Source organism: Myxine glutinosa, chromosome 1 (genome assembly GCF_964187855.1).
Source record: "Myxine glutinosa chromosome 1, kmMyxGlut1.1, whole genome shotgun sequence".
Classification (NCBI taxonomy): Eukaryota; Metazoa; Chordata; class Myxini; order Myxiniformes; family Myxinidae; genus Myxine; species Myxine glutinosa.
Genome location: NC_136261.1, coordinates 251,647,538 through 251,719,626, shown reverse-complemented (window position 1 = coordinate 251,719,626; position 72,089 = coordinate 251,647,538). Strand labels below are relative to the sequence as shown.

General features: G+C 42.0%; 1 protein-coding gene across 1 annotated transcript; it reads left to right on the top strand.

Moving 5' to 3' along the window:
* The first annotated feature begins 13,938 nt into the window (after positions 1-13,938).
* Positions 13,939-67,884, top strand: GSC (goosecoid homeobox). Its single transcript, XM_068105466.2, has 3 exons — positions 13,939-14,305; positions 20,637-20,896; positions 66,880-67,884. The coding sequence occupies exons 1-3, from the start codon at positions 13,981-13,983 to the stop codon at positions 67,060-67,062; spliced, it is 768 nt and encodes a 255-aa protein (XP_067961567.1). The 5' UTR covers positions 13,939-13,980; the 3' UTR covers positions 67,063-67,884.
* Positions 67,885-72,089: the final 4,205 nt, after the last annotated feature.

Sequence of the window (72,089 nt, the reverse complement as noted above, 5' to 3'; positions counted from 1 at the left end):
ATCGGGCATCTCCCACTACCAATTTGGCTCATCCAAATTCCAACTCATCAAAATTTTCTATCCCAAAGTTTCGAATCCAAAAACACTATCAGCATCACCATCATCACATTCCACTATATCCTAGCCTCGGTGCGTCATGACGTCATTAAAACTCGGCTTCGCAAAGCCGAGCAATGCACACAGGTGGTTTGGTCGCCTGCAGGTTGAATCCGTCTGGCTTTCGGTTCAAGGAGGTGGTTTGGTCGGGCCGAGGTTCCACGCATCATCGCGGCTCGGAGCCTTGCGGTCCCGGGCCCGATGGCTCACTCTCCCCCGGTCGGAACCCCGCCCCCGCCAGGGGGCTCCGTGCCACTTCCTCCTACTCGCCCTTGAACCGGACCGGTCGCCTCGCCCGACAAGGCCCGGAATCGACCGTGCGGGGCGGGGCCAGGCCCGAATCGTGCGCAACGCCCCGAAGCGGGGCGACGCAGCATCGATCCGCGCGAGGCTTCGCATCCAACAAAGGGAGCCCCGTGCGGGGCCTAGCATCCAACAAAGGGAGCCCCGTGCCGGGCCTAGCATCCAACAAAGCACTCCGCGCACCGAGTGCCCGCTTCGGCTATCCGTCGCCCTAGCTGCTAACCCGTTCAATGTCGATGCTTCACTTGCATACGCGACCCGTTTCACACTCACAAAGCCCGGCGTTCCAACGCCGTTCGTACATTCCACACACTCCGTCCATTCTACCAACGCACTCACTGTTACACACCACACCTCCCGCGCACCTTCTTGCGCACACTCGCCGTTCGCACATTTCGGTCCACACCTCTCCTCCGTTACTTCCTCCGTAACACTCACCATGGGCGTGCACTGTTGCATCCACCCACTAACGTGCTCCGATGTGCTCTCTCGCACTCGTGCCACCACCAACTCAGGTGTGCTTTCTCGCACACCCTCGCCATTCATCCCATACGTGCATCCTCGCACCCGCTCCACCACCATCTCACTCCTCGTGTCACACTCCGTACACCCCGACGTGCATTCTCGCTCACACTCGGTTTCACACTCGCGCTCTGATGTGCCCTCTCGCACTCGTGCCACTACCAACTCACTCTCCGTGTCACACTCCGTACACCCCGACGTGCATTCTCGCTCGCACTCGGTTTCACACTCACGCTCCGATGTGCTCTCTCGCACTCGCGCCACTACCAACTCACTCTCCGTGTCACACTCCGTACACCCCGACGTGCATTCTCGCTCGCATTCGGTTTCACTCCCACACTTTATAACACACCCACTCGCCGACACACACCTTTTCCTCACACACGTGCCATTTCCACTCACACGGGACCCTTCACCAACGCCCGGATGCTTCCTCGATCCCAATCGCGCGAAAATTATTTTGTCGCCAAACATCCTCTTACAAAATCTCCCCGTACAATACCCAGCACGACTCACCTGGAGGATCCTTTTCTCCACGCGCATCTGCAAACTTCCATTTGGGTTCAGCACAGCATCGTGATGTGAGCAGGGACTTTGTACATAATCCATTTCTCCCTGCAATTCCCGGGCTACCTCCGTCATCTCTTCAATTTTAATTCCCAGCACTTTTGCTTTCTCTTTATTCACCACGACGACCGCTGGCTTTAATAAAATTCCCTCTTCTACCTCAACGGTCGCCGGCTGCCCTTTACCCCGGGTCGCGATTTCTACCCCGGTCCAGTTACCCGTGCTTTTCTCCACTTTGCCCAACCAGTGCTCCTCGACCCGCTTTACCTCGTCGTGCACCCTTGGGACCCTTTCGCTCAACCTGCGGTCTCTGTCCCTCTCCAACCCCTCATTAATTTATTTGGCTTGGCCAACCATGCCCCCCAGTTTGTCCCCTAATCCGCTTCCGAATCCCTTAAATTTGCTTCCGAGCCCCTACAATTTGCTTCCGAGTCCCTCCAATTTGCTTCCAAGCCCCTCAAATTTATTTCCCATATTGTTTAACCCGTCTCTTAATTGCTCACTAGTACCCCTCGCTTCGTCCCTCCTTTGGCCCCTCAATCGCTCACTATCAGCCCTCGCTTCGTCCCTCATTTGCTCACCCATTTTTTTCATTTCCCTGCTTCTTTTTTCGTTGTCGCACTTCGACTCTGCCATGTATTCGCTAAACCGTGCCATGAACTGCTGCATGTCAAACGGCTGCATGTTAAAGCCTGCTGATACAGCGGGCTCGGCTACCACGCGCTCGTGCGAGGTGTCATTTTGCGCCTCTCTAACCACGTGCGTGAGGGCGCCATTTTGTGCACCTGAACCTCCCTCAACCACATTGCCATTGTTCTCCTCCTCCATTTCTTCCCTGTGGTACTGGGTTACCCCTAACCCCTCTTTTAATGCCCCCACCGGCATCCCGCCGCCTTGACTATCCATGGCACGATGTTCAATTTAAGATTTTATAAAACAAATTTCGGCCCACTCGTAATTTGAGCGCACTAAGCGCTTCAGGTCCGAATCTCGCTCCTGGCACAAATTGTTACGGACCGCGGATAAGATGTTAATTTGCCGAGCGGATGGCGCCGCGGCCCGAACCGTTTTTACAATGACTAGACCCGATTCTGAACGTTGGCCATATCGTGCCACAGATATTCAATTTGGAAAAGACAAAGACGACACAGATGTGAAGAAGAAGAAGAAAAAGAAGAAGAAGACAAAAAGGGTTTGAAATACGAATATAATTTATTACTATTTACAGGACCAAAGAAACCAAGGAAGAAGGAAAGATAATAAAATAAAGACAGAAGGATCAAGGAGACACAGTGCAATGCTAGCTTACCTACAGTCTTAATTAATACCCCAGGACAAGACACACAAAACAGACTACGAGCAAACTCACACGAATGGGGATATTGCAGTCAGGAATGGAAGGACTGGAAGGAGAGGAACGCTCCGCTCGAACCGGAGCACGTTCGGCCCGGCAGTCAGCAGCCACCGCCCTTCCTCGATCGGCACATCCAGCCACCGCCGTCAATGCCCTTCCTCGATCGTGCGGGCTGCCGCGATACGTGCACCCTGGAGGAGTCAAAGCTGCTGGTGGAGCCAAACTACTGGTGGAGCCAAACTACTGGTGGAGCGCAACTCTTTCTTTGCACTTCGCACTTCGCACTTGTTCTTCTGCCGTATCTCTGACTCTCCTTTCAGCGATCCTTGGTGCAACTCTTCCTTTCCACTACTTACTTCGCACTTCTGTCAAAGGCTTCCCCGCGCTTCTTATAACGCCCGCGGGCGATCAAGCCGCCGGCCTCTAGAACACGCCCATCGGTGAGCTCGCCTCGGCCCTGATTGGTCGGCCCGGGCCCTCTGGCTCCACCCTTCATGACGATGGGCAGGCACGACCAGGATTCGGCGGCTCCTCCCCCTTCTTCTCCAAGCCTACCTCGTGGCTAATGGAGTCGCGGTGAAAACCGCCCAATAGCTGCGGCTAATGCAGTTGGCAGGAAAGGCTTTAGGAATGGGGCTTTGGGAATGAAAGGGGATCTATCTATTTGAATTCGGTGCAATGGAGTGTCAATTAATGGAAGACAAATCCTTAGCCTAATACACAGAATAAGGAAATAACTACCAACAAGCAGGAAATCTATGATTGGCTAAACATGATTGTTTATGACCTAATTACGGGACGCCCTTTTGACCTTTATACACAACTGGAGGAAGGAGGGTCCACAATAAAACAATAAAAAAAACACAATCCTCATATCCACAACAATATATATATATATATATATATATATATATATATATATATATATATATATATATATATATATATATATATATATATATATTGTTGCGGTTTTGAGAACCCCTCACTTGTAAATACTTGTAAATAATTCTTGTAAATAATTCTCTTCATTTAATAAGGTCGCACCCATAGTTAGTCCACAAGCAACACGTAGGACACAATAGGACTTTAGTTATTTCCTTAATATGTGTTTCAGATAAGGCTGTGTTCCCAATAGTTGAATCTGCATTGCATTAATTAAATAAGATAGGTCCTTTTCAATTCCATTTATTTTGCGGCTTGACTCTCTCCAAATTCTATTACGCGCCTTTTGTTAGCAGCGTTCGCTGCCTCGCTGAGCTTCCGCCCAAGCGCCGCCATTACGCTCGCGGTCAAGCTTCGAGAAGAAGGGGGCAGAGTGCCCAGAACGAGGCGTGGCCCTGTTAGGGGTGGAGCCGGTGAGCCCTCGCTAACCAACCAGGGCTGAGGTGAGCTCACCAGTGGGCGGAGTGCGAGAGTATGCGGCTTGATTTCAAAGTGCACGACATAAGCGCAAGCGCTGCGCCTTTACACAGAGAAGGGCTGAGAGGAGGGAAGTGCTGAGAGGAGAGAAGTGCTGAGAGGAGAGAAGTGCTGAGAGGGAGAGAAGTGCTGAGAGGAAGAGAAGTGCTGGGAGGAGGAGGTGCTAAGAGAGAGAGGGCATGCAGAAGAGAGAGACGTGGGGGTGCTCGCATTGCTGCAATAGGCTGAGGCCCTCTAGACCCTTATTGTTGCCGGTTGTTGAGCTCGTTTGTACCAGATGCGTGAGGAATCATTAAGCGGCGCTGAACACCTGAGAATCTGAGTAAGGAGGTTACGAGCAGAGAACTGCGCATACGGACTTGCAAAGGACTACCCCTCCCCCCCCCCCCACCCCACCATATGTAAGGTCCGATCGCGCGCCAGCGATATGCAAGCTGCCTCCCATTCTTCAGCCTGGAACGGAGCCGGACCTCAACGCCTACCATCGGCCTGGACCTTCCTCCCCGACCATCTGCCTGGACCTTCTCCTCCTACCACTACCCTCCCGTGTAAGTCTATTTGTTGTCCTGGGGTTAAGTAAGACTGTATAGTTCAGCTTGCTCTGTGTCCTGCTTCTTCTTCTTCTTGTATATTCTTTCCCTTTCGTTTCCTCTTTGGGTTTTTGTACATAATTAATAAATCATATTTGTTCTTTCTTTACTTTGGTTTCCTCTTATTCGATCGTCTTCGTCCTTTCTCTCCAATGAGTACCTGTGGCACGATTTGGGAAACCGCTCAGGATCGGGTTTAGTTTTATTGTTAATGGCTCGGGCTTCGGATTGCTAAACCGCTCGGCAATTTCCATCTTGTCCGCGGTCCGAGCGGGAGTTATCTCCCTGCTTTGCGGACGGATTGCCACTCAGGTATTTGGGACTCCATTGACCAATCACCCTGGCCAATCTCGACTGGAAAGGAGCGATATAATTTCCAGGATTGGGGGACGGCCAGCTTAAAAGACAAGGGGATTAACCCCCCCTTGGTAAGGGGAGCGCCGACCACCCGAATCCGCAACAATATATATATATATATATATATATATATATATATATATATATATATATATATATATATATATATACAGTACATATCAAAAAAAGGTAATCCGAATTCAAGGGGTTAATATGCAAAGGTTATTTATTTTGAAAATTTACCTGTGGTTTATTAATTAAGAGGAGATCCTCAGCTTTCCATTGATACCTTCCATGCATCATTGCTGTCACACATGACTGAGTACATGTTTATTGAAAATGACAAGTTCAAATCGCATTTTTACCCGGCCGATATCATTAATTGGTTCCATAAGCCGTGACGTAACTCGGTTTTTGACGTAAACCGGGCGTAATGTCTTAAAATGAAGACAAACACCGTAATTCGTAAAACTAGAGTAAATAACTGGAGGAGGCTGCGGCTTCACCCTGAATCTTTGCCGCTCCCCGTCGGGAGTCCCTTCGTTGTTTTCTATTGGTCGGGTCTTCTCCTCGAACGGGGTGACTGGCACGGATGTGTCGACCGTGAGCTGGCTTGTGTGCCGAGTGGCTCCGCGGCCCGCTTCACCACAGCGTGCTTTACCCAACGTGTCCGAGCAGTTTCACCGGTGGTCGTGTCATGTCGTCTGTGACGAACGAACGAGCTCAGGGTTCCGTGAACCCGGCCGCCCCAGGGATCGACGCTCGCCTCCGAGTCGTAGGCATGCCCCATCTTTCCTCGAGTGGCCGAAGTTGCTTGCTCTTTATTTTTGGACGATGCGATATACGCAGAAACGATGACGTACAGGCAGGCATTTGCAAATCCATGCACATGTGCACATGCACACGTCGATCGGTTCTTTACAAGTATATGCATCAACAACAACTTGCTACTCCCTGCACCACAGATGTCAATTTCCAAACAATTTACCTACTCCCTCTACCTAACTTTAAACTACCCTCCCCGGGTATTCGTGAAGGGGTCCATCCTCCCCCATCCACTCCTTCGCACCATGCACTCCACACCACTCAATCCACACTACTCACTCCACACCCCATTTATTCCCACACACCAAGTATTCTCTCCATTTATCCACTTGCACCCCATGCAAGTCAATCACTCAACACCATTACACATGTCCTCATTACACCACTCATACACTTTCTCTGGTCAGCCCAGACCATTGCCTCATTTCACCAAGTTCACCAATAACCAGATTCTCACACACACAACCATTCTCGACCAATGCCTCATTTCACCAAGTTCATTCCAAAGATCCTCATTCAATTCCTCATTTGTGCCGAAAGCTCATCCTCATACTCACACACATGATACACCAAGATACACCAAGAGCGGCTTCAGCTTGAAGTCGTCGGTGCAATTACCCCCAAGCATTAGCGTTAGCCACTCCTTCGCGACTTTGTAGCCTGGCATGGTCTTCTCCTCCTTCGAGATAAAGGAGATGATGATGTAGGAGTGACGTAAAGTCGCACAAAATGACGTTTGCTGAAATGAAATTTACTCTAGAAGAGTGGCGTAAAGTCGGATTTGACGTCGGTCGAAATGGCGTAAAACGGGGTATGACTGTATATATATATATATATATATATATATATATATATATATATATATATATATATATATATGTATATATATATGTATATATATATGTACATATATATATATATAATAGTGGGTTATGCTTACACATTGTAAGCAAGAATGAGCTATGTTTCATATGTAGGCACATAATAAACAGAGCCTTTAAATATAGGGAAGCATCACTGACCTGCTGCTCGATATCAATTAAGGTTTATTTATTTATTTTACGGATGCGTTTTTACATCAAATTTTCATTGCCATTTTAAAATAATAGTTTACACCTATAGAAATTACAATTTTCAAATGTTAGATATCGATTGAAGTTCTTTTTTATGGACGCCTTCATGCGTTTTTTACGCAAATTTGCATATACGGCCCTTTTTTTCATTTGCAGACGTTATTGTCATGTTTATTTCACAGTTTAAAGTTATAGAAATTACAATAATAAATTTTCAAATGCTAGATATCGATTTAGGTTTTTGGGGGGGGGGGGGGGGGTTACGTATGCGTTGTGTTTTTTTTTTACATAAATTTTCATTTACGGATACTTTCTGACGGTTCTGTGATTTTTCCCAGTGTATCGGCTTTGATGTCCGTCGGCACTCTAAAGTTCAGCCTTCTCTGACACCCGGAAGGTACCGAACATTAGAATCAATCAGTCAGTCAGTCAATCAGTCAGTGGTTAGAAAGAACTTAATATTACTAGTTTGGTATGCTTACTCATTGTTATAAGTAATAACAAACCGTGCTTCATATGTCGACACATAATAAATAGAAGCTTTATGATTATAGGCATCACCGACCTCCTGCTACATATCAATTTGAGTTATTTATTTATTACCTCCGCCCCCAAAGGTGCATGGAGGTTATGTTTTCACCCCTGTCTGTCCGTTTGTTTGTTTTTTGTGTGAACAAAATATCTCAAAAAGTTGTTGATGGATTTGGATGAAATTTGGCAGAGATGTAGCGTATGTGACAAGGACGAAATCATTCGATTTTGGTGAAGATCCGGATTCTGATCCGGCTACTAGAATTTTTTAAGTGATTCTTCACCATTGGGAGATAGGGCCAAAAACGATACATAGCAGAATATCTCAAAACGTTGTGGACAGATTTGGACGAAACTTGGTGGACCGCTTCGGTGTCTGACAAGGACGATTCTATTCGATTTTGGTGAAGATCTGAATATGGATTCGGATATGAGAATTATTTAATTTTTTAAGTGATTCTTCACCATTGGGAGATAGGGCCAAAAACGATACATAGCAGAATATCTCAAAAAGTTATGGATGGATTTGGACGAAACATGGTGGACAGGTTGTGTGTGTGACAAGGAAGAATCGATTCAATTTTGGTGAAGATCCGGATCCAGCTAGTAGAATATTTCTAAGTGATTCTTCACCATTGAGTGATTATGGCCAACCAGGTGGAGGTATGCTCTCTGCTGTGTGCCGTTCTAGTTTTACACATGTATAAATGGTTTTTACATAGATTTTCATTGAGATTTTAAACTCACCTGGAACGTCGTTTCGTTGAGCTTATGTGATGGCGCGTCGTCCGTCTGTCTGTCCATCAGTCTGTAAACACTTGAAACTTCTTCTCCAAAACTGCTGAGGGGATTGAGACCAAACTTGGCACAATGATATTTGGTATTGTGCAACTCAAGTTTGGTCACGGCATTAAGAAAAATCGGGCCCTCGGGGGATCTACGGGGGAGGGAAGGGGAAGGAGGGTTGCCCCCCAAAATCGGTATTTGCTGTTTTCTCTGAAACCACACAAGCAATTCCGATGAAACGTGACCACAACCTTCATCACCCATGATGTGCCAAAGTTTGTTCACAGCATTAAAAAAAAATCGGGCCCTAAGGTATTCTAGGGGGGTTTGCCCCGATGTGTAATGTGCGTACCCAATGTGTAAGCATACCCTACAAGTATATACATACTAAATGAACAAAAAAGGCTCTTCCGACTGAATGCGACTTGATGCTAATGCCAAGGGTATATGTACACTCAGTCTTTGGAAGACCTGAGAAGCTCTATGGAAACAATCCTAGTGTGGAGGTAATGCAGTGCTTTAAATATGCCCATGGCATCAGTGTCATGTGGTATTCAGTGTCGGAAGAGCCGTTTTGTTGTAGTTTATCTCGCCTGACTGCAACACCGCCTAACTGGTGCTCAGCAGGACATAGACAATGCATTAGTGTGGGAGACGATGCTTGTTGCTAACCGATCGTGCAGCATTCGCTATTATGGGACTCTATCTGTGATTGGCTGCCTCCCCAAGTCAAGGGGATATACCATATATACCAGTTGGCATGACAATCGCTTTACCTGTAGTTTTTGATGAACAGCTAACCAGTGTAGCTTACAAGCATATGCTAAGAAACTAGCTGTTACGACGACTTGTAACTGCAAGAGTATCGCCGAGATTGTCTGGTTTCAACAAGATGACGCACCCATGCAGTTTGCATTGCATGTTCGTGACTGACTCAACGATGGATTGGACGCAGATCGCCAACATCACCAGCTCCCCTGCCGTGGCCACCATGTGTTCCAGATGTAAAGACTCCAGGCAACAATTTGTGGCACTTCATCAAGGAAAGTGTTGACAAATAGGTACAGGACGATCGAAGAATTGCACACGCATAGGTGAAGCTTTCTCATTCATGAAGATTCACACTCATTTCCCAATTCGGGCTAGGATCCCACTCCTGACACCACTTGTTATGACCTGGCCCCTGCATGAAGGGCTCGGGGTACTGCCTATTGCTCCAGAGATCCTAATAGGTGTCTAAGAGGACGTGGTGACGGATTCACCGGGGCAAGAAGAATGATGGAGTGTGTACAGATAACAATGACTGGCTAATTATTGTAAGTCCTGCACAAAAAACGATGTATTGCAGGAGTTTAAGAATGAAAACTTTACTGGGAAGGGCGGCGATAGCTTGCCTACTCTTTGTGAAGGACACTGTGGGATCTTCAACGTCCACCAAGTAATACTGGCAGACCATTTAACCCTTAAAGGACCAAGGACACATATGTCCCTAAACTTTAAAGTGGTGTGCCTCCGATATTTCCCCTGGAATTTTATATCACTTCATCTTTGTACATTGGCAGACATTGTAGCTAACACTGGGTAAGAGCTTTCGTCGTTTCCATACATTTTTGTTGTTGTTGTTCAACAAATAAAAAAAACTTGTATTTTTCGTCGTGCATATTCTTGAATTTAAATTTTTAGACATTGAAAGTTGCCCAAACTAATAATATAATTGGACTTACATCTGAAAAGTCAGGGTTAGCCAAACCAAGATGCTTGTGGTCCTCAAAGAATTAACGTCCTTGTCCAACTTTTTTTTTCAACTCTGGAAACAATGCTAGTGTAGAGGTCCAACCACATCCAAGTCCAACCACTTTTTTTTAAATCCCGACTTCTTTCTTTCCTGGAAGTTCTAGCAGTGTCCATGTGTTTTATACCTCTCCCACCTCCCCCCCCCCCCCCCCGCCTTCCCATGCCTCCTCCCCCCAAGCCTTCTCCCTCCCACAGATCTCCCGATGTCCCTGTTCTCTGCTGTTGTACTTGTGTGCTTCCCTCTCTCCCCATCTTGTCTCCCGCTCCCTTTATTGTATGTTTTGTGTGTCGGTTTTTTTTTTGTGATTGATATTAGCTCTGACACGAGCCTCGATCTTGTATCCAAAAAAAATCCAGAAAAAAAACTGGGATTCAAACCTAGGCTCGCCAGTTTAGAGGTGAGTGTGCGTGCGTACCTCTGTGGCCAGACCATCTTGGCAGCATATACATACGTTTTCTTTGTAAAAGTTTTTCTTGCATAACTTATTTTTATGTGTCTAATTGTATTTTCTTATATTTTGAGAAATAAATAAACGCTGGTGTATCTTGGCCTTCTTATATGGTGATTATCTCGCTCGTGTAATTTTTTGAACGCCTGCTTGCCCCGTGGGCTTAACACGTGTGCAAGTTCTTTGGAGTTTTTGGAGTAAATGAAGAAAATCGTGCACATTGTTTATGCGTTTGGCGGGCATTATTTAGCTTTGCCTTATATAGTATAAAGAACGTTTGAACGACGTTTTGCAAAGTGCATCGCGCTATATATTCGCACTTAGCAAAAGCTTGCCTTATAAATGCCAAGGATCTTTAACTACAACAGAGCTTCTGTCGAGTGTGAAGCGATATTATTTTTGCATATTCTGAAAGGCTGTGATTACATATCTGAATGTTTTTAACATTGAGAAGAGGCTTTGACATTTTAAAAGCTCCGAATTAAAGAGCAGAGCGGCCCCAAATTGCAGGTTTAGTTCGAGTGAAAGTGCTTATTTAAACGGGCTGTTCCCTCGGGGCAGATTTTAATTGAAACGGATTTTTATATTACAATTAATTTAGGAATACATCGCAATAAGATGGAAAGTGGTTTATCGGTTAATGCAATTGTCTTTCTTCGTTTCTGCAGAGATGAGTGCAGTTAATTACCGCTAATCATTTCAATTTGCAGTTTAATTAGACAAAGTAAAATATTTACCCTTATCACACGTCAAAACTACCTTTTTATTACTTTTGATCACGAATGTCGAGCACGAGGACTTCGTGAAAAGTTTGTGATGCTGAAGATGGTTCGGAGAGGGAGATGCGCTCCACGGAGAAAGACTGAGAGCGCAATGTTTCGTGTGTGAGAATTTGGGACTGTTCAGATAGTTGGTTAATTTTCGAGATAACCACGAAAACTCTTGGTATGTAAGTTTAAGCTGCAATTGGATAAATCAGTACATAGATCTGGTGGCGTTCACATTCTTCGAGAAGAGCGTTCTTTGTCACGTGACTGAGAGCGTGGCGCATCTGTGGCCACTGTGGCTGCGCTTGCTCGTTCAGCTCTCCTGGTTTGAATCGCATATTTGCAAAGGCCGGGTGGTGAGGGGTGAGGGACGGGGGGCAGATTCAGATCGAAGAAGCTAGGGAGATGTAAACATTTACATACGGGAAACGCCATGAATCCATTATTTTAATTAGTGCGAAGTTCGATGATCAAGTCAGCCTATGTCGGCCGAAAAGTTTTACGAAGTGCGTGCGTAAAATTCCCGCGCATTAATGCCCTTTCATTTTCATCATCTCAGGAGTTTTAAGCAACATTTGTCATATGATTAGATACTTAAGTAAGTGATATTCTTCTGCACGCATGTTGATATATATATATATATATATATATATATATATATATATATATATATATATATATATATATGGAATTTTCCCACATATGTCAATATACTGTATATATATATATATATATATGTCAGATTGACATATGTGGGAAAATTCCATGCCCAGACCAGGAATCTAACCCAGCTCGTCTGGTGTACCATACCAGTGGTCTGCCATTGGAGCTCTGGTATATATATATATATATATATATATATATATATTTATATATTACCTAATATATATATGTATGTGCGTGTATATATATGTATGTATATGTATGTGCCCGAACGAGGTTGGCGAGGAGTGTGAGGGGTTGGAGAGGAGTGTGAGAGGTTGGAGAGGAGTTGGAGAGGAGTGTGAGGAGGTATTGGAGAGGAGTGTGAGGAGGTATTGGAGAGGAGTGTGAGGAGGTATTGGAGAGGAGTGTGAGGAGGTATTGGAGAGGAGTGTGAGGAGGTATTGGAGAGGAGTGTGAGGGGGTATTGGAGAGGAGTGTGAGGAGGTATTGGAGAGGAGTGTGAGGAGGTATTGGAGAGGAGTGTGAGGAGGTATTGGAGAGGAGTGTGAGGAGGTATTGGAGAGGAGTGTGGGGAGGTATTGGAGAGGAGTGTGAGGAGGTATTGGAGAGGAGTGTGAGGAGGAGTGGCATTGGAGAGGCGTGAGGGTGGAGAGGAGTGAGGGGTCACATATTATGTGAAATAAATAAATTGTGTTCATTACACCATTTTAACCATTTTGTAAAATTTAATGTGCAGCATGTAAATCAAGATGTCCAAATGTCCCACACGTCCATACCCGTGGGATTCCCACGGGTGACCCCACTGGTGTATATATATATATATATATATATATATATATATATATATATATATATATATATATATATATATATATATATATATATATATATATTGTATATATGCGTGTGTGTGTGTTACCAATTACATCGCGTGGTTTTGACTGCGCATTCTACCTGTTCTCACTGGAATCAACAAAATATACACAATTTATTAAGTAATAAAAGCTGTCGAAAAGTAAAAAGCATCTGAAACCTTGAAACAGTGTGAAACGAGTCCAGCAAACAAATATAAAGCGAGATGAGTGAACTGGTGATTCGCACCCGTCACCTGGAATCGTAGCGGCGTCACGTACAAGATGGCATCCGTTGTGATGTGGTTGCCCACAACCGTCCTGATGGTTCGTGCCAGTGCATTGCTCAGTGTGTATAAACGTGGCATTTCCGCGGCGGTTAAACCGGAGACGTTTCTGAGTTACGTTTCAAGTGGAAACGCGCAACTTGTGGTTTCCATTTACAAACTTCGGGGGGACATTCTCGGTTCTCTCACTTGTATAGGTTTCGTTCCAAAGACGTTGATTTTGCTTCATCCTCCTTACAACGTTTGTGTTGAGGATCGATTTAGGAGCGGATTAACGTAACTTGCACCTGCTTTCATGGATATTCAAACACGCTTGGGGAATTGGGATATTATTTAGCGAATAGATTTCGCGTGTTTTTACGGAGTTGGATAAATTGCGCAAAATGTTGACGAAAGTTGTGAGAACTTTTCCTCGACTTTGAAACTTTAGTCGAGCGCCTGGGAATTCGGGATGGCGCGATGCCGATGAAAAGCGCCGACGGGGAAAGTGTCAATTTAAGAAGTTGACAATCGAGATTACACGTCGAAGATGTCGGAGCTCGGTGCGGATCAGGGACAAAAGGGCGCGTTTCGTACGTGTCCGGCGCTCGAGAGCGCATTCCTCCTCCTGAATGACATCACTCTTCCCGTGACGTCCTCGCTCGTACTTAAGCTCCCTTCGACCAACCAGAGGCTCAGAGTCCTAAAGAGCGTAGCGATCGAAATCCTGCTGCCGCGGGCGCCCCCGATGCGCAAACGCCATGGCTTTCAGCATCGACAGCATCCTGTCGACGCGCTCCCGGTGCTCCTTCTCGGGCTGCTCCCTGCAGGGGGGTCCCCTCGGCTCCGTGGGTCACGCCGTCTCGTATCCCGGTGGGGGTCAACCCGCGTCTCTCTATGGTCTCCTTCCTCCCGCGGCGGCCACCCCTCAGACGTTCCCTTCGGGCTTTATGTCCGGAGGAACCGCTTGTTGTCTTTCTGGATTCAGACGTCACGCAGAGCCGTACGGGGCCATTTGCTGCCCACCTGCGCTCAACGGGCTCGGCGCGTCCGCTTTCGGCAAGTGTTTGTGCGGCGTCAATACAGGTACTCGATACGGATCGTTCTGTGTCCCAACTCCTTAATCTTGCGGGTCACGTGCCTCGTTTACACTTCCCATTTACCTGCCTTTTCATCCCACCTGGCCGTTACCTTGATTGCGAACTGTAACGAAGGCTTTTATGTAAACTTTGGAAACTTTTGCAAGTTGCGCAGAACTCGTTTCAGAAATTCTTATCGAGACAGAAAACTTTCTCGACCACATGCGATCATAATCATAATCAAAGTCAGGCTGTGTGTGCATCATGGTGGACATACAATGATAGACAACGTTTAAACAAGCATGAGATACCTTGTGCAAACTTTCTCCCGTATCCGCTGAAACTTCTTGCCATACTTTCGCCATAAGTGGAAGGAAACCTCTGCGTACAGATCCTCGGCTAATCCTCTATGCTCTCAAACTGATCCTACATACTCCAGAGCTCATCCTACATATTCTCCCGCTAATCCCAAATACCCTCTAATTTATCCTATACGATCTTTGCAACTGATACTGAATATACTCTCCAACTAACCCTTCAAAATTATACACTCCAATTTGAGGGTTGATCACGAAGAGTTGATATAAACTTATTGAAGTGATAAGAATAAGATGTAAAGCGCTCATCTTGACCAGAGGGGATTTCAGTGATCCTGCCATTTATCAGCCAGAGTACGGTTCTCTCGTCAGCACTCGTGATGTCCTTATGGTACAGAAATACCACAAGACCGCAAGAGACAAGTCGTCGTCTTCTTCTGGCGATGCCTATTGGACCGGAATTCAACTATGAATTCGCCCCGTTGCTTTCAACATTACTGAGGAGGGACCGTGCCACCATTATTGGAGCAGGAACTTGCAATTTGTTCAGTGTGCCGGCGATAACTCGCCTACCCTTCGTCGAAAGACATCATGGGATCTTTAAAATCCATCAACTGATGTTAGCAGATGTGACATCTACTTTACCTCCTCACGAAAGACAGTGAACCACGCCCTGCCTGTACAGCACCAATCCGACAGTTTATAGTCGCTTGGGCGTAATCGAACCCAGACGACACAGTTCAAAGCTACAAGTGCGCTCCCTCTGAGCTATCCATTCTGACAGGGACGAGTAATGAGGCAGAGCAAGAGACTTTGTACCGGATCACAATGGCCGACTAAGGCACCATGAGATTTGATCAGTAAGTCAGTGTCCTAATAATTAGTGCTCAAAATAAGTATAAAACAGAGGGACATATCAATTAAAAATTCCACATTGTTTTGCAATAAATATCTAGACACATATACATATATATACGCATATATATATACATATATATATATATATATATATATATATATATATGTGTGTGTGTGTGTGTGTGTGTGTATGTGTGTATATATATATATATATATGTGTGTGTGTGTGTGTGTGTGTGTGTGCGTGTGTATGTATATATATATATATATATTTATATATATATATATATATATATATATATATATATATATATATATATATATATATATACACGAACACATCTATATAATATAATAATATAAATAATAAAAATAATATGAATAGTATTAAAAAGATATATATATATATATATATATATATATATATATATATATATATATATATATATATATATATATATATAAATAAATATATACATACATACATACACAGCAATTCGAGTCGTTCTCATTCACTCCAAACGCCATAAGAAGTTTACACCTCGCATAACAAAGTACATTTTACATTTCCACTGCTGCATTTACCTATGGATGCTTGGACTCCAAGAGTCATTTTGAAGATTAGGATGTTGTGTGTCGGTGCAGTTTACAAATCCCGACTTTGTCTGAGTAGCACCCGGAGATGGAGTAGCGACTAGTTCTGATTGAATCCTCAGCTATTAAAAGGTTTAATACTTGATATGGAGGTATTCATTCCTCACAAGGAGCATGAGATCTATATGAAGGACTTCACAAAGTTATACGAACGAGATTCCCACAATAGTCCAAACACACTAACTAACGTATAATCATTTTTCATCATGTAAGTATATATAATTTCGGGGAAATATCTCTCACTAACTATATTGACTTGCTCACTAATTGTATTTACTTTTATATTTTGCAAAATAAAAGACCTTGGCCGGTTTGGACAATTGTGTGTATCTCATTCCTCTAACTTTTTGTTTACCCCTCGGATATATAAATACTTCAACAGATGAGTCTTAGCAGCAGAAAATATAATATGCAAATGGAAAGATCTTTCTAAAATATTCACGTTCATGCATCAATAGAAACTTTGAAGTTAGTTCAATGTGGAGATAATCCTCCCAGTTATGAAAACCAGGATTTAATTTTCCATATGGTACTTATTGGTTTGAGTGTAAGTATAATTGAATAGATTATTATGAGTTTATGGAACTTGTGAGCGGCCATGATTTTTTGGTCCAGACTAGCAAGATGGTCCAGACTCTAGAGGTATGCGCACTCACCTCTGAGCTGTGTAGCCTAGGTTCGAATCTCGACCCAACTTTCAACAGTCACCCATCAATAGGATCAGTGGATATTAAGCTGGATGTCCCATCTGCTGGCGTTTGCTGGTGGACCTGAAACATCCCACGGTATTTTTTGGGACGAGGAGGCAGGTGATTGTAGGTACCATTAACAAATTGCATGTCCCTGCCCGAATGCACAGCTGCACTCCACTAGTAGTACAGCCGTGTCTAAGCGATGGTGGAACTAGCGGACTGAATTCAGAATCCAATCCCAGTCGAATACACATTTGCTAACAACTTCGGAATTTGCACATTTTATAACTATAACAACAAATGAGTGAAGTCTGCGCACCTGCATATGGTGCAAGTTGTGCATTGCCTAGCTTTAGCAGTGCGTGTGCATATTTGTGTACTTTGAAGAGCACATAATAACAAACTAGGCGAATTATATAAACAACTTTTAATTATAAGAAAATCCTTTCAAGATGTTACAACTATTGGTTTAAATCCAGGGAATTTCTGCATTGTATATTAGCAATTAAGTATGCTGTGCAATAGTCTTGTAAAGTGAAAATGAAGTATTCAAATATCTGCACCTTCTAAATGTCTGCACCTTTAAAATGTCTGCACCTTCCAAATGTCTTCACCTTCCAAATGTCTGCAACTTCCAAATGTCTGCACCTTCCAAATGTCTGCACATTCAAAATGAAATTTCACTTCAAATGTCTGGAACTTCCAAATACCTGGACCTTCCAAATACCTGGACCATCCAAATACCTGGACCTTCGAAATGTCTGGACGTTCGAAATGAAAATAAACTCTTCAAATATCCGCACCTTCCAAATGTCCACACCTTCCAAATGAAAATAAACTCTTCAAATGTCCACACCTTCCAAATGTCCACACCTTCCAAATGTCCACACCTTCAAAATGAAAATTCACTCTTCAAATGTCTGGACCTTCCAAATGAAAATAAACACTTCAAATGTCTGGACCTTCAAAATGAAAATAAACACTTCAAATGTCTGGACCTTCCAAATGAAAATAAACTCTTCAAATGTCTGGACCTTCCAAATGAAAATTGACTCTTCAAATGTCTGGACCTTCAAAATGAAAATGAACTCTTCAAATGTCTGGACCTTCCAAATGAAAATTAACTCTTTAAATGTCTGGACCGTCAAAATGAAAATTAACTCTTCAAATGTCTGGACCTTCCAAATGAAAATTAACTCTTTAAATGTCTGGACCTTCAAAATGAAAATTAACTCTTCAAATGTCTGGGCCTTCAAAATGAAAATTAACTCTTCAAATATCCGCACTTTCCAAATGTCCTCACCTTCCAAATATCTGGATCTTCCAAATGAAAATTAACTCTTCAAATGTCTGGACCTTCAAAATGTCTGGACCTTCCAAATGAAAATTAACTCTTTAAATGTCTGGACCTTCCAAATGAAGATTAACTCTTTAAATGTCTGGACCTTCAAAATGAAAATTAACTCTTCAAATGTCTGGACCTTCCAAATGAAAATTAACTCTTCAAATGTCTGGGCCTTCAAAATGAAAATTAACTCTTCAAATGTCCGCACTTTCCAAATGTCCTCACCTTCCAAATATCTGGATCTTCCAAATGAAAATTAACTCTTCAAATGTCTGGACCTTCAAAATGTCTGGACCTTCAAAATGAAAATTAACTCTTCAAATGTCTGGGCCTTCAAAATGAAAATTAACTCTTCAAATGTCCGCACTTTCCAAATGTCCTCACCTTCCAAATATCTGGATCTTCCAAATGAAAATTAACTCTTCAAATGTCTGGACCTTCAAAATGTCTGGACCTTCAAAATGAAAATTAACTCTTCAAATGTCTGGGCCTTCAAAATGAAAATTAACTCTTCAAATGTCCGCACCTTCCAAATGTCCTCACCTTCCAAATGTCTGGATCTTCCAAATGAAAATTAACTCTTCAAATGTCTGGACCTTCAAAATGAAAATTAACTCTTCAAATGTCCTCACCCTCCAAATGTCTGGACCTGCCAAATGAAAATTAACTCTTCAAATGTCCTCACCTTCCAAATGTCTGGACCTTCCAAATGAAAATTAACTCTTCAAATGTCCTTACCGTCCAAATGTCTGGACCTTCCAAATGAAAATTAACTCTTCAAATGTCCGCACCTTCCAAATGTCTGGACCGTCCAAATGAAAATCAACTCTTCATGTGTCTGGACCTACCTTAAATGTCCAGGTGTCGGATGTTCTTGTACTTGGCTGACTGTGGATGATAAATTCGTTCCTTATGCGGTTAGTGGAACATTCACGTCTTCAACAAGGTGTGATTGAGGTGACCTCACGTGGCTAATCTTACAGAAGCAACAGAACCAATTCATTTCGTCTTAACTAAAAGTTACAAAGCAAGTCAATGCGCCGCTAATGTTCTTAATCTCGAATATGCCGGTAAAATATTTTCATTCTGGTTGTTAAATTCCACAATCGATGTTTTTTAAAAGGATTTGAAAGAAAAAGCATTTATTCGATTTGTTCGATACATCCTGATTTTCTTTGTTTTGTTAAACGACGATTCTGAACTCTTATTAACAAGACGTAAAGATTGCATCCATGATTCAGGACGTCATTCATTCCCAAAATTTGAAATGGAGCTAAACAGGGATATTGTGGTATTGATTTATGTTTAAAAGAGAATTATGGAGTTTCTATTTTCATTTTATTCGACATTAGATAAACGGATTGACTTGCACTGATTTTGATTTTATTTTTTTTGTAAACTAATTTTATATACGTGGAGCGTTCAAAATGTTCACAGAACGAGTTGCTCTCAATCGTCCAACAAACCCCCAAATTTTATTCTACATTATATAAGTAGGCTATGTATGATTTATCAAGAAAAATATTTCCTTTTTTAATAAATATATACTCTGCTTATAAAATGAAACAGAAATAATAGTCGGTGTTTGTTGGACAATTTGAGATTATCTCGTTCTGAGAACGTTTTGAACGCCCATTGTACTTGAAAAACAAAACTTCTACTACGTAGTGTACCGGTGTAGGTGATAACCACGTGATGTAAAATAACACTCAATCCAACATACATTTTCTTAGACTCGTGCATATTGTGCATTTTCAGACACATTTTGCGGCTGTTTAGATATCGTAGTCTAATTAGATTGTTCCTTGCCCGCGGTAATTTTTCTCTGCAGTTGTAAACGTTCTACCTTGCGGTAAATTCTCTACCTTAAGGTAAATTCTCTACCTAAAGGTAAATTCTCTACTTTAAGTTAAATGAGCATCTTCATCCTCGTGGTTTCAATGATGGCTGCGCTCCTCATTCAAATACACCTGGTGTGTATATTTGTTGTATTTCAAGTTTTGCCAAAAATTTTTTTTTAATGAACACTGAGCTTTTCTCAAATCAAACTCAATCTGTTGCTTTCCGATGTATAAGCTATTGAGGCACAAATACACAAATTAAAAAAATATACTCATTCAGAAATAAGGATGGCTGCACACATGATGTTGTAATTTTTGCATACTGAACAGGGCGTTGCAACCATTGAAATGCCGATTTTTCCACTGATCAAATTCAAGAATATCGATCTTATATAAACGAACTTTTTTCTTTTGAAGAATGCCGGCTCTGTGCGCTGCGATCTCGCACTTCCATGCAGCATATAAAGGCAATTTGTCGTTCAAAGCACGATTTGTAAAGCACGCCCAAGTCTACCGGGGATGTTCTGCATAAAATATCACATTATTTCGTTTTGTGCAATGTTTAAAATCAACGTTTTCCTATTGGGGATAGTGGTGGCTCACCCGACGTGTTTGTGACTCTGCTCGGCAGGTTATGGGGCCGCCATGCCGCTATGCTCTCCAGGTGGGCCCACTTCCCTGTTGCCGTATCCTTTGGGGGCCGAAGCGCTTTCCCGCCTCGAGCTGAGCCTTCTTCACCAGCTGCACCGCCGCAAACGTCGACACCGCACTATCTTCACCGAGGAGCAGCTGGGTGCGCTGGAAGACCTCTTTCAAAAGACGCAATATCCAGATGTCGGCCTGAGGGAGCAACTTGCACGGAGGGTCCACCTTCGTGAGGAGCGTGTTGAGGTTAGTTTGACCGAAGCACCGTCATGGCGGAATTGTTAATATCGGCAAAGACTATAAATAAGTGAAAACATCTGAATCAAACATTTCTTTGTAAGTATCTATAAGCCAACCTGATTTAGGATATGTATTGTCAAAGCACGAAGCATCAAAATTCCTGAAATTATGCAAGTGCTACAACATCCTAAGATTCAGAGTTTATGACATTTGGTATTCTTTTATCTGTAACTCATACTGCAGTTATAGTTACTCGTCACATGGCCTAAACACTTGCCATGCTACTGGTCATGTAAAGTCAGATATTGCATCCTCATAGCCACAAAGTTGTCAAGAAAATACATCATAAAGTGTTCATCACTAACAATAGGAAAATTGCATAACTTGATGTTTTACATTAATATCCCAACAATTTCCAAACTTCGACACTATTCAAACAGCACAGAGTCCTTAGGGCTTAGACGCAGCATTTTCCCTTCCCGAGCATGGTTTAGCTCATGGAATGCTCGATAACGCTTTAATCTAATAATTATATAATAATATGAAGTTCCGAGGGAGGGAACTTTCTTAAAATAAATAAATAAATAATTACTAGTAACTTCACTACAAGAGGAGGCCACTCGGCCCATTAAAGCCTGCACAATAGTTGTCAACCTATTGTTTTTACCATCCTCTGTCCTTTTTAGATGCCAAGCATCAAGCAAGGAAGCAGCACGTATCATTAAAAAAAATCTTTAGTATGACTTGGCCGGTGCCAGGTTCAAATGGCCTACCTCCCAGACATAGAACAGACATTCCAACCTTTTTTTTTTTTTTTTTTTGTATACTGAATCGTGTATACTGACTCGTGAAAGTCAGTATACACGTTGTATACACGCAGTATACAACTGACTCGTTGTATACTGACTCGTGAAAGAGCTAACATTTACTTCACAAACAAACTTCACAAACAAACAAACAAACATAAACAAACATTAAACCACCAAGTCTGGATAAATATAGTATTTGCATCTTCAATCGATTAATCTCTCATTCAACTTGCAGAACAGAAACTGCACCTATATTCCATTCACTGTGTACATCATTGCTGTCTTCAGTGCAAACTGCAGGTGGAGCTAGAGACGATGTGATGCTCTGCAGTTGGTATTTTACATTTTGTATCCTACCGATAGGTCATATCTGGATCCAGACCTGAACCAAAATCTAATCGGATGGTTTTTGTCACTTACCCAACTCATCCATCTAGTTTTGTCATAAGTCTTTCAAAACTTTTTGAGATATTGTGCTATATATCGGTTTTGCCCTATCACTCAACGGTGAAGAATCGTTTAAAAAATATTCTTTGATCCAAATCCGGATTCGAATCTACACCAAAATAGAATAGGCTTGTTCTTGTCACTTAACCAACTCATCCACCATGCTTTGTCATAGGTTGTCCACAACGTTTTGAAATATCATGGTATGTATTGTTTTCTCCTGATCACTCAATAGTGAAGAATCACTTTAGAAATTAAAAAAAATACTCGTATCCAAATCCAGATTCCGATCATCAACAAAGTCGATTTGTCCTCGTCACAGAAACAACCTGGTCACGAAGTTTTGTCCGAATCCGTCCACGACCTTTTGTGATATCGTGCTATATATTGGTTGTAGCCCTATGTATATCTCAATGGTGAAGAAGCACATAAAAAATTCTCAGATCCAGATCTTCACCAAAATGTAAACAATTATTCCTTGTCACATACCCAACCTCTCCACCAAATTTTGTTCGAATCAGTCCACAACTTTTCGAGATATCCTGTTCACAAACAGAGTGGCAGAGGTGAAAACATAACCTCCATCCACCTTTAGTGCAGAGGTAATGAAGCTGACTGCCTGGTTTTTGAATGAAGCTGACTGTGGTAGCCTGACAGGTATGACGTACATCGTCATTGTCACCATAACCCTTGACCTATATGGTCAAATAACATTGACAGCATTACCTTTTTTCCATCGGAATGCTCTGGTAAAGTTTGACGAAGATAGCTGAAAGCGTCCACTATAGTTAACACACTCACAGACAAACAGACGTGGCTCAGGAATGATTTATATAAATGAAATAGTTTTATCCCCATACATTTTCAAAAAATTAATCGATTAATTGATTAACTAATAAATCAAAAATATCCTAATAGCCAAATCACTTGGTCACTGTCGTGTCCAAATATTAGCTTCTTTGCTCAAAATGTGCCTGTGATATTGCCCACATGAGAAAGAAAATAAATAAGCAATTGATTATTAAAATAAATAAGTGGTAATCATAAAATAATTAATTTCTTAATCAATTAGCTAATAACATACCTAAGCTACCACCATTTCATCCAAATGTGTAACTTTTTGGAAATTAACCAAGTAAATAATCGAATAATTAAATAATTAAACGATTAATTGACTAATCGATTAATGAATAAATTAAAAATACCATTTACAGCCCAATCACTTGGTCACTCCCATGTCCAAATATCAGCTTCCTAGCTCAAAAGGTGCCTGAGAAATATCTCACGACCTTTTGTACTTAATTAAACTGAGAAAGGAAATAAATAAGTACTTAATTAATCGCTAATAATTAAGTAACTAATCAATTAATTGATTAATCAAAAAATAAAAAATACTGTTTTTGCCAAAGCACTTGTTCACTATTGTGCCGAAATTTCAACTTCCTCGCTCAAAGGATGGCTGAGATATTGTCTGGACAAATGAGAGAACCTTGACCTTTGACCTTTATAGTCAAAAAAACATGGACAGCCTTACTTTTGTCCTTCGGAATCCTCTGGTAAAGTTTGACGAAGATAGTTGAAAGCGTTCACCACAGTTATCACACTCACAGACAAACACACATGGCTCAGGAATGATTTATATAAATGAAATAGTTTTATCCTCATACATTTTCAAAAACTTAATCGATTAATTGATTAACTAATAAATCAGAAATATCCTAATAGCCAAATCACTTGGTCACTGTCGTGTCCAAATATTAGCTTCTTTGCTCAAAATGTGCCTGCGATATTGCCCACATGAGAAAGAAAATAAATAAGCAATTGATTATTAAAATAAATAAGTGGTAATCATAAAATAATTAATTTCTTAATCAATTAGCTAATAACATACCTAAATTATTAAACGATTAATTGATTAATCGATTAATGAATAAATTAAAAATACCATTTACAGCCCAATCACTTGGTCACTCTCGTGTCCAAATATCAGCTTCCTAGCTCAAAAGGTGCCTGAGATATTACCCAGATGAGAAAGGAAATAAATAAGTACTTAATTAATCGCTAATAATTAAGTAACTAATCAATTAATTGATTAATCAAAAAAAAAAATTTTTTTTTTGCCAAAGCACTTGTTCACTATTGTGCCGAAATTTCAACTTCCTCGCTCAAAGGATGGCTGAGATATTGTCTGGACAAATGAGAGAACCTTGACCTTTGACCTTTATAGTCATAAAAACATGGACAGCCTTACTTTTGTTCTTAGGAATCCTCTGGTAAAGTTTGACGAAGATAGCTGAAAGCGTTCACCATAGTTATCACACTCACAGACAAACACACATGGCTCAGGAATGATTTATATAAATGAAATAGTTTTATCCTCATACATTATCAAAAAATTAATCGATTAATTGATTAACTAATAAATCAAAAATATCCTAATAGCGAAATCACTTGGTCACTGTTGTGTCCAAATATTAGCTTCTTTGCTCAAAATGTGCCTGCGATATTTCCCAGACGAGAAAGAAAATAAATAAGCAATTGATTATGAAAATAAATAAGTGGTAATCATAAAATAATTAATTTCTTAATCAATTAGTTAATAACATACCTAAGCGACCACCATTTCATCCAAATGTGTAACTTTTTGGAAATTAACTATGTAAATAATCGAATAATTAAATAATATTAATCGATTAATTGATTAATCGATTAATGAATAAATTAAAAATACCATTTACAGCCCAATCACTTGGTCACTCTCGTGTCCAAATATCAGTTTCCGAGCTCAAAATTTATTTGATAAAGTTTTGATAAAGTTTGATAAAGAAAAAAATAAAGTTTGAAGAAGATAGCTGAAAGCATTCGAGAGTTATCGCACTCACAGACAAACAAACAAACATACAAACGAGACAGACCGACATATGCGGACACAAACAGACAAACAAACAGACAGGGGTGATAACGTAACCTTCATCCACATTCGGTGGCGGAGTGTAATATCGCGATGTGTTGTTAACTGTACAAGCATTCAGGTGACACATCCTTAAGTCATTGTAACTGAATTGCTTGTTCTCACTTTGTTTCCAAACACAATAGCATCTGTCAACGAACTGTCGTCTTTGTGCCCTGCACACAAGATGTTCGTTGCCTCATAGATTATATTGTCCTTTGAAGGAGATATTAAGTGGCTATGCCTCAATGGGGTCATTAAGATATCGTGGTATATTGATGGAGTAGGTCGTATTGTGTGCCAGTCGTCTGGCCAGATTACTAATTCTTACTTTGGTGGGGAGGCAATGGTAAACCTCTATGCCTGTTGCATTTAATTGCCAGGAGAATTCCATTGGCAATACTTTACTCTTCTGTTACCAAACACTACACTTATACTGAATCTTTTTTTAAAAAAGAATTGAAGGCCCATACAGGCACTTGTACGTAAATCACAGGCAGGATGAAGCCACGAGAGGACAAGCATACTTTCACACCAATTGACACTGCGTTTGTAAACACCGGTCAAATCGACAATCTGTGATCCCCGAGTCATTAACTCGGATGGTGCAGATGGGAATGCAAAATAGGTCAGCACAAGGAATGCATTTTTAATAGACCTCATGTCTCATGTTCGACCTGAATAAAAGAGGGGTGATGGTGACACCGCCAACGGAGCAGAGATAGTTGGTGTCCAAGGAAGGATGGAGAAATGGGGAAGGAACAAATACACAGGAATCATAATATAAGTAAGGACATACAGACAGGGAACCCAAGTGGACTGACTAGATAAGGAATATGTAAACAGACAGGAAAATATGGCAAACTGGGTAAATGTGGAAGGATACGGGAGGACAGGAGAGAATAGTCTGTGAAAATAGAAAATATCAGAAATAAGAATGGGAAGTTTCTAATTTATATTAGGCCTGGGTGGTAATATAAACCTATATCATGATAATGGGCCTGATTAGCACAGCATGATTATTGCAATAATATTATGATATAATGTAATTAACACCTTGAGAATAATGTAGCATACAATAACAATCTCAACTAGAACTGCAAGCAGTGATGATAGGCTTCCAGGCAAAATGGCCACCATACCACGTGACTGATGACATCATTTTCTATAAATTTTCCTTATGGGTAGTTGATCATATGTGCAAATTTTTGCTTGGATCGGTTTAGTGGTTGTGGAGATATAGATTTTTCAATTTTTTTCCTATAATCCAAGATGGCCGCCATACCATGTGACTGATGATGTCATAGTTTGCAAAAAAAACCCTCATGTGTAGTCAATCATACATATGAAGTTTCGGATTGATCCATTGAATGGTTCTGGAGATATGGATTTTCAAATATTTTCCCTTGAATCCAAGATGGCTGTCATACCACGTGACTGATGATGTCATCGTTTGCAAAAAAAACCCTCATGTGTAGTCAATCATACATATGAAGTTTCGGATTGATCCATTGAATGGTTCTGGAGATATGGATTTTCAAATATTTTCCCTTGAATCCAAGATGGCTGTCATACCACGTGACTGATGATGTCATAGTTCAGAAACCTTTTCCCACATCAGTAGTTGATCATATGTATGAAATTTTGCATTCATCCGTTAAGAGGTAGTCCAGAAAAGATTATTTATTTCTTTGCTTAAATTCAAGATGGCGGCCAAACCACATGACTGATGATGTCATAGTTTACAAATATTTTCCCCAATCATAATGTAAACGTGTTTCAAGTTTCGAAGAAGTCGTTTTTAAAGTTTTATTTTAAATCCAATATGGCCACCAAACCACGTGACCGATGACGTTTCCTTCACAAACTTTTATCCCCATGGTTAGTCAGTCATATTTGTAAAATTTCGCGTTGATCCGTTTAGCGGTTCTGGAGAAGAAGATGTTTAAATTTTATGACATCATGGGCAATGGCAGCCAATGTAAGTCAAAATTGCAAAAACAAAGTTCATGATGCAATAAGATCCATTGGTATCTATAATTAGATAAAGTTTCATAGAGCGAGCTAGCTATAATGGTTTTCTCTTAGTCGTCTCCACAAAATGTGTGAGAGAAATAATCCTTACAGGAACAATAGGCTTCCGGTGGTAACCTCACTGGAAGCCTCATAAGAAAAAACTGAATAGCAATAGTAAAACTGAACTGAAAACACTGAAAACATAAAAACTGAACATGTGCGTTCATACTCTTTATTTCATAATTCTGATGCAATTCGTTTAAAGTCAAACATCATTTTGCCTCAACTTCAAATCGCTTGCTCTGTTTGTCGAGTGACGAGATGAGTAGTTTGCAAAGCGGATAATAGAGAACGTCTGGCTTGGAACGCGATAATAGCAAGCTGCTCGCTAAGCGAACACACCAAGCAAGCTGCTCGCTAAGGGAACACATCAAGAAAGCTGCTCGCTAAGAGAACATATCAAGCAAGCTGCTCGCTAAGGGAACACATGAAGCACGCTGCTCACTAAGGGAACACATCAAGGAAGCTGCTCGCTAAGGGAACACATCAAGCAAGCTACTCGCGAAGGGATCACACCAAGCAAGCCGCTCGCTAAGGGAACACACCAAGCAAGCTGCTCGCTAAGGGAACACATCAAGCAAGCTGCTCGCTAAGGGAACACATCAAGCAAGCTGATCGCTAAGGGAACACACCAAGCAAGCTGCTCACTAATGGAACACACCAAGCAAGCTGCTTGCTAATGGAACACACCAAGCAAGCAGCTCACTAATGGAACACACCAAGCAAGCGGCCCACTATGGAACACACCAATCAAGCTGTTTGCTAATGGAACACATCAAGCAAGCTGTTCGCTAAGGGAACACACCAAGCAAGCTGCTCGCTAAGGGAACACACCAAGCAAGCTGATCGCTAAGGGAACACACCAAGCAAGCTGCTCACTAATGGAACACACCAAGCAAGCTGCTTGCTAATGGAACACACCAAGCAAGCAGCTCACTAATGGAACACACCAAGCAAGCGGCCCACTATGGAACACACCAATCAAGCTGTTTGCTAATGGAACACATCAAGCAAGCTGTTCGCTAAGGGAACACACCAAGCAAGCTGCTCGCTAAGGGAACACATGAAGCAACCTGCTCGCCAAGGGAACACATCAAGCACGCTGCTCACTAAGGGAACACACCAAGCAAGCTGCTCGCTAACTGAACACACCAATCAAGCTGCTCCATAAGGGAACACACCAAGCAAGCTGCTTGCTAAGGGAACACACCAAGCAAGCTGCTCGCTAAGGGAACACACCAAGCAAGCTGCTCACTAAGGGAACACACCAAGCAAGCTGCACGCTAATGGAACACACCAAGCAAGCTGCTTGTTAACTGGGACATTTGTGAAAAAGTCATATATGACTATCTTCAGCCATTTAAAATAAAGCCTTTGATGATGAATTTCACAAATAATAAATGCCAAACAATCCCATGTTGTGACAAAAATGTAATAAACAAATAAACAAGAAGACGTCATGCGGAGCACAATACTTGCAAAATCCCCCCCCCCCACCCCCCCCCCCCCCCCACGAAAAAAAATTCCATTGATACAGCAAATTGTCCATTTCATCAAAATTAAAATTGACAATCTTGATCAAAGCTTGGGTCAATAGGAAGAAAAGTGACGATTTTTCAGATGAAAAATGATGATTTTGGAAGATTGACCTTGAGTTGATCTTTGACCTTTTGACCTCAAAAATAGTGAGTTTCCCTATTTAGTGACTCAATGTGCAAATGCTGTTCAATTTTCAATTCAATCGGATGAAAATTGAGGATTTTTGAAACATGGCCTAAGTTGACCTTTTGGCCTATGTTGACCTCAAAAATACTTGGTGCTTGAATTCAGTGACCAGATATGAAAGTCCTCTTCAAATTTCAAGTCAATTGGATGAAAATTGAGGATTTTAGAATTTTGGCCTATGTTGACCTTTTGGCCTATGTTGACCTTAAAAATACTTGGTGGTTGAATTCAATGACCAGATATGCAAGTCCTCTTCAAATTTCAAGTCAATTGGATGAAAATTGAGGATTTTAGAATTTTGGCCTATGTTGACCTTTTGGTCTATGTTGACCTCAAAAATACTTGGTGGTTGAATTCAGTGACGAGATATGCAAGTCCTCTTCAAATTTCAGGTCAATCGGATGAAAACTGAGGATTTGAGAAATTTAGCAATGTTGGTGACCTTTGGCCTATGTTGACCTTTTGACCCCAAAAACAATAGGCTTCTTGCTTTTGACGAACTCTACCATTTGGTGAAGTTTCGTGAAGATCGGTTGAAAATTGTGACCTATAGGCCGGTGACAAACAAACAGACAGACAGACAGACAGACAGACAGACGGAACCACAAACGCAACCGACCAACATACTTGAAAAATCTTCGATTTTGCAAGTAATAAATGGAACACACGAGACCTTCTTGACCCCTCAGTTTGTTTCAACGTGAATGGTGAGAGAAGATGAAGTTTACTTTCTTGTCCTTGTCCTCAGTACCAAAACTCCGCCCACCGAGGACGCCCATCTTCATGATCTTTGACATGATGTTGCCTTCACACACAGACAAAGCGAACTCAAACTGATCACCCATTTTGACACCGGAAGCAGCGTGGAGCCTTGACCGGTAGTTGTTTTTGTTTTGACGTTTATTGTTTAATGATATACCATTTAAATTACATCTTGGAGAATATGCATTCCACATTATATCACCTGCTTATTTTATAGAGCTGCATTTAATACGGGTATATATTTTAAGAGAAACTAAACACACTAACCTCTAAACGCAGCCAATACACCTTCACTATCCGGGTTCAAGGTGCGATTTAGATACTGCGCATGCGCAGTAGTTATCATGCCAAATAATTTCCATTATCGTTGAAATAAAAAAGCATGATTATCGTCCCATTGCGATTATCACCCAGCACTAATTTCTATACCTCTTGTCCTCTGGATTAGGATGAACAATAACGTGCATTTATCATAATGTAGGGCCTTTCCATTCTTGATTCGTAGCGTATTGTGGTCATTGTTGCTAATCCAGTAATGTCTTCCATCACAGGCCATAGATCTTGCTGTAAGATTTGAACCTGTACACAGACTTTCTCAAAAAAACAAAAACATTTTCACATTTTTGAAGACCCAGGATACCCTTTCATTGCGATATGGCCGAGGCCACGTGACACTGTCTTTATGCGAGCTGCATATTTTATTTGAAAAACGTTGCTCATATATGATCGTATGTCATTCCATGAAAAGTTCCACAGTAAAATTCAAATTTTGTTTAGTGTAGTTTTTGCCTTTTTGTTCACTCACATCCGAATTTTTTAATGTGAACCCAACTTGCTTCCTGTCATTAACATCTATTTTGCTGTGTCTGATCTGAGCAGCGCACACAGAGAAATGAGGCTCAGTGAGATGTGTGGCCAGTTTTTGTCCCCACGCCTTTTGAAAAAACGGGGGAGATTTTGTCATCGGCTCTGTCTGTCTGTCAATCCGACTCTCTGTCACGCTATCCCCTCCTAAACGGTGGTGCGGAAATTCACCAAACGTGGTAGTTATGATCACCACCTGGCAAGAAGGTGCAAGAGCGGTATCACTTTTGGTCTCACCCCCTGGGATGGGTATCTCCTCCTAAACGGTGGTGCGGAAATTCACCAAACTTAGTAGTTATGATCACCACCTGACAATAAGGTGCAAGAGCAGTATCACTTTTGGTCTCACCCCCTGGGATGGGTTTCTCCTCCTAAACAGTGGTGTGGAAATTCACCAAACTCGGTAGTTATGATCACCACCTGACAAGAAGGTGCAAGAGCGGTATCACTTTTGGTCTCACCCCCTGGGATGGGTTTCTCCTCCTAAACAGTGGTGTGGAAATTCACCAAACTTGGTAGTTATGATCACCACCTGACAAGAAGGTGCAAGAGCAGTATCACTTTTGGTCTCACCCCCTGGGATGGGTTTCTCCTCCTAAACAGTGCTGTGGAAATTCACCAAACTCGGTAGTTATGATCACCACCTGACAAGAAGGTGCAAGAGCGGGATCACTTTTGGTCTCACCCCCTGGGATGGGTTTCTCCTCCTAAACAGTGGTGTGGAAATTCACCAAACTTGGTAATTATGATCACCACCTGACAAGAAGGTGCAAGAGCGGTATCACTTTTGGTCTCATCCCCTGGGATGGGGTCGAAAGGCCAAATACCAAAAAGTTCAATTATGGGTGCATTTTTACACCTTTTGAGATGAAATTTTGGATATGTATTCAACATTGGGGGACGCATGAGATACAGTCACGTGAAAAAGTAAGTACACCCCATGTAAAGTTTTGACTTTTTCAACATATTTCAACATACAGCTATTTGATCTTCATTTCAACAATATTGATAGATAAAGGTGATATAATATAACAAATACCATGAAACATTTACATTTTGTAGTCCATTGTATAATTTATATAAACCTAAATGCAAATTTCGCATGTGGAAAAAGTAAGTACACCCTTGGCTCTAATAGGTGGTATTTCTCCCTTTGGCAGAAACAACCTCAAGTAGGCGTTTCTTATAACTGTCTACCCGGTCTCTAACATCGACTGGGAGAAATTTTTGCCCACTCCTCCATGCAGAATTATTTCAGCTGTGCGATGTTTGAGGGGTTTCTTGCATGCACAGCTCGTTTCAAATCCCCTCACAACATCTCGATGGGATTTAGATCCGGGCTTTGACTTTGCCATTCCAGAACCCTCCATTTCTTTCTTTTCAGCCATTCCTTGGTGGATTTACTGGTATGTTTAGGGTCATTGTCATGATGCAAGGTCCACCTTTGGTGGAGCTTCAACTTTCCGACAGATGGCCTCACATTATCCTCAAGCACCCTCTGGTACAATGAAGAATTCATAGTGGATTCTATGATGGTGAGCTGCCCAGGCCCTGATGCAGCATAGCTGCCCCAAACCATAATATTTCCACCACCATGCTTTACAGTTGGTATCAGGTTCTTGTGGTCAAATGCTGTCTTTGGTTTTCGCCAAACAAGTCTTCTGGTACTGTGGCAAAATAGCTCTACCTTTGACTCATCTGTCCAGAGCACATTGTTCCAGAAGTGCTGGTCATTGCCTCGGTGTTCATTGGCAAACTTTAATCTTGTCCTGATGTTCTTTCTGGACAGCAAAGGTTTCCTCCTGGCACACCTCCCATGTAGATCAAATTTGTGCAGCCTCTTTCTAAAGGTAGACTCGTGCACTTTGACATCAACAGTGGCAAGAGCTACCTGTAGGTCCCATGATGACATTCTGGGGTTCTTCGAAACTTCTTTCAGCATCTTGCGGTCTGCTCTCAGGCTGAACTTGCTGCGGCGGCCTGCCTGAACAAGTTGGCAGTTGTTTGGAATCTTCTCCCCTTGTAGATGATCTTCTGGACAGTCGAATGATTGATTTCAAATTGTTTGGAGATCTTTTTAAATCCCTTCCCAGACTCGTAGGCATCTATAACCTTCTTTCTGAAGGCCTCAGAGAGCTCTTTTGATCTCGGCATGGTGACGCCGCTCACTTCAACAACAAAGAGCAAACCAAACTAAATGTCTGAGGTTTAAATAAGACAGGTTCCTCCACGATCCTCTCTAACGATGTTCTAATCATTTGCACTTGAGCTGGTGTACCTGATTTTAATTTTAGGTATTTGAAGTAGTGATAAATGTAGGGGTGTACTTACTTTTTCCACATGCGAAATTTGCATTTATGTTTGTTTAAATTATACAATGGACTACAAAATGTAAATGTTTCATGATATTTGTTATATTATATCACCTTTATCTATCAATATTGTTGAAATGAAGATCAAATAGCTGTATGTTGAAATATGTTGAAAAGGTCAAAACTTTACATGGGGTGTATTTGCTTTTTCACGTGACTGTATGTAACAATTTATTTGACCCCCGTTCATTCCCCAGTTTTTGAGGACTTAAGGTCACAGAGGTGAAAACGGAAAAATATGAACTCATAATTTGATCTTGGGTCATTTCTAGTGGAACTTTTTGTCATCCTTCAACTTTGTTTTAGGTGGGAAGCGTTGGGATTTGCGATGGCGCGCTCTCGTTGGTACTTGTTACGGCAGCAGCACAGAACCCGGGAATGATCATTTTTACCACACGCTGTGCACATGTGCATCTGCTCAACACAAACTACATGCCAGACTCATGTAATCGATACTGCTAGTGTGACAGCCATATACCTATCCTAACAGCATCCTGACCACACATTCCCAGTTTCGACTGGATGGGAGAGCAACCCTGAAGTGAAAGGATTGTAACTCATCATTTTATCCAAGGAGGTCCAAATGAGCCAAAATGGCCCAATACAACCAAAGGTTATTGGAAAGAAATTGCATATTCCAAGCAATAAAGCCTCAAGTCTTGGTACTTTGTACCCACACTGCTGTTATTACGCAGGGACTTTTCAATTGCTCATTCTGGGGTTTTTGACATCAGACTGCGGTGTTGGAAAAAGTAAAGTGTACTACCCATTTGAGAGTAATGTTGCTATCAAAGTTTTACCATGTCTAGTTAATAAACTGTGTTGTATTATTCCTTTACGTATGTGTATGCACACCACCCATCATTCGTTCATTCTGTGTGCAGCCTGTGGCTGTTGGTTACATCATTGCTTGGAGTGTAGCTGTACCACTGATGCAGTGACCTCTGGAAGTGACCTCCAGAGTGACCTCTGGAGCAGGAATCTTGAACTTCACCATGGTGCCAGCAATAGCTCGCCTACTCTTCGCTGAGGACACCGTGGGATATTAAACGTCCACCGACTAATGCCAGCAGACTCCTAGTGTAACGTCCAGCCGAGGGACAGCACACACATTGATGAATCACCAGGCCTGTGAAACACCAGGATGGCAGTTTATAGCTGGGTCGGGATTCGAACCCAGGCTAGACAGCTTAGTCTAGTCTAGCCGCACTGGTTACTGCAGGGTCCGAATGCATAAACGAACAAACAAACAAACTTTCGTCTTTATATATTATATAGCAGCGTACCCAGTACCCACCCTCTGGGTGGGTGGAGTTTGCACATTACTTGCTGAAAAAAAGTATTGTCTGTGTTTTGCAAGGAAACGATAAATGTTTGTGTGATGTGCACAGAAAAGGTTCCAGATGGTCTAAAGCAGTGGTTCTCAAACTTTTTTGGACTACCGCCCCCTTCTGCCCTCTTGGACCGGCCCAATGCCCCCCTTGTCCTATCGTTCGTGGTCGGACACCCAGAATTTATGTAGATAGGAAGCAAAAATATCAGAAGCCAAATATTTTCTGAATAATATTTTACTTTATTTTACTTTACTTTTTATTTTATTTTGCACGACCTACAATGTTTCAGCAGAACAGGTCCAGGTGAGGCAAACTGGGAATCTGTTATCACAGGCCCAAATACCGTTAGTGTGCAGGGTGGGCCTGGTGACTCGCTGCGAGATTACGAACGTCTGGCTCCATCTCAGTGAGGAAGAGACGCAGATCGCCCCTCTTGGTAATGTCAAGGCGGTTTCGATACTTGGTCAGCAGCTCCATCACGGCGCTGAACCCTCTCTCAACGAGGTATGATGTGGGGAACGCCATCGGCAGCAGTTCTGCCTCTGTCCACATTGCGGGGTATTCGCCCCGCTCCAGAATCCAGAATTTGCCGTATTCATGCTGCCAGAATCTTGCCTCCGCCTCATCATCATTGTGGGGGTTGATAATTTCGTCCTGTAATTCGCGCTTCACACCTTGAATGTCGCATTTGAATGGGTCGATTACCCATGCTGGCACCGACAGTTCTAGCATGTCTCTGAAACGCTGCTCCATATCTCCACGAATCTTCTCAAGGTGATTGCAATAAACGAGCAGCTCTTCATCAGAAACAGCAGTTTCCTTTGCCAACAGGGGAAAGTGGGACATATCCCTGCGGCCGAGGGTTTCCCTGTGCAGAGTCGCCTTGGTTACGAACGCGCCGATCACTTTCTTTGCTTTAATCGGCGTCATATGGTCACCCTGGAGTTGTTTGTTGACATCATTCAGTATACTGAATATGTCCGTGAGGTAAGCCACATCATGCTCAATCGCATTCACTTTCTCCGATAGCTCCGTATCAATTTCCGACAGAAACTCGACCACTGTTGAGGAAACGGGTCAAACAAGCGCCTTTGGACAACCATCGAACTTCGGTATGCAACAGGAGCCGCTCGAATGCCTCATCGTTCTCCTGGCAAAGCTGACGAAACAGCCGATCATGCAGAGACGACACCTTGATTTTATTCACTGCTTTGATTACTGTTTGGAGTGACGTATGAAGTCTGGTGCTGAGAGCTTTTGCTACAAGATGCTGGCGGTGCACGACACAGTGAATAGCGAACACGGACGGTACCTGGTTCTTCAGAAGCGCAATAAATCCACGCTGGCGGCCAACCATTGCTGGTGCCCTGTCCGTCGCGCAAGCGAGAATGTTCTCCATCGGTATGTTCTTATCAGTAAAGTACTTCTCCAACGTTTGGAAGATGGAAGAACCCTTCGTGTCGGTCTGGAGAGAGCGGGCAAACAACATTTCTTCCACCATTTCCTGATCACGGATGAAGCGAACGTAGCAGAGTAACAGAGCCTCACTGTCACGCAAAGTGGACTCATCCAGCTGGATGGCGAAGTGTGTGCTTCCCAGCTCACTACACAGCTTATCTTCTACATCTGATGACATTTCATCAATCCACCTGACCACGGAATCATTGCTGAGCGCAATCGACGAGAGAACTGGAATCGGATCCTGGCCCATAACGGTTTTTATCACTTCCCCAACAGCTGGTTTGATCAACTGTTCGCCGATTGAATACGGTTTTCCAGATCTGGCGATGAGCAATGACAGCTTATACGACGCTTCCAGTCCTTTATCCACGAGCTTCTGGCTGGCTTTGAACATCGTCATTACCGTGGATCACTTCTCCAATTTCTCTTTCAGCGATTGTAAATAGCTGACCTCTGCGCGAGCCTTATCACTGTGCTTTTTACTCAGGTGCTCGCTCAGTCGAGATGGTTTCATTGCTTCATTGGGCAGCGTGATACCACACAACAAACACATCGGTAACTGTTTGTTCGTCGGAGATGGAATGAATCCATACTTGATGTATTCAACAGAATACTGATGACACTTTTTCTTTGAGGCCGACATCTTGAAGCCGACCGGACGTGAAGCTTTTTTAAATAACGAAATCAACACGCCAAAATGTCGAAAGACTAACACCAGCGCTAACACTGACTGTTCATACCTTGCCCAATGTCTGTGCTGGCAAGGTCAGGCTGTAAAGTTGAACCAGGCACGTTGAATAGTCCAGTACGAATAGAGTGTATTATATCCCGCATAAAAAGATTCTTGCAAGCCGATTGGTTGAGATGGCACCACGGGACAAAAATTAGTGTTGTACAATTGGCCGCATTGGCGGCCAATAGTATTTCGCTGGTGTCATACACTACCATGTTTGTTGCGTGAGCATGTATGGACAAGAAAATACCTACACGACAGCGAATATGTGATCATAAAAACCATGCGAAGGGGGAAAGAATGTGGTCGTTGATTGGATGGCCAATTTGCCGAATGGTGCCGGGTAACCTGTTCAGACTGCAGGAAGCCCAATGAGCGCTCCAAATCGCTGCTGCTCCTCTAAATCGCCAGTGCCCCCCAAATCATTGCCAGCGCCCCCTACCGCCCGTGGACTCTCGAGCGCCCCCCTTAAAGTTCCCAGCGCCCACTGGGGGGTGGTAGGGACCACTTTGAGAACCTATAGTCTAAAGGGTACGTTCCAATAGTAGTCAGTGTCTAAGGGTAAGGGGTTGAAAGGATCTAATCTCTTAAGCATGTAAAAAGGGTCTAAAAATGTCCAAGCAATCTAAAGCTTTAAATGGTCATGGGTCCAAGCTGTCTAATCTGTCGCAAGGCTGTAAGGGGTCCAGATGGTGTTCAGATCTACCAATAAAATAACAACTTCTTTCCTGGAAGTCCTTGCAGTGTCCATGTGCTTTATACTTCTCCCACCCTACCCCCTCCCCCCTCCCCCCGTTCCTTTGCCTCCTCCCCCCAAGCCCTCTCCCTCCCACAGATCTCCCGATGCCCCTGATCTCAAATGTTGTGCTTGTGTGCTTCCCCCTCTCTCCCCATCTTCTCAACCGCTCCCCTTGTTGTGTCTTTTGCGTGTCTGCTTTTTTGTGATTAATGCTAGCTCTTTCACGAGCCTCAATCTTGTATACAAAAAAAAAAAAAGGTCTAAGGGGTCTAAAGTGACTTGAGGGGTGTAAATGACTGGACCTAGAGGACAAAAGCTACGTTACAAAGACGTTTATGAAAAGACATCTGAGGAAAGCAAACATTAACATAGGGAACTGGGAAGAACTTGCCAGAGATAAAAATAAAAAAAAAACATTGGAGAACTGTTGTCTACCACTCGGTTGAGATGGTTGAGCAACAAAGAGAGGATGAATATCAACGCTGTCATCTCCAGCGGCACAAAGTCGGCAATAAAAACCGACCAATAAATTTATTTTGCCCTCATTGCAACAGAGGATTTTTATTCAATGCTGGTCTTGCTTCCCATCATCGTGCAGACAAGTGCTGACCCATACGCCTTCACGGTCGTCGTTGTGGACAGCCGATGAAGAAGGGGTGTAAATGCCTAAAGGCCCTGAGGATATAAAGAGTATAAAAGGTCTAAAGGGTGAAGGGATCTAAAGGTGTCTAAAGTGTCAAAAGGGTCTTTAACTACTTAAAGTGAGCCGGTAGCAATCGAAATTTCAAAAATATTTTTCAAAAAGATATTTGAGCTTTGCAGATATGGCCAAAAAAAAGCCTTAAACAATGATGTTCATTGCCACTAATTTCCATCCAATTAGCCACCCAAAGTTTGATTCATGGAAAAAAAACTTTGAGGTCAAACTTCAAAAAAAGAAATCTTTGACCCAATGCAATCTAACACCCCTCTCACCCTCTCTTTTTAATATTGTTACGTTTATGGGGGTAAATGAAGGAATCCCATAGTAAAGGTAGGACTGTATAATTGTAGCATGGACCGTGGACGTGTAGGAGAAATCTCAATGTATTAAAGTAGGGAGACTGTAGCTTAAGATTGTTTGTGTCTTTACACGAGGGGTGATAACTAGTTATGGACTAAGGTTAGTTTTCCCCAGTACATGATATTCCCTCTGTGATCTTCCCTTTACGTTTTATTTACAAGGCCGGCCATGCAAAATCTCCGTTTAACGACAACAACTGCTGACAGAACCCGAACATTGCCGATTGGACTAAGCCCCGCCTCTAAAGGACCATAGGAAACAGGCCATGCCCCCGAGGGACATGATTATCCCAGAGGTTGTGGGCGGGGGGAACTGGAAGGGACGTTCGGTGGTTGGCTCAAGAGAGTAAAGAAGAAGAGTCGGTCTCTCCCTTTGCTTGACAAAAAAGCCAGTGTTGGTTCGGTTGGGTCGTGGAGTTTGTGCGCTTTGGAGGAGAGCGAGCGGAGAGAGAGGGTCGACAGTAGCTCTTTCTTTGGTGAACTGGAGGCCATGCTGGACATCCCTAAGAGGTGGAGAAGCTTCGAGAGGGAGCAGAGGAAGAAGAGTGCATTTCTCTCTCTTTCTCGGCTGGTTGTTGCTCGAACAAAAGGAGCTTGGCCATTGTGTGTTTGTGAGGAGAGCTTTTGGAGCTTTTGGAGTGGTTCTGCAATATCGCTAGTGCGGAAGTTTTGGCTGTGGTGTTCTTTGGAGGAGAAGGAGGCCGTCCTGTCTGCTTGCCTCATGCTGGTGGCTACTTTGGGCGTGGTGAGGCCGCCATCTTGTGCCGGGTTCCCGCCGGAGGGACATCGAGCTCTGAGCCTCGTCCCCAGCTGCAAATCTCACAGAGGAACTCGTGAGGCCGGAGCTAAGTGCCAGCACTATCCAAAAGGATTTTATTTTATTTTATCTCTCCCTTTGTCTGTTTTTGAGTCAGCATGTGGAGTTACCTCGGTGTTGTTTTTTATTAAATCATTATTGTTGTATTTTCATTTGTCGTGTTTCTTTGTTTGTGGTTTTGGTATATACCCATGTGCTTCGTGAGGTAAATACCTCGCATCTCTTCCCGCGTGCGCCAAAAATAAGCGTTATATACAGACTTGGCATTTAATATGGAATTTTTTTTCTTGACGGGTTTACTTTCTGAACTCAGTATATCAATCTGGTGAGTTTCTTTTACCCTTCGGCGATGTCTTTGTTGAAAGAACCATGCCACTGATTGTCTTTCGCAGCAAGAAGTCAATAACAGGATTATATCACAGGTGGCATGACAAAATGTAAGGACAGGTACATTTGACGATTGGCTTCACAATCGGGTATATAAGGGTTGTTGCGTTCTGTATTAGTGGAAAACAACTGCTTCACGCCTACAAAAGTTATTGCCGCTTCCTCTGGAGATGGTCCGTCAACTTGACAATGCTGTTTGTCATGGAGTGGTGGCTTTACGAAATTCTGGCATGAAACAGGGTGCTATTGCTCGGCAGTATGGCATCACTCAATGACAGGTGTCAAAGATCCTGAAACGAAATGCTCAGAGGGGTGTCCCTACTCCAATACCGAGGCCAGGACGTCCATGCAGAACCACAAGGAGAGATGATCGCCAGCTGCACCGGTTAGTCTACAATGGCCATACCAAGTCAGCTAATCGGCTAAGGGCTGAGTGGCAGCAACTGACAAATGTGCCTGTATCCAGAAGGCTAGTCAACCAACGACTGGTTCAAGCAGGCTATCGTGCCAGGCGTCCCCTGAGAAAGCCACGCCTGACCAGACAACACAGCCAGCGCCGATTGCAGTGGGCCAGAGAGCACCGTCAATGGCAGCCAGGACACTGGAATCACGTGACCTTCAGTGCCGAGTCTATATTTCTGGTCTATCGTCAAGATGGCCACATCCGAGTGCGCAGACAAGTGCATGAAGCCCACAACGAAGATTGTATAGTGCCAAGAGTCCAAGCTGGAGGTGGTGGGGTGACCGTTTGGGCTGCTTTTCATGCAGGGGGCAAAACTGACCTGGTTGTTCTGAATGGAAACCTGAACCAGTTCAAGCACAGGGCCATTCTGGAAGAAACATTGCTTCCATTTGCTCGTGCAGCCTTTCGAGGAAACTTTGTCTTCCAAGATGACAATGCACGGCCTCATCGTGCTCGCATGATCCAACACTTTCTTGCTGACCGTGGTGTAGAGCATATGGAGTGGCCTGCCATGTCCCCGGATATGAATCCGATAGAGAACTTGTGGGCAGAATTAACGCATCAAATCGACAACTTGGACCAGCAGCCTGCCTCTGTGCATGAATTGCAGCAGGCTATTGTCACTGCATGGCAAGCGATTCCTGTCGAAACCTTGGAAAATCTCGTGAACAGCATGCCTCGACGTGTACGTGCTCTCCTGAATGCTCGTGGGGGTTACACGAAGTACTGAACTGTAATTTTACTGTCCGTCATCCCAGTCATAATTTAGCTTTTGCTTTTGTTGAAATTTTTTTTGGCTAATGTGCAAAATAAAGAGATACTTCTGGAAAACGTACAGAAGTTTAACACAGTACTGTCCATGAATTGAGTTCGATATCAGTTTACATCACTTTCAAGGATCAATTTATTTGTTTCGAAATGTCAAATGTGGTTTTTGTTTCTTTTAAAGGTCACATTAACAAAATCTACAATAATTTCAACATAATTCCAATGAACTTTTGGTTCTACGTCATCTTGAAAAGTAAGTTCACCCCCACAAAAAAAATATTCCATATTAAATGCCATGTCTGTATTCGGCCGGTTGCCTCGGAGTTTAAACTGTCTCGGCGATCCATCACTGGTGATCTTAATCACCGGCAACGTGGCAATATTTTTCAAAAAAACCTGAGATTCAAAGGATTTAGATGCATCTGTAGCAGCCATTACGAGGGGTTTTTGTCATACTCCACTCACCTGTCCTTATGTGGAGCTCAAAGTTTTGATCACTGGATTTGAAAACCTTCAAATCGACTTATCTTTTATTGGTTGAAAAAAACATCTAAAACACCGGAAATCGAGAGATCTCGCAAAGCTGCTCATTTTAACCTATATAAATATAAGTATATACCCTACTCAACGCAAATCCAGTCAACAGGATGGTTCTCCAGGGAGGCTCGATACATTTTAAGTAGTTAAGGTAAAAGAGGTCTCATGGATCTCTGGGGTCTGAAGGATCTTAGGTGTTTAATGGGTTTTAGGGGGTCTATTCTCTCAAACATGTAAAATGTCTTCTCTCAAGAAAGTCATCTTATCTCTCAAGAATGTAAAAAGCATGTAGGAGTAGAAAGCATGCAAAAAGCATGTAAAAAGTGTCATGGGGGTCTTTGGGGTCTTTAAAGGCTAAGATGGTGGATGAAATGCCCTTGGACAATACCCTGGTTGGACTTGGTCTGTGTGCCAAATGTGGTGGTTGTCGGTCCAGCGGTCTTTGCAAAAACACGAACACACATCACGACATCCGATGAATTTTATTTATGAGATATTTGTGGAAGATTTCTTATTAAAAATGAAAACCAATTGGAGACCAATTTTAATCAGGAGAGCCAGGTTGGTCTCCATGGACTATGTTGTCACATCATGAAGTTTTTTTGTGATGAAGGAGTTGTCTGTTTTATAGAACAATCCATCACTTGGTTATTTCCCCTTATGAGGCAATCGGAAGTTCAATGACAACAAGTAGCAACATGATAATCAACATCCCAACCATTCCCTGTAACAAACAGAGTTAACCAGGGCTCCGTGCTCCAACCTTATCCACCTTGTACCTTCTGCCATCTTGGAAACTTTCTCTAAATATGTTGCAGTCGGGGAGTATATCAACACCAGAAACAGCGACCAGTTGTTCAACAACTATCGACTACATGCAAAATCCAAGACCACTCAACTATCTGTGCATGAGTTACTGTTTGCAGATGATACTACCGTTAGTGTTCACCTGGAGACCACCATGCAACATCATCCTCTGCTGCCATTTATTGAATACCGGAAGTGTCCATTGACCACACTTTTTTTTAGCTCACCTGCAACGAAGTTCCGGGGAGCTTATGCGATGGCGCGTTGTCCGTCCGTCAGTCCGTCAGTCCGTCCGTAAACGCTTGAAACTGCTTCTCCTAAACCGCTGATGGGATTGCGACCAAATTTGGCACAAATGATATTTGTTGTGTTGTGACTAAAGTTTGTTCACGGTATTTAAAAAATCGGGGTCTAAGGGGGTTTACCGGGGGTCAAAGTGGATTCAGTTTTGACACCCCAAAATAGGAATTTGCTTTTTTCTCTGAAACTACACACACTATTTCGATGAAACTTAACCACAACCTTCACCACCCATTATGTACCAATGTTTGTTCAAGGCATTAGAAAAATTGGGATCTTAGGAGGTATATGGGGTTGGGGTTGCCCCCCAAAATAGATATTTTTTTCTTTGTTTTTTAAAAGTCTTATGATTATGTTAGTATGATTTTACATGATGCCCTGTCTTCTAGCAACCATTGGAATTGGTTTAAAATACCTTTAGTCAGTGCAGTATACTGTTTATTCTACCAGGTGAGCGCCAGGGGTATTGCCCCTATGTTTTTTTTTTAATGCCATAAACAAGGACACCAAGGACTTCAGCGGCTTTGTGTCCAAAGACGATAGCCCTGACAAAGAGGGTAGATGCCAGAAATTTCTTTGCAGCAGGTGATTTTGACAGTCTGAAGAAGAGGCTATGTTCTCAACGTGTATAAAATCCTCCACAAAATGCAACGTCTACAGAGCTGTGTTACCATGTCTCCCCTACTCACCTGAGACCTATACTCTGCAGAAGGCACGTAAACAACCTAAGTAAAGTCCAACTATGCCACCTTCACTCAAGCCTTGATATCAAATGGCATGGCCATGTGACAAATCCAGAGGTTCTGCAGCATGTCAATTATAGAAACGATCTTACTGACAAGACAACTGAAGTAGGTGGGACACTGTGATAATGCATGACCATCTCACCCCTAAAGTAGTGTTCTGTGTACAACTCACTTTTTAGGTAAATGTCATCACAGTCACCCAAAGCTGCGCTACAAAGACTACCGAAAACAATATCTAACTGCAGACAGAATCCCCCTGGAAAGCTGGGAGGAAACAGTGAAGTGTAGATCAGCTTGGTGCCATGGAGTTTGGCAAGGTACAACTAATTCTGAGTCCAAGAGAAACTTAGCATAGGCCAGACGGCAAATACGGCATGATACACAGCAACCAGGGCAACCAAAGCAACCAGAGCAACAACATTCAGTTTAGGATAAAACATTCCCACTAACCTTCTTGATGTGTGTGCGTGACGTGTATATATATATATATATATATATATAAAACAAATTGAGCAAAATGCAGGAAAAAGGTTCACTGGAAATAGGTGTCAAATTAATGAGGTTTAATACAATTTCCTGCCATCCTATATCTGAAACCTATTAACTTGGAGTTAGGATATAAACTGTATGTCATTGAGAATGAGGTCAACAAAACTCCATTCACTCATAGGTGTTATTTTAATGGCATGCCTTTTATAAGTGTGAAAAATATCTGAAATCAACAGCAGAGCTGAATTTTATCATTTTTGCAATATACAGTATATATGTATATATATATATATATATATATATATATATATATATATATATATATATATATATACATATATATATATACATATATATATATACATATACATATATATATATACATATATATATATACATATACATATATATATATATATATATATATATAAATAAATAAATATATATATATATATATATATATATATATATATATATATATACAGTCACGTGAAAAAATAAGGACACCCCATGTAAAGTTTTGACTTTTTCAACATATTTCAACATACAGCGATTTGATCTTCATTTCAACAATATTGACAGATAAAGGTGATATAAAATAACAAATATCATGAAACATTTACATTTTGTAGTCCATTGTATAATTTAAAGAAACATAAATGCAAATTTCGCATGTGGAAAAAGTAAGTACACCCCTACATTTATCACTACTTCAAATACATAAAATTAGAATCAGGTGCACCAGCTCAGGTGCAAATGATTGGAACATCGTTGGAGAGGATATTGGAGGAACCTGTCTTATTTAAACCTCAGACATTTAGTTTGGTTTGCTCTTTGTTGTTGAGGTGTGCGGCGTCACCATGCCTAAATCAAAAGAGCTCTCTGAGGCCTTCAGAAAAAAGGTTATAGATGCCTACGAGTCTGGGAAGGGATTTTAAAAGATCTCCAAACAATTTGAAATCAATCATTCGACTGTCTGGAAGATCATCTACAAGTGGAGAAGATTCCAAACAACTGCCAACTTGTTCGGGCCAGGCCACCCCAGCAACTTCAGCCCGAGAGCAGACCGCACGATGCTGAAAGAAGTCTCTAAGGACCCCCAGAATGTCATCACACGACCTACAGGTAGCTCTTGCCACTGTTGATGTCAAAGTGCACGAGTCTACCATGAGAAAGAGGCTGCACAAATTTGATCTACATGGGAGGTGTGCCAGGAGGAAACGTTTGCTGTCCAGAAAGAACATCAGGACAAGACTAAAGTTTGCCAATGAACACCTTGGGAAAGACCAGCACTTCTGGAACAATGTGCTCTGGACAGATGAGTCAAAGGTAGAGCTATTTGGCCACAGTACCAGAAGACATGTTTGGCGAAAACCAAAGACAGCATTTGACCACAGGAACCTGATACCAACTGTAAAGATGGTGGTGGAAATATTATGGTTTGGGGCAGCTTTGCTGCATTAGGGCCTGGGCAGCTCACCATCATAGAATCCACTATGAATTCTTCATTGTACCAGAGGGTGCTTGAGGATAATATGAGGTCATCTGTCGGAAAGTTGAAGCTCACCCGAAGGTGGACCTTGCAACATGACAATGACCATAACATACCAGTAAATCCACCAAGGAATGGCTGAAAAGAAAGAAATGGAGGGTTCTGGAATGGCCAAGTCAAAGCCCGGATCTAAATCCCATCGAGATGTTGTGGGGGGATTTGAAACGAGCTGTGCATGCAAGAAACCCCTCAAACATCGCACAGCTGAAAGAATTCTGCATGGAGGAGTGGGCAAAAAATTCTCCCAGTCGATGTCAGAGACTTGTAGACAGTTATAAGAAACGCCTACTTGAGGTTGTTTCTGCCAAAGTGGGAAATACCACCTATTAGAGCCAAGGAATCAATACCTCCAAATTATCAGCAAAGTCATGGAATCCATCATTGCTTCAGATATTAAATCTTTCCTCTTCTCCAATGGCTTGATCTCTGATCATCAATTTAGTTTCAGACCTGGTCACTCTACTCTGGACATGCTGCTTCTGCTTTCTCAACAATGGATGGAGGTCCTCAACGCCAAACAGGAAATTAGAGCTGTCTCCCTTGACATTTCACGTGCCTTCGATATGGTCTGGCACCCTGCTCTGCTCACCAAACTCTCCTCCTTTGGTATCCATGGAAATCTCCACGCATGGCTGGCGGACTTCTACTCTGGTCGTAGTCAACGTGTGGCCCTGAATGGGTTTCTCTCATCTCCTCCTCCTGTTCAGGCTGGAGTTCCCCAAGGTAGTGTTCTGGGCCCTGTGCTTTTTCTGGTCTTCATCAATGATCTCTCTGACTCTCTTGAAAATCCTCTCTATCTCTTTGCTGACGACTCTACTCTCTGTCGCTCCATTACTCATCCCTCAGATCGGCAGTCTGCAGCCTCCTCACTCTCTGCAGACCTGGACAAAATCGCAGACTGGTCAAACAAGTGGAACATGTCTTTCAATCCTGACAAATCTCACACTCTTACAATGTCTCTCCGAAAGGACCGACTGGACAACCCTCCCATCTACTTTCTCAACAATCCTCTCCAAGAAGTTCTGTCGCTCAAGCTTTTGGGTCTCACTATCTGCCATGATCTTTCTTGGGAAAACCACATTTCCAAGCTGGCCTCCAAAGCCAGTCGCCGACTGGGCATCCTCCGTCATGCGAAGTCCTTCCTTGGCACACCTGAGCTCCTCACCACATACAAGGCTTTCATCCGCAGCTCAATGGAATACTGTTCCCCCCTCTGGGCTGGTGCTCCTGCCTCACACCTTGCTCGGCTTCACGCTGTTGAGGCCAAAGCCTTCAGAATCATTGGAATCTCCTGCGATGTAGTCAACACCGAGGGCCTTTCACTCACTCACTGCAGGCAGGTTGGTGGTCTTTCTGTCTTCTACCGACTCCTCTCCGGCCTTGCTCCCCCAGCTCTCTCTGTGCTCTGTCCCCCCAATATTCCTTCAGGTCGCACAAGATCTGCCTGCAACCCTCTTATGGTTAAACTGCCAAAGTCTAGGCTCTCTGCTCACCTTCACTCTTTCATTCCCCTTTTCTCCCGCCTCTGGAACAAACTCCCCCACTCCCTTCAATCCCACTCCTCCCTCCAGGTCTTTAAAACAGCTGTTCACCACCATCTCTTATCTTCCCCCATCGAAAACCTTGATCTTTTCTACCCCCGGTAATTCACCCCAGAGTCCTTGCAGTGTTCATATGTTTTGTTCCTCTCCCACCTCCCCCCAAGTCCTCCCGATGTCCCTGCTCTCAAATGTTGTGTTTGTGTCCTTCCCCCTCTTCCCCCTCTCTTTTGTGTCCTTCCCCCTCTCTCCCCATCTTGTCTGCCGCTCCCCTTGTTTTTTGTGTTTTGTGTGTCGGTTTGTCTTTTTGTGTGATTAATGTTAGCTCTTTCACGAGCCTCGATCTTGTATACAAAAAAAAAAAAAAAAAAAAAAAGGGTGTACTTACTTTTTCCACATGCGAAATTTGCATTTATGTTTATTTAAATTATACAATGGACTACAAAATGTAAATGTTTCATAAAATTTGTTATATTTTATCACCTTTATCTGTCAATATTGTTGAAATGTACTGTTCTCCCCTATGGGCTGGTGCTCCTGCGTCACACCTAGCTCGGCTTCACGCTGTTGAAACCAAAGCTTTCAGAATCATTGGAATCTCCCGCGATGAAGCTATCTCTGAGGGCCTTTCACTCACTCACCGCAGGCAGGTAGGTGGTCTTTCTGTCTTCTACCGACTCCTCTCCGGCCTTGCTCCCCCAGCTCTCTCTGTGCTCTGTCCCCCAAATATTCCTACAGGTCGCACAAGATCTGCCAGCAAGCCTCTGATGGTTAAACTGCCGAAATCTCGGCTCTCTGCTCACCTTCACTCCTTCAATTCCTCTTTTCTCCCACCTCTGGAACAAACTCCCACACTCCCTTCAATCCCACTCCTCCCTCCAGGTCTTTAAAACAGCTGTTCACCACCATCTCTTATCTTCCCCCATCCAAAACCTTGATCTTTTCTACCCCCACTAATTCACCCCAGATCCACCTTGTTTGTAATTCCAACTTCTTTCCTGGTCGTCCTGGCAGTGTCCATATGTTTTATGCCTCTCGCACCCCCTTTCCCATTCCTCCCCCCCAAAGCCCTCTCCCTCCCACAGATCTCTCGATGTCTCTCGGTTCCTGCTCTCAAATGTTGTGTTTGTGTCCTTCCCCCTCTCTCCCCATCTTGTCTACCGCTCCCGATGTTATTTGTTTTATGTGTCGGTTTGTCGGTTATGTGTCGGTTTGTCGGTTATGTGTCGGTTTGTCGGTTTGTCTTTCTGTGTGATAAATGTTCGCTCTTTCACGAGCCTCGATGTTGTATACAAAAAAAAACAAACAAACAAAAAAAAAAAACAACGAAGATCAAATAGCTGTATGTTGAAATATGTTGAAAAAGTCTAAACTTTACATGGGGTGTACTTACTTTTTCACGTGACTGTATATGGTGGACCGCTATAGGTATGTGTTCCTTCATTTCCTCTTCACTCCTCAAGCTTTTCCTATCTGGAAAGCGTTATCGTTATGGGTAGAGCACGTTTCCTTGCACACCCTCAGAGCACGACCACATAAATCTCCCATTAACTCTCACTTTCCTTCTTTTCTCTCTTCTCTCGAAATAGAGAAGGTACTTTTTATTTTTGGTATTTTATACAAATGTATTAATTGGATATCAAATCTGGTATCAAATGGAGAAGGTTTTTTTTTTTTTTGCAGTAAACGTGAATGAATAAATGTCATTGAAGAATCAAATTGAACGGATTTTATGCCAATGTGCTGCTCCTTTATTCCGTATCCGATCGTGATACGTAGAACCATTGTGCATTTAGCATAAACTCCATATAGATGGCAACTGGCATTTAATTTCCAAAAAGGACCATCTCCATATGTTTGGAGAAAAGAGGATTTATTTTAATTTATTTTGATAGTTTTCATGAAGTATGAAAGATTTTCCAAAGTTTGTCGCACAAATCTCTTTCGAACCTTGTTGAGATCAGCAGTTTAAGCTGGAACTGTCGAGATTTGTTAAAATATGACGACAGTCTCAGCTTCTACTGTTCATCGATATTTTTAGTTTGTGATTCCAATAATACCGTTACCGACAAACACCCTCTTGAAAGAGACTTGTATTGTTCACAGAGGGTCAGACATACGCCTATCTTAAATAATTTAATAACTATTGTGGATGAAATAGTTGAATAAAGCCCTCACAGTGCCATATTAAGGCTGAAGCATGTGCACATCATTTTCATTTCAAGTCATTTTGTGCAGAAAATTGCAGGCCTGTGACTTTAACTTCGATAGTTGTAGAACTATTTGAAACCATATTTAAAGACTTGGTGAGGCAGCTTTTAGAAAGGTTTAGTATATAATTATGGAGCATTCGTATGGTTTTATAAAAGGTAGATCGCATCCAAATGATAATACTGTATTAAAGTTTTTTGAGGTAATTACGTCGGTGGATAATGTTAGTGCAGCAGCGTTAGTTACATCTACCACCGAAAGTGGATGGACGTTATCTTTTCACTCCTGTGCGTCTTTCTATTTGTTTGTCTCTCTGAACAGAATATCTCAAAACGCGATTTAAAAAAATACCTTAGTCCAGGCTCGTATGAGAGCTAACACAAAGAACATAATATAAAAGGAGTGGCAGACAAGAGGGAGAGAGAGAGAGGGAAGTACAACAATAGTAGGGAACAGGGGTATCTGTGGAAGAGAGAGGGCTGGGGTACACAGGATAAACACGATGGACACTGCAGGGGGCTTTCAGGAAAGAAAACAGGCAATTTTAAGTAGGTGAGATTGGGGTGGATTAACGGGGATAGAAATGATCAAGGTTTTGGATGGGAGTAGATATGAGAAGGTGGTGGACAGCTGTTTTGAAGACCTGGAGGGAGGAGTGGGATTGAAGTGTGTGGGAGTTTATTCCAAAGGTGGGAAAAAAGAGGAATGAAAGAGTGAAGGTGAGCAGAGGGTCTTGATTTTGGCAGTTTCACCAGAAGAGGGTCGCTGGCAGATCTTGTGCGACCTGTAGGAATATTTGGGGGACAGAGAACAGACTAGCAGGAGGAGCTAGGCCAGAGAGGAGTCTGTAGAAGATAGAAAGTCCACCAACCTGCCTGCGGTGAGTAAGTGAAAGGCTCTCAGAATCAGCTTCATCGCGGGAGATTCCAATGATTCTGAAAGCTTTGGTTTCTACAGCGTAAAGCCGAGCTAGGTGTGAGGCAGGATCACCAGCCCAGAGTGGAGAGCAGTACTCCATCAATTTGCAGATGAAAGCCTTGTATGTGGTGAGAAGCTAAGTTGTGCCAAGGCAAGAAAGGACTTCGCATGACGGAGGATGCCGAGTCAGCAACTGGCTTTGGAGGCTAGCTTGGAAATGCGGTTTTCCCAGGAAAGATCATGGCAGATAGTGATTCTCAAAAGCTTGAGTGACAGAACTTCCTCACGAAGTTTGTTGAGAAAGTAGATGGGAGGGTTGTCCATTCAGTCTTTTCGGAGAGACATAGTGAGAGTGTGAGATTTGTCAGGATTGAAAGTCATGTTCCACTTGTTTGACCAGTTTGTGATTTTGTCCAGGTCTGCAGAGAGTGAAGAGGCTGCAGCCTGCTGATATGAGGGATGAGAGACGGAGTGGGAGAGGTTGGAGTCATCAGCAAAGAGATAGAGAGGATTTTCCATAGAGTCTGAGAGATCATTAATAACGAACAGAAATAGCACAGTGCCCAGAACACTGCCTTGAAGAACTCCAACCTGGACAGGAAGAGGAGATGAGAGAATTCCATTTAGAATTCCAGAAGTCCCCGACCTATGAGTGGATATTTCCATGGATACCATAGGAGGAGAGTTTGGTGAGCATGGCAGGGTGCCAGACTGTATCGAAAGCACGAGATATGTCAAGAGAGACGGCTCTGATTTCCTGTCTGGCATCGGGGCCTCCATCCATGGTTGAGACAGCAGAAGTTGAGACAGTTATGGATGGATTCAGCCAGAATTGTGTGTACAGGTTGGGTGTGGACAAGGATGAATTCATAATATTTTGGTGAATATCCAGATATTATAATTTTGTAAGCAATTCTTCACCATTGAAGGAGGGGCCCCAAAAACGATATATAGCATGATATCTCAAGAGATTGTGGACAGATTATGACAAAACTTGGTGGATGAGTTGGTTAGATGACCAGAACAAGCCGATTCGATTTTGGTTCAGGTCCGAATCCAGATCCGGCCTATCAGTGGGATACAAAACATAAACTGTTCAGCATGGTGGAGGTATGTGCTCTACTGTGTGCCGTTATATATCAGAGTATCAGCAGCGCAGCAACACTTTCAGAAAATGATGCAACCAGCAGCCACTGGTTTCCATTGGAGTTGGCCTTTGATGCCATAGATAGAGAGTCTGGAGAGCAAGGTGGGATTGCATTGAATGCTTAAGATATATCTATACTCTAGAGAGATGGCCCCGATCTCAGGTCTAACATGGACGGTCTTCATCCTTTTTTGGGAAATAAGAAACAGTATGTCCAATGTAGAGTGACTTTGTCTGCCTCTGAACTGATGATTTGAAATTCATTGGAGAAAAGGAATAATTTGATGTCGACTGCGGTGATGGGTTCCATGACCTTGCTGATCAGTGGAAGTGAGCTGATAGGTCTGTATTTAAGAGAATCACTTTCTTGAACCTTGTAATACAGTGATGTTGGCTGACTTCCAAGCAGATGGTAGATGGCTTAGCGCAAATTATATGGTGAACAGAGTAGAGTAAAAAGAGCACATGCAAGAGCAGCAGAGCAGGTTTTTAGGACACTGTTGGAAATTTACTGGCCTCTTAAAGCCCTGGACAGAAGAGCAAGATAGAAGAAACCAAGAAAGAAGGTTCCACAAGTGGGAACAAGGAAGAGCAATCAGATTGCAGACCCTCACCAGGACATGTTTTCAGTGGTTTTAAGGCTTTTGTGTTAAAACAAATGTGGCGGCCGAACCACGTGACCGATGACGTCACCATTATTATTTTTTCTCCACCAATTTATCCATAGGTGACGCTCAAGAAATTTCATCTAGATCGGATGAAGTTTTGTACTTGTCGAATTATAACACCATAACGGAGGAATCTATGGCATCATCATTAACATACATTTTTCACCACTAGTGAGATACCCGTGCTCAGCACGGGTGGGAGGCCGGAAGCAAACAGGCAATGCAGATACGGCGAATGCTAAAGCATGAAACCAATAAATTCAACACATTACTGTAGCACCCTCAGTCGCACGTCAGACATGGACAGCAAGTTCGTGAAGGACTTCCATGAAAAACGTACCCGTTCGCAAACAAACGGGTACGTTCACGTATCGAAACATCGATCGTGGGACAGTGGCGAATCTGCATATGGCGATCCGTGAAGTTCACGTTTAGAAGGTAGAAACCATCACGGCATGTCGTCATTTACTTAAACTCGATATCTCTTTTTTCATTCCAAACCACATAACTCCAATCACAAATTAATCAGAAAATAAACTTTTAACAACATTGTTAATGTTTCCTTCATTGTAAAAACTACCAAGTCTACAGTTAAAAGGATTTTGAGCCGATAGGTGTTATGGCCTTGGCAAGATCGATGAAGACAGCGATCTGTTAGCGTATACCCCGCCCAAATAGCTATGTGAAATTCTCTCATGTAGAGATTAAACTCACGTCGTTTGAACTTTGGCCGAGGTCAATATTTACTTTTAATGATGTTTATATACGAATTAAAAAAAGAAAATTGGTTTTGGTTCGTCCTTTCCGCATATCTCGTGGGATTGTGAGTTGGAGAGACGACCGTGATGGCGGGGAGGGGGTTGGCATTCTCTCAAGAAGGGATTCAACCCATGTCCTTATAAAAGGTGTTTGTCCAAGGTCACCGAGTCCGATTGGTGCAGCCGATCGGTGCAGCTGTGCAGCAATCGGTGCAGCCATTTGTGTGGCACCCGGGAAAATAACGTTATGTGGGAGTCCAAACCTGAAAATGCTGGAGGCCAAAGCTGAAATTAGAAAAACAATATACCCTATTTTACTCCAGGAAATCCCACGATTACCCACCCAAAATATTGTTGCGATTGGTTCAGCCATTTTTGCAGTACCTTCAAACGGATGGACAGACAGACAGACGGACGGACATTTGGTGAATTATAGTAAGATGGTGAGTTCTTTACAATGAGCCATGTCTCAATTTTTTATATGCAGCGCTTTCGGAGTGGAAGTGAACATTCCAAGTGAGCATTCCCCCACGAAGAACAAGTGAGTGAGAGGTGCAACTTTTTTTCTCGTTTTTTCCAAGATGGCGCCCATACCACGTGACTGATGACGTCATATTTGTTATTAAAATTACACAGGAGGAGCTGCACCTATGGTGAAAATTTCCTGCCAATCGGACCAACGGTTGCAGAAAAAATCATATTTATTCTGTGTGGACAAACACACAGACAAATCTGACACAAGACAGACAAATCAAAAATTGATCAGAGACCGAGGACTTGCCAGAATGTACTTTTTTATCGGCCATTTTGGATTTTCCCGGGTACCGCACAAATGGCTGCACCGATCACAACCTGACAAATGAAAACACACAGTTAAAAATAATGACCTCGGGCAAAGACCTTTTTTATATAAGGACATGGGTTGAATCCCTGCTTGAGAGAATGCCAACCCACTCCCTGCCATCACGGTCGTCTCTCCAACACAATCCCATGAGATATGCGGGAAGGACGACCCAAAACCAATTATCTTCTTTTTGATTCATATATAAACATCATTAGAAGTAAATAATGACCTCTGCCAAAGTTCAAACGATGTGGGTTTAATCTCTACATGAGAGAATTCTACATAGCTATTTGGGCGGTGTATAAGCTAACAGATCGCTGTCTCCATCGATCTTGCCAAGGCCGTAACACCTATCGGCTCAAAATCCTTTTAACTGTTGACTTGGTAGTTTTTACAATGAAGGAAACACGTATTGAGAGTACATACAACATAGCGATTGTGAATGTGACAGCTCTGAGGCGTCTTTCGCTTAGCATCGTAGTGATGGTCAAAGAGCAATCAGAGATTGCAAACCCTTGCCAGGATGTATTTTCAGTGGTTTTAAAGGCTTTTCTGTTAAAATAAATATGGCGGCTGAACCACGTGACCGATGACGTCATCATTATTTGTTTTCTAAACTAATTTATTCCTAGATTATGCTCAAGAAATTTCATCTTGATCGGATGACGTTTTGTACTTGCCAGTTTATGACGTCATAAAGGAAGCACCCATGACATCACATTAACATATTTTATTCTCCATGAAGAGTTCTTTACAATGAGCCATGTCTCAATTTTTTCTATTCAGCACTTTCAGAGGTATAGAGGGGCAATTTTTTTCGGTTTTTACAAGATGGCGGCTGAACCACGTGACCGATGACGTCATCATTTTTTTTTTCTTCACCAGTTTATGCCGACATGGCACTCAAGAAATTGCATCTTGATTGGATGAAGTTTTGTACTTGTCGAATTATCGAATTATGACGTCATAATGTAGGCCTTGGGCCTAGACAGTTAAAAATTGGGCACAGTCTATTCCAGGGCAAGGCAAATATGTGTGAAAGTATGGCGATGCTATGTGCAACGATGTAGATGTAGTACTGCGCACAAACAGACAAACAGACAGACAGACAAACTAGAAATCGGTCAGAGACCGAGGACTTGCCAGAATGTACTTTTTTTCAAGCGGTGTTGCTTAGAAGGGAATCGGATAATGTTTGACAGAGTTATTAGTAAAAAAAACAATTTTGACCTTGAGTTTGTCCTTTCAAGGTCATTCAAGGTCAAAGGTCATGGTGCCAAATGAAATGTCGTATGTGACTTCCTATATGTCAGTAACAGTAAGTGTATGCATATCTCTTGTACTTTTACAGTTATAGTGGTTTGAAATATATTTTAAATGAAAAGTCGACCCCCCTGATTTCACGTTTTGGGTGACCTTGAGCTTGACCTTGGGCCTAGAGAGTTAAAAAAAATTGGGCACAGTCTATTCCAGGGCAAGGCAAATATGTGTGTATAGTATGGCGATGCTATGTGCAACGATGTAGATGTAGTACTGCGCACAAACAGATAAAACAGACAGACAAACCAACCAACCAACATGCTTGCCGGAATCTATTCCGGCAAGTAACAAACAAGAAATATGTCGCGCACAGCACAATACTTGCAAAATCCCTAAAATAAGTTGTTGGCCTATGATTACCTCAGAAATAATTGGTGGTTGAATTCAGTGACATGGTAAGCAAATCCTCTTAACATTTCAAGACAATCAGTTGAAAATTGAGGATTTTAGAAATCTGGCCTATGTTGACCTTTTGGCCTATGTTGACCTAAAAAATAGTTGGGGCCTGAATTCAGTGACCAGATATGCAAATCCTCTTCAAATCTTCCGTTTCCAGTTTCCCGGGTGAAGTTGTGTGTCGTCTGAGCTCGTCCACGTCGATCAAAGTGAAGTTGTTTTTTTTCTCAAAGTTAAGTATTTTGTTTTTGTTGTGTTTGTGTCTACTGTGTTTCTGGTTCGATCGTGTTTTGCTGTTCGTGCACAATTGTGTATTAGTCAGTCTGTTTGATCGTTTGTGTTTTTGGAGCCTGGGTGGACTTGAGGCCTGCCCAGTCGCGTCGTATGGTCTTTTGTTTTTCACGTTCGATCTCTCTCTGGATTTATTTTTTTTCACACCCCACTTTTTTCCCGAACCTCTTACCCCTTGTTTGATGTCTTAAATACAAAAATAATTTTTTAAATAATATTAATAATTACCTTCTCTCCTCGTGTTCTACCCGCCCGTGTCCACATGTTCTTCCCGCCCATGTCCACGTGTTCTTCCCGCCCGTGTCCCTCTCTCTCCCCATCTTGTCTCTTCCTCCCTTTATTGTTTTACGTTTCCATTTATGTTTTTTGTGTTTTATGTGCTAATATGTGTTTGATGTGCTAGCTCTTAAACGAGTCTCGATCTTGTATCCCCCCAAAAAAAATAAAAAAATTTTAGCTGGAAAAACTAGCTGGATCCGGAACCGGATCTTCACCAAAATCCAATCATTTCGTCCTTGTCACATATGCTACGTCTCTGCCAAATTTCGTCCGAATCCGTCCACAACCTTTTGAGATATCTTGTTCACAAACGGACAAACAAATGGACAAACAAACAGACAGACAGACAGGGGTGAAAACATAACCTCCATCCACCTTTGGTGGTGGAGGTAACAAACGGAACCAAATGGAATATCCTCTCCTCTGATGAGGGAAATAAAGAGAAAAGACAAGTACAGATACATTCAAAGTACATCGCCCCAATGCCAAATAAATAAATATCATTTTCCAGCACGCAACATTGCCGGGGTGCCCTCGGCACTTGGCGATGCCACCGTGCAGCACATAGAGATGGTATTGGGAGGGAGAGGTGTACAGTAATTGATTGAATGATTGCATAATTAAAATAAATAAATAATAGTCGTGAAATAACTTATTTCTTAATCAATTGGCTCATAGCATACCTAAACCACCAGTGTTACATCCGAATCTGTAACTTTTTGGAAAATAATTAAATAATTAATTAATTGGGAAAAAATAAATAATCTATTATATGATTGATCAATAAATAATTAATTGATTAATCAATAAATAAAAAATACCCTTTATAGCCAAATCACTTGGTCACTGTCATGTCCAAATATCAGCTTCCTAGCTCAAAAGGTGCCTGAGATATTGATTGCCCAGATGAGAAAGAAAATAAATAAGTACTTAATTAATTGCTAATATTTAAGTAACTAATCAATTAATTGATTAATCAAAAAATAAAAAAAATACTGTTTTTGCCAAAGCACTTGTTCACTATTGTGCCGAAATGTCAGCTTCCTCGCTCAAAGGATGGCTGTGATATTGCCAGCAAAAACAAACAAACAAGCAAATAAACAAGAAAAAAAAAGAAAACAAACAAATGGCGTGAAAACTGAGTACTCCCTTTCATTGAGCGTCATCGCCGGGCCCCCTTCAGTGCCCGGCAATGACGTCATGCATTGCCTGGAGATGGAATGAGAAAGGAGTGGTGTACAATATAATAACAATGAAATGGAGTTAAGAAGTGAGGCTGAATTTGGAGTATCTTAAAACGTGGGGGTTGTTGAAAAAAATGTGCTTGAGGGGAAGTAATGGAGTAATGAAAGAACAGGAGCAAGATTTGAGGAAAAGACACAAAAGAGAGTGGTCACCAACCCATCTCCGATGAGAGAGAGCAATGGACGTTGCTTCGGATACTGCATGGGAGATGCTAAAGATTTTGAGAGCTATGGACTCTATAGAATGCAAAAGTGACCGTTGTGAAGCAAATGTGCCAACCCCAAGGGAGAGCAGTACTCTACTGAGCTATAAACAAAGGCCTTGTAGGTTGTGAGAACTTACGGTTTACTCGGGAAGGATTTGACACATTGGAGGATGCATAGTCTCTGGCTGGGTTTGGAGGCCAGCTTTGATATATGTTCTGCTGAGGAGAGATGGTAAATAGCAGTTTGGCTCAGAAGTTTAAGAGAATAGACATTCTAGTGATTAATCGTGGCAATAGATTGTTGTGTTCATTTGATGACGTGTCCAGAGAGACATGGTGAGAATGTGAGATTTGCTTGGATTTGAAAGACATGTCCAAAGTGTTAAACCAGTATCTTCCCCCATTCCATCTCAGCAGGATTTATTTATACAACCGCTGCTGATGGCTTTTCATCGGGATGTGGACTTTTATCGTATAATGTGGAATAATCTTTGAAGAATAAACGAGGGTATTTCAGAGCATGTAAGACATCAATCATGTACTGTATATTAGGAAGAGTACTGGGCCAAAGATTTTGTCTTGGGTGCACTCCAGTGTCTCTGTATACGCATATGGGAGGATTCCATTGAGAGATGTGTGCTGCTTGTGTGAATGGAGGAAGTCAACAAGCCTGGAAAAAGGTGGCCTTGTATTTCACAGGCAGAAAGTTTGGCAAGCAGAGTGGAATACAAGACTGTGTGGAATGCCCGAGTACTCACAAACAGTCCGGCCCTCTTACTTGAGATTCAGGACCTCCATCTATTGGTGCAATATAGAAGTAGCAACAAGAAGGTGCAATATAGAAGTAGCAACAAGAAGGTGCAATATAGAAGTAGCAACAAGAAGGTGCAATATGGAAGCAGCAACAAGAAAGTGCAATATAGAAGTAGCAACAAGAAGGTGCAATATAGAAGTAGCAACAAGAAGGTGCAATATAGAAGTAGCAACAAGAAGGTGCAATATAGAAGTAGCAACAAGAAGGTGCAATATAGAAGTAGCAACAAGAAGGTGCAATATAGAAGTAGCAACAAGAAGGTGCAATATAGAAGTAGCAACAAGAAGGTGCAATATAGAAGTAGCAACAAGAAGGTGCAATATAGAAGTAGCAACAAGAAGGTGCAATATAGAAGTAGCAACAAGAAGGTGCAATATAGAAGTAGCAACAAGAAGGTGCAATATAGAAGTAGCAACAAGAAGGTGCAATATAGAAGTAGCAACAAGAAGGTGCAATATAGAAGTAGCAAGGTCCAAAGTTGAGTGGCCATGAAAGAATCCAAACCAAGGGTCAGATATCATGGCATTTGAGAAAGAGAAAGACTATGTCTGCTGCAACGATGGATTTCATGACTTTGCTTTGACGGAAATAAAAAATATATTATAACTACAAACTATTCAGTCATTCTGTCCAACATACGGTTATCTTTTTAAATAGTCGCAACTTAACACTCGAATGAAACACTAGATTGAAAGAATTTGGAGGAAACCCTTGAGGCAACCCTTGGGAAACCCTTGAGGACATCTTAAGGAAACCCTTGAGGACATCTTAAGGAAACCCTTGAGGACATCTTAAGGAAACCCTTGAGGACATCTTAAGGAAACCCTTGAGGACATCTTATGGAAACCCTTGAGGACATCTTAAGGAAACACTTGAGGCAACCCTTGGGAAACCTTTGAGGACATCTTAAGGAAACCCTTGAGGCAACCCTTGAGGACATCTTAAGGAAACCCTTGAGGCAACCCTTGGGAAACCCTTGAGGACATCTTAAGGAAACCCTTGAGATGTCCTTGAGGCATTCTTGAGATGTCCTCGAGGCCCCCACAGATTAACGGATCCGAGACATCTCGACATGCTCGGCCACTAGCTAGGCCATAATGATAGCTAGCCTTTAGCTAATAACGGTGCTCAAATGAGTATTTACGCAAGAATGATGTATCCCATTGCCTGTCTGATTTTTCCAGCCATCAGATTATATATATATTGTATATGGATTATTGTAACTTATCTCTTGGGGCCTCGTATGTTATTTCTCTCGGCCATGACTTCAAGTGTGATGTGCGATATTGCCCCAACACCCTTACAACCCAATTGTAACCTTTATTCGACACATTCTAATGGTTGCTAGCATTGCTTAATACTAGGGCATGCCCGTACTATATATATAGGACGTGCCCGTAAGTGCGTGATGTTACCGTACAATGAATGTATCGTCCCGACGCCGCAGCTCGGATGGCGCTGCAGTTAATCGGGCCCCCAAATTCCTCATCGACGATAACTAAACAATATATTATATGAATCGCACCGTACATACCTCCTTCTAGATCTTGTTCTTGTCTTGATATACTCACTCAGGCTCACTCTATCACGACTGAGTCCTCCCAGCTCCTCCAAATGGCGCCCGCTAGCCGCTACGTAAGTCCGGAAGTGACGTCCTCATTTGACTGTCCGGAAGGTCGCAAATCGCAGTTACGATGAATCGCAAATTAGTTTTAATTAGTTTTAAAACATAGTTTAACGGCAACATAGTTTGCCGACGGGAAATAAATGAATACGCTCTCAAATGTGCCATCCGAGGCAGAGTCTGTTCGCCACGTTCGGCACACGTGATAGCTCGCTGCTCTCTGATTGGTTGAATCGTTTTTTGGACATAGCTCGGTAACTACTTCTGCGATTAATTTAAAACCTTGAAAAGGCACATCCTCGGGTCCCCAGCAATATACCTGGCAAGTTTCAAGTATATCGGACCGGTAGTTGTCGAGAAACAGCGGTCACAGACATACAAACATACAAACATACAAACAAACATACACACAGAGATTAGTGGAATTATAGATAGAAGAACATTTGGAGTAAATTGGACGTACTCACACATGGGCGGTGTATATGCTAAGAGTTGCTGGTCCACACACCTACCTTAACTAAAATTTAAAAAAACCACTATAACCTGTTATCCAGTTCCGTCAATTCATGGCCAGCTTCTGGTGACATTCATGATCGGATTTCTCGAAACATCTCCATCCTGCACTGCTTTCTGTGGCAGAGACATCTTTGTTACATCCATTACTATATCCATCCAGCACATACATGGTCTGCCTCCTCCTTTTCCTCCCTCAACCATACCCAGCATGGTAAACCTCTCCATACTTTTGTTTTCTGCATGCATGATGTGTCCAAAGTATGACAGTTTCCCTTTTCGCATCAGCGCTTCTAAGGTACGTACAAGGTGGTCTAATTTATTCAAGCACTGATTTGTTTGTCCATGGAATTTTTAACATTAGTCTCCAACACCACATTTAAAAACTGTCAATCTTCTTCCTTTCTTTCTTCTGCACTGTCCACGACTCACATCCATACATTGCTACTTACTACTGGAAATACCAAATAATTAACGAGCCTCCTTTTGGTTTGTATCGTTACATCTTTGTCTTTCCAGATATTTCTCAATCATGACATTGCTGTTCTCCCCTACGCTAGTCAACTGTGAATTTCTCCTCTATGATGCATTCTCCACTCACTTCAATTTTAGAACCAAGGGAGATGAAACTTTCCACTATTTCCACATGATCGTCTCCCATCGATGAACACATCGATCTTCTCAGTTGACAGGATTTTAGTCTTTTTAAGGTTTAAATAAAGTACCAGCTTTTTCACTTTCATTCTTCATTGTCTGTAGCAGTTTCATCGAATCCTCCTCAATTTCTGTCATTCGCTGGTGGACATAAAATAGACCACTCACCACGGTATCTTTCACAAGAGTAGGCCATTGTGAGCCAGCCACCTTCATGAGATGTTCAGCACACCTGCCATAAGACCGGGGATAAGAATGTGATAGGTGGCCAGCCCAATGAGGGCCCAGAGAGAACAGTGGAAGCTGCTATTTTCATGGTTTTCTTTTTCCAATTCTACTTCATTTAAAAATGAAGATGAATGTTCTTTACTATAAAAATGTAAAATGTAAATTGACATTTGACACACATTATATACATTATAAAAAAAGAAAAAAATAATTTAATTAAAATCATTTAACTATTTTTTTTAATGTAATCAATTAAAAATAATTGTTATTTAATTACCAAAGTACAGTACATTATTTACAAAATTGACATAAAAATGTAAAATGTAAAATGTAAATTGAAATATTCTGGAAATAGGCATTTAAATATAAAAATGCAATTGCTCTGAACCCCCCAACCCAACCCCCAGTACCACTATTGGCACCCCCACACTTATTTTATAGCAACCCCTCCCAATATTCAATTCCTAGTTATTTGTCAGTTGAATATTTAAACTGACAATATATTTAATTTAATATTCAAACTGTCAGCACCCCAATATATAAACGCATATTTCAATATATTTTTCTGAGCAAAATACTTATATTGTTAATTTATTGTCACTTGAGTTGTGTTTTATAGTTCTTGTTTTTTGTTTCTTAGCTTTTAATGCATTATTGTCAAAATTGCAACATCAATAATCACGTTTGAAAATTAATTCCGTGTCGGTGCTTTATTAGTCCCCTACCGGGGTACACCGGAGGGGACTATAGGTTTGCACGCCGTCCCTCCGTCCGTCAGTCTGTCAGTCTGTCAGTCTGTCAGTCAGTCTGTCAGTCTGTCAGTCTGTCAGTCCCTCCGTCCGTCACGCAAAGAACAGTTTTCCGGACTTCTTTTCTAAACGCTTAATGCTAATGATTTCAAACTTGGCACATCGTTTCCTCATGATAAGTTACAGATGAAGTTCGAACTTCACGACGTTTCGATCATTTTTGACAAAGTTATGGCACTTTGAACTGTGGGAATTCTGATAATTCTGATGAGCCTTAACTCAGTGCCATTTTAAGCTTTAATTTCCTTTAAAAAAGATTTCTCTGCAATAATTGGACCGATTGAGATAAAATTTTCACCATAGGAGGGACTCGGTCTGTAGAATATTGTAATGGTAATTATGACGTCACAGGTCACGTGGTTCGGGCGCCATATTGTTTTTCGTGAAAACACGAAAACCCCTTTTTCTCCGCAACGGCTGAACAGATCGAGGCCACACTTTGCAGGCAGAATCGCATTCCCACGACGAACAACAAAGTCCGCGAGCATGACGTCATGCGTCACATGGTTTCAGAGTTATGACGTTTTAAAGCATGAACCTTTAAAACCGAGCCCGTCCCTCATTTTTGATCCAATCGAGGGGAAACTTCACAGATCTGTTCCGCATGTCAGTCTACTAAAATGTGCTTTTGGAATTTGCGATAGCGCACGTGGTTTGGCAGATATCGTTAATTAAACGAAAGTATTTTAAAAATGGATATCTCTTGATTCGCTTTATTGATCGACGTGAAACCTCATACTGTAGTAGAAGTCATGAAGAGTAACAAGTGTGCAAAATTTCAAGATGATTGGATGTACGGTCTGGAAGCTAGAAGTTGTTATTGCGTGAAGAAGAAGAGGCGTCCAGTGTGCGGATTTAATTATTTATCACATGTACAGACTGAAAGCATCGTTGGACATGACCTGTCGCGGTCATTTTAACCTCAAATAAAACTCTAATTTAAGATTTGTCAATAGCTGAGGTATATTAACAAACGAATAAAACAGATTTGGTCAAATTCTGACTTTTTTAACTTGATCGCATTTGACACAGAGTTGTGACAAGCTGAGGAAGAAGAAACCTCGCATTGGCTTCTCCAATGTGCCATAAAAAAATGGATATCTCTTGAATCGCTAGTACCTCAGACCGTGAGTTGGTAATTATATAATTCACACAGTGCAATACGTGCAGTCTGCTCCAGGGAGCGACCTTGCGGGCTTATCAACGAGGCGAGGCATGACACACGTGTCTCAGCATACCTCAGATCAAGTTTGAAAACCAGCATCAACCGTGCATAAATTTGCATATTCTATCATTTTTGACAAAGTTATGGCACTTTGAACTTTGGTAGGGGACATGTATTGCAGCGCAATACTCAGAATGCTTGTTATCCAAGGTTCAGTTAAAGTGGGCACTTTCACAGACTGCAACTAAGCCAGAAATGCACTTTAACTTTAATAACTTTTTTACTCTGTCTATAATTAAGAAACTGTGTTAACTGTTTAATCTGCTGCTTCAAAAGGGTGGATGCCTGACAGGTGGGCCTGTTCCTGAAGGCCTTCACAGCAGGTGCAGGTGTGACACAAGGGTTCTTGCCTCCTTCAGAGTTGAGAGGTTATATTTGGATATATACTACTACTCTGGTACTCTTCCCAAAGGCAGACTCATTGCATTCAAGGTATATATTTATCAGTCACATCAGATACACTCCTCTTCGTGAAGGACGCCCTGCGATTTTTTTATTTTATGTTCACCATCCATCGCTAGCATACGGTTTAATGTCCAGCTTGGATACATTATGAACAAGAAAGAACAGAGATTGCAGACCCTCGCCAGAATGTGTTTTCAGTGTTTTTTTAAAGGCTTTTGTGTTAAAAACAAATATGGCGGCCGAACCACGTGACCGATGACGTCATCAAAAAAATTTTCTCCACCAATTTATCCCTAGGTGATGCTCAAGAAATTTCATCTTGATCGGATGAAGTTTTGTACTTGTCGAATTAGGATGTCATAATGGAGGCACTTATGACATCATCATTAACATATTTTATTCCCCATGGAGAGTTCTTTACAATGAGCCATGTCTCAAGTTTTTCCATGCAGCACTTTCAGAAATATCGAGGTGCAAAAATTTTCGGTTTTTCCAAGATAAGACCGAAACACGTGACCTATGACGTCATAATTTTTCCCCTCCACTAATTTATCCCTAGATGACACAATAAATTTCATTTTGATCGGATGAAGTTTTGTACTTGTCGAATTATGACGTCATAATGGAGGCACTTATGACATCATCATCAACATATGATGGCGTCAATTCCACGTGACCTATGACGTCATAATTATCATTAAAAATTACACAGGTGGAGTTGCACCTATGGTAGACATTTCCTGTCAATCGGACCAACGGTTGCCGAGAAAATCATATTTATTCTGTGCGGACAACAGCCAGACAAACAAAAGGCAAACGGACCCAAATGCAATACCCTCTCCTCCTACGAGGGTAATAATCAATTGATGGTACAAAATCGAAATATCACAAAAAGAACAGATATAATTCGGGACACACATGAATACCGAATATAGACTCAAAACAATTCATACTCAGACCTGGTTCCTTGTTGGCTCTTCGGACTGCTCCTGATGTCAATATATGTCATGACTATGAGGCAGGGAGGGAACTTAAGACTTCCCACAATGCTTCAGCAGGGTCAAAATAAAGTGAAGTGTTTGCATAAACTGATTTCGTTTACAAAGAACAGGAGCTTGTGTACATGTGTGTATAAATGTGGATTCAAGAATGTCCAAATGTGCCCACACTATGTACACGAGCTGCTGCTTGGCCGTATACATTTTTTGAACAGCACGACAGGGTCTCAGACTCAAGGCCCTACGATCTGATGGACCTACCCCCTAAGACCTCACCCTTATCACTCAAGACCCTATCCCCCTAAGATGAGGGTAAAAAAAAAGGTTTGCGGGTAGGGATGTGGGATGATCGACACGACATAGTTGTGCACCACTTGGTTGAAGCCACGTCGGGAAAAATGGGATTGACCATCCTCAGGAAGGCAATTCCACAAACAGGAACAAACAAGAGCAAAGGAGTGGAGGTGCCATGATTTGATCGGTAATGCTCACCAGGGCAGTCCATGGTTGTGTTAATCATTCTTTGAATGCTTCGTGTTGACTTTTTTCGGTGTCTGCAGCCCATGGCTGCTGGTTGCATCACTTTCTGGGGGTGCAGCTGTAGCGCTAATGCAATGCCTCTCTATTACCAGTCCGCTGGTACTCATTTTGCTGACCTCGGAAGGATGACAGGCTGAGTCAACCCACCTGGTGTTAATTCAACGGCTTGATTAAGGGCTCAAACTCAGGACCCGAAGATCTAGGCCAGCCACCTTCACTGCTAAGCCAACACCAGGCTGCGCATACGCAGAGAGGAGTGAGATCATTGTTTCGCTCTGTCTGTCTGTCTGTCCGTGAAACAAAATTGGAAATCATTTCAAACAGGACACTTACTGTTTTTAAGGATGTCATAAAGAACACAAACAACAGTTACAAATAACTAATGTAATGTGTTAGATAAGGTGGTGTAAAAACTGCGGCATCAACGGCAGTAAACTTCCAGAATTGTTTTTTTTCTACAACCTTCAACATATTTATTATATATCAATTGAATTATATATTTGAACATTATAGAACACAAATCGCCTTTTCAGCACTTTCAACCCACCCCTCAACCCCTCCCCCGCCCTCCTTTTATCAGTACATGGGCAAAATATTACAGCATTTTACGTCATCACGACCAATCAAATTTACCGCTTGTAGAGGAGCCCATGTGCCCATGTGCCCATGTGCTTGTTATCTAAAGACAGTATGGGGTAAAGTGTTCCATGAACTCACTAGTTACCCTGCGCTCGCAAAGCGAAAAAGCGGGGTTAAGCATTCAGTTGCATACGTGTGTCGTGTGCCGTACGTGTCTGCATTTTAAAAATTCATTTTCTCGGCAACCGTTGGTCCAATTGACACGAAATTTTTACCATAGAAGCACCTTCACCTGTAGAATTTTTTTAATTCCTAAGTATGACGCCATAGGTCACGTGGTACGGACGCCATCTTGGAAAAACGTTACACTTCTATATCTCCCAAACCGCTCAATGGAACAAAATTGAAACATGGCTCATTGTCAAGTACTCACAATGGGGAATAAGATATGTTGATGGTGATGTCATCAGTGCCTTAATTATGACGTCATAATTCGACAACAAACCTTGATCTGATCAGTATGAATAAAACAAAAATTGCTCTGCAACTGTTAGACCGATGGACACGAAATTTTCAGAATATGTGCGGCTCCTGCTGTATAATTTTTTAAATGATAATTATAACGTCATAGGTCACGAGGTACAGACGTCATCTTGGAAAAAAATCGAAAAAAGGTGCACCTCTATATCTCCAAAACCGCTCCATGGGCAAATTGAAACATGGCTCATTGTCAAGTACTGCCCTTGGGGAATAAGATATGTTAATGACGATGTCATCGGTGCCTTCGTTATGACGTCATAATTCGACAAGTACAACACGTATCCGATCATTGTGAATTTTTTTTCTCAGAAACTGTTGGTCTGATGGGCACGAAATTTTCACCATAGGATTGAAAACCGACCGCATCCCTGAGAATATTTATATGATAATGATGACGTCATAGGTCATGTGGTACAGGCGCCATCTTGGAAAAACCGAAAAATGTTGCACCTGTATATCTCCAAAACCGTTGCATGGAAAAAATTTAAACATGGCTCATTGTAAAGAACTCCATATGGGGAATAGGTGCTGTTAACGGTGACATCATTGGTGCCATAATTATGACGCCATAATTCTACAGGGATAACGCTTTGTCTGATCAGTTTGAAATGTATTGGGCATGATCTATGCAACAATTATATTAGAGAATATAAATTTATGATGTCATCGCTCACGTGGTCTGGCAGCCATATTGGATCAAATAAAAAAAAATGCTCAAAAACAGAAGAGTTGGCTCGCAACAAGTTGACTGCGCAGGGTAAGTATTCTATGAATACCATCTAGTTACATAGGAAGTGTGATACAACCCTTGAAAGTTTGATGTGCATCACGTGATCACGTCACTATGAATTGTGGTATGAGGGAACAAGCATTGTGGGAACAAGCATAGACCGGAACAGCACTTGCCAGCCAAAAGCTCGAAAAAAGGGATCAATCAACGTTCGGACACCATTACCTAATCAATATTTTCTCGTTGCTGTTTAATAAAGAAAGCCTTTGTATTACTGTCCCATTAATCTCATTTGCATCGTGCTTTCCAGGTTTGGTTCAAAAACCGCAGGGCAAAATGGCGACGGCAGAAGCGGGCATCCTCCGTTGACGTTGCACAATCAAAAAGTGTGACCAATGTAAACAGTCACCCAGAGGCGACGAGGACAGAGAACGCACCGGAACCCGAAATGGAGACGGTCCACGGCAGCGACAGTGATGCGGACAGTTTGTGACGTCACAACGCAACACGTGTTCTGGACTTGACGCGATTGTGAAGTCGACCAAGTTGGCATCCAAGAGCCATTTGTATTATTTCCACTGATAAATCCGAGCTTCGATTTCCTTCCCATCTGAACGGGCAGGACTGTTGCGCATTTACAGACCTTCCACTCTCCAGCTGAAATGCAAGATGCATCATCATCGACAAAGATGATTGAAAAGCGCCCGCATCCGATGGAAATGGTGGCAATGGTTGCCCCTCGATGGTGAAGCGTTGCGGGTGATCACGGAAAGTCGTGAACGATTCCACAGTCTATATATGAACCAGGTCCTGGACAGGTCACTCGCCATCTTTCTGAGTCACTCGTCATGAGGATTACCACTGTGCATGAGTTGACCACAGCATGAGCCGTGGAATGGAACCCACAACCAACAAGGCTTCACCCATCGACCCGAGACAAACAAGAGAAAATGCAAATATCTAAAGATCCAATACATTGGTTATTAAACTATAATCATCATACCAGTCGAGAATAATAAAACGTGTTCCGCCTTGTTGTAAATTTTAGGTCCACTCGTCATACATATAAATTTACTGCTGATGTGAAATGTTTATTCTTCTTTGAAGCTTAATCAATACTATGGATCAAAGCACATTGTATACAACAACGTCTGGTTGGTTGCGCAATCAAATACCACAAATTACAACCGTCATGAAAAGCGCATCAAGGTATATGTATATACGGAAGTATAAGTATATGTATATACTGTATATATATATATCCAAGAGTCATTTGTATTGAAATTTGACAAATTTTACAAAATTACAAAAACACCACCAGTATATGTGTATATGTATATGTATATGTATATATGTATATGTATATATGTATATATGTATGTATATGTATATATATATATATATATATATATATGTATATATATGTATATATGGCACATGTACATATGTATATATGTATATGTGCCTGACAGGTGGCTCATTGTCAAGTACTGCCCTTGGGGAATAAGATTTGTTAATGACGATGTCATCGTAACACACATTAACCTGTCTGTGGTACACAAAACAGTTCTGGAAGCAGATAGGAACAAATTTAATTTTACAAGGCCTTTCTGACTAAACAGTTGCATCAACTCTGGCTATTGGGCACTAGCTTAGCAGAGCAACAGCCCCTCCTTCCCTATAGGATTGCACTGCAGCCCTCACTTGTTGACCCTCATTGGCCATACAAATTGTCGTCCAAATGTACCAAAGCATCCGCATGTGTCTCACGCATTTCCTGTCGGTCAGGATGCATGCAGCGATAGCTGGTGTGGCACTTGCTTCCTGGTGCCCACTGCAGTGATGTGGTCTCATCTCAACATAATGTATTGTAGGGTTTGACCAGTACACCTGGCTGCAGTACAATCCATCCGAGACGCAAGGGGATTTGGCCTTTGCCAAGTCCATACCTAAAAGATAGGGCGCACGCATTGTTCACCCAGAAGAGCCTTTAAACAAAATATATAAATATATGTATACTGTATATATATTATAATAAGTACGTCATTATAAATGACAGTGTATAATTGTTATTTGTACAAAACGAGCAAATGAGCTGACATTTTATGCTCAAAACTCTGAAGTCTCTCGTTTCCTTTAAAACATCGATTGTAAAAGCCGAATTGTTTGTGTAGTTACCATTGTGAGTGGAATAATAAAGAGGTTCCGATTGACTATATACATATAAATATATGTACACCTCTTGTTGTCACGAGACTCGACACGTGATGGTTGTCTCGTGAGAACAGAGCGCATCCACACGTTTGATGGCCGCCTCCTCCTTTCCCGCCCTTTTAGGCCCGGGCAGCCAAGGCTTTATATATAGGGACGTAATAGGAAACAAGCTCCGCTTTTGGAGGATCATGCCAGCCTGTTGTTGATGGGGAAACGTTTTGATGGAGAGTAACCGATCCTCCTCCTCCTCCTCCTCCCCCCGTTGTTCCACATGTGGTTTCAATGATCGTCATCGTTCTGAGCACGAGGTTTCATCGCCTCATGCTGAATCCATTGTGACGTTGTAATCTGTAACCCAAGTGTGTATGACAAAGTGCGTGCAGCACCAGGAACATTGTGTTTCTTTAAACTTTAAAACCAAAAAATAATAATAATAATAAACGAAACATGAAAACTGATTGTCGTCCAAACGTCCAAAGTTGTGGGTATTTTTAAGAGGAGCGAGAGAGATTAGTGGGTTTTTCGCACGCATTGCGGTATTGGCGCCATTTTTGTGTTCACTTTTTGGCGTTGGTGAGGAATGCGAGGATAGGCATCGAAACGCAGCTTAGTCAAACCATCTGCGAGTGTATCCCACGGGCGAGGTTGGAGTTGTGTGTTGGAGGAGGGGGACGGCCGCTGAGGGGGGTGGGTAGGGGAGAGGGAGTGGGGCGTGGGGAATTTAGGAGAGAGGGGCGAGAAGTGTGCGTGTATATATACAACAGTGTGTACACAATGTGTGTGTCAGGGAGCCGGGAGGGGTCGGGTGTTTGTTTGTTTGTGTGTGTGTTTATGTGTGTGTGTGTGTGTGTGTGTGTGTGTGTGTGGGGGGGGGGGGGGGGGGATCAGGTTTTTTGTGTTGAGGTCGGGGTCGGGTGTGTGTGTGTGTGTGTGGGGGGGGGGGGGGGGGGGGGATCAGGTTTTTTGTGTCGGGGTCGGGTGTGTGTGTGTGTGTGTGTGTGTCGGCGGGGGGGGGAGGGGGGGGTTCAGGTGTTTTTGTGTCGGTGTGTGTGTGCGTGTGTGTGGGCGGGGGGGGGGCGGGGGGGCGGGGGATCAGGTGTTTTTGTGTCGGGGTCGGGATGTGTGTGTGTGGGGGGGGGGGGGGGGCGGTGGGATTGGGTGTTTTTGTGTCGGGGGAGTGGCCGGGTGTGCGTGTATGTGTAAGGGGGATCGTTTATTGATTATAATTACTCTCGCTGCAGGATTACATCGTCAGTTACAGCAGCTCGTGTTCACAGTAGTGACCGGAAGTAGGGCTAGGCCAACAGGTAAGATATGCAGACATGCTCGTTATTTTATCCGATTCACAGCATATTACACATGTATAGGCTCGCTGTCCCATTGAGAGCGATTGTCAGACATCGGGGATTTTTGTTGTGTACTCGGCAGAGTTTGTTTTCAAACTCTTATCTGTTTGTTTTTTATTCGCGAAAATCGAAGATTTTTCAAGTATATTGGTTGGTCGTGTGTACTATTCTGGCTGTCAATCACCTAAAGGTCACAATTTTAAACCGATCTTCACAAAACTTCACCAAAACGGTAGAATTGGACAAACAAGGACAGAGTTGTTAGTCATTACTTGGTCAAAAGAAGCCTATTTATTTAGAGGACAAAAGGTCAACATAGGCCTTAATTTCTAAAATCCTCAATTTTCATCCGATTGACTTGAAATTTCAAGATGATTTTCATGAAACCACCAATTATTTTTAAGGTCAAATTCGTTTTTGGGATTGCGCAAGTATTGTGCTCTGCAAGTGTTGCTTGTTTGTTTGTCTGTCTGTGGGCAAATATCTCAAAATTTGTTAACGGGTTCGGACAAAATTTTGTAGACAGGTTGAGTGTGTGACAAGGACACAATGAATAGATTTTGGTGAGGATCCGGATATGGACCCAGATCGATACTAAATTGATTTTTCACCATTGAGATATAGGGACAAAAACGATATACAGTGTTGTATGGCACGATATCTCAAAACGATATGGACGGATTCGGACTTAACTCGGTGGACAAGTTGGGTGTGCGATAATTGACAATGGCGAATCAATTAGATTTTGGTGGAGATCCGGATCCGGATACGAGAATTTTTAAATTTACAAATGATTCTTTACCATTGAGAGATGTGGCCTAAAACTATATGTAGCACAATATTTCAAAAAGGTTGTGGACGAGTTGTGGTTAGATGGCAAGAACAAGCCGATTCAGGTTTGAATTTGGTTCAAGTCTGAATCCAGATCCGGCCTATCAGTGGGAGATACAACACGGAAACTGTTCAGTCTGGAGGAGGTATGCGCTCTACCGAGTGATGTTCTCGTCATAATATGATTTATATTGATCATGAAGAAAACTTGAATGCATCTGAAAATGCAAAGCCTATCCGAGTCCGTTTGTATCCATTCGTCTTCTTCCATATGCTCAAAATAACGAAAACCGTAAACAAAAAAAAAAAAAAAAAAATGAAAATTGATGATTTATGCAGCCTTGACCTTTGAGCTTTGGATCTAAAAAAAAAAAATACAAAATGAAAATTGATGATTTATGCAGCCTTGACCTTTGAGCTTTAGATCTAAAAAAAAAAAATACAAAGTGAAAATTGATGATTTATGCAGCCTTGACCTTTGAGCTTTGGATCTAAAAAAAAAAGAATACAAAATGAAAATTGATGATTTATGCAGCCTTGACCTTTGAGCTTTAGATCTAAAAAAAAAAAATACAAAGTGAAAATTGATGATTTATGCAGCCTTGACCTTTGAGCTTTGGATCTAAAAAAAAAAAAAAAATGAAAATTGATGATTTATGCAGCCTTGACCTTTGAGCTTTGGATCTAAAAAAAAAAAAAAAATGAAAATTGATGATTTATGCAGCCTTGACCTTTGAGCTTTGGATCAAAAAAAAATACAAAATGAAAATTGATGTTTTATGTACCCTTGACCTTTGAGCTTTGGATCTAAAAAAAAATACAAAATGAAAATTGATGATTTATGTACCCTTGACCTTTGAGCTTTGGACCTAAAAAAAAAAATACAAAATGAAAATTGATGATTTATGTACCCTTGACCTTTGAGCTTTGGATCTAAAAAAAAAATACAAAATGAAAATTGATGATTTATGTACCCTTAACCTTTGAGCTTTGGATCTAAAATGAAAATTGATGATTTATGTACCCTTGACCTTTGAGCTTTCGATCTAAAAAAAATACAAAATGAAAATTGATGATTTATGTACCCTTAACCTTTGAGCTTTCGATCTAAAAAAAAAAATGCAAAATC

Excerpts from the sequence above, each read along its gene's own strand:
- GSC (XM_068105466.2), top strand. The coding sequence starts at position 13,981 with ATGGCTTTCAGCATCGACAGCATCCTGTCGACGCGCTCCCGGTGCTCC. Across the intron at positions 14,306-20,636 it reads TTTGTGCGGCGTCAATACAG|GTTATGGGGCCGCCATGCCG; the intron begins GTACTCGATACG and ends TCTGCTCGGCAG. Across the intron at positions 20,897-66,879 it reads TTCGTGAGGAGCGTGTTGAG|GTTTGGTTCAAAAACCGCAG; the intron begins GTTAGTTTGACC and ends CGTGCTTTCCAG.